The 71,101-nt window shown below is 41.8% G+C and overlaps 5 protein-coding genes across 6 annotated transcripts in view; 3 read left to right on the top strand and 2 right to left on the bottom strand.

Moving 5' to 3' along the window:
• Positions 1-306, top strand: part of nudt19 (nudix (nucleoside diphosphate linked moiety X)-type motif 19) — a 4,743-nt gene extending 4,437 nt beyond the window's left edge. The window contains exon 3 of the mRNA XM_041939179.1: positions 1-306. This exon is cut by the window's left edge and continues 1,616 nt beyond it. The gene's annotated coding sequence lies outside the window, so the exon portion shown is untranslated.
• Positions 307-4,439: 4,133 nt separating this feature from the next.
• On the bottom strand, positions 4,440-5,946 carry LOC121610495 (regulator of G-protein signaling 9-binding protein). Its single transcript, XM_041942637.1, has one exon. It carries the CDS (start codon positions 5,832-5,834, stop codon positions 5,094-5,096), a length of 741 nt encoding a protein of 246 aa, XP_041798571.1. The 5' UTR covers positions 5,835-5,946; the 3' UTR covers positions 4,440-5,093.
• Positions 5,947-16,764: 10,818 nt separating this feature from the next.
• zdhhc7 (zinc finger DHHC-type palmitoyltransferase 7) lies at positions 16,765-28,797 on the top strand. The gene is made up of 8 exons (XM_041936419.1): positions 16,765-16,922; positions 18,268-18,370; positions 22,874-23,223; positions 25,397-25,521; positions 25,681-25,777; positions 26,480-26,561; positions 27,235-27,365; positions 27,661-28,797. Exons 3-8 carry the CDS (start codon positions 22,879-22,881, stop codon positions 27,841-27,843), a joined length of 963 nt encoding a protein of 320 aa, XP_041792353.1. The 5' UTR covers positions 16,765-16,922; positions 18,268-18,370; positions 22,874-22,878; the 3' UTR covers positions 27,844-28,797.
• Positions 28,798-32,435: 3,638 nt separating this feature from the next.
• On the top strand, positions 32,436-42,793 carry terfa (telomeric repeat binding factor a). Its single transcript, XM_041943323.1, has 13 exons — positions 32,436-32,615; positions 33,308-33,403; positions 33,804-33,934; positions 34,176-34,262; positions 37,172-37,312; positions 38,275-38,399; positions 38,919-39,458; positions 39,793-39,912; positions 41,276-41,434; positions 41,527-41,658; positions 41,909-41,991; positions 42,086-42,132; positions 42,445-42,793. The coding sequence occupies exons 1-13, from the start codon at positions 32,465-32,467 to the stop codon at positions 42,601-42,603; spliced, it is 1,971 nt and encodes a 656-aa protein (XP_041799257.1). The 5' UTR covers positions 32,436-32,464; the 3' UTR covers positions 42,604-42,793.
• A 2,840-nt stretch (positions 42,794-45,633) lies between these two features.
• Positions 45,634-66,352, bottom strand: lpin1a (lipin 1a). 2 transcript variants are annotated; one of them, XM_041935230.1, is made up of 23 exons: positions 66,220-66,352; positions 62,701-62,901; positions 62,167-62,262; positions 58,395-58,491; positions 58,094-58,310; positions 56,488-56,562; positions 56,165-56,257; positions 55,824-55,935; positions 55,316-55,553; positions 54,645-54,797; positions 54,435-54,528; positions 53,896-54,095; positions 53,574-53,667; positions 52,777-52,846; positions 51,077-51,169; positions 50,864-50,928; positions 50,622-50,760; positions 50,238-50,386; positions 49,973-50,059; positions 49,666-49,818; positions 49,253-49,367; positions 48,994-49,097; positions 45,634-48,890 (listed from the first exon to the last, which is right to left on the bottom strand). In XM_041935230.1, the coding sequence occupies exons 2-23, from the start codon at positions 62,890-62,892 to the stop codon at positions 48,719-48,721; spliced, it is 2,808 nt and encodes a 935-aa protein (XP_041791164.1). In that variant the 5' UTR covers positions 62,893-62,901; positions 66,220-66,352; the 3' UTR covers positions 45,634-48,718. The 2 variants fall into 2 exon arrangements, with proteins under 2 accessions (XP_041791164.1, XP_041791171.1); XM_041935237.1 differs by lacking the exon at positions 56,165-56,257.
• Between the last annotated feature and the right edge of the window lie 4,749 nt (positions 66,353-71,101).

The raw sequence follows: 71,101 nt of genomic DNA, 5'->3' as shown, positions 1-71,101 counted from the left end.
ATTAATTTCCTCTTTTGACTGATGCAGTCTCAAACGGCTTTGCTGATTTGTGCTTTTGATCATTGGTGAGCACACAGTGAAAATATGCAGAATGTGTCAAATGGGTGCCTGACAAATGATCACATCTGCTATCACAATACATGCTCTGAAAAGGTAAATCCTCTAAAGGAACAAACAAGCTACATCATCCCTGATTCCAAAAACATTTGGGACACTGTGTAAAGCATGAATAAAACATAAAAATGTCTTTTTTTGACATCTACTTTGTTGAAAACAGTGCAAAGACACTATATTTGATGTTTTTCCTCATCAGCTTCATTGATTTTTGTAAATATCTGCTTATTCTGAATTTGATGCAGCAACACATTTTAAACAAGTTGTGACAGGAGCAACTAAAGACTGGGAAAGTTGTGGAACGCTCCAAAAACACCTGTTTGGATCATCCCACAGGTAAACAGGTTGATTGGTAACAGGTGATAGTACCATGATTGGGTATGAAAGGAGCATCCTGGAAAGACTCAGTGGTTCACAAGCGAGGATGGAGGGAGGATCACCACGTTGTGAACACATGATTGTATAAAGTATGTTATTACATGGGCTCAGGAACACTTCGTAAAACTTGTCAGCAAACAAGTTGTTTGCAAAAGACTGCAGTCTGTTTTATTTATGCTTTACACAGCGTCCCAACCTTTTTGGCGTCAGGGTTGTACTTTTTATAAAAATCTAAGTGATATAATGTACAGGGAACTTGACAGTGTAGATCAAATTTTTTACTATAAATTGTAAGTTGTTGTACAACAGCCTAATATGTTTTTAAAACATATATCTTTAACGAGCATGGCCATGATTCCTCATCTTTTTGCACTTTCGATGTGATAAACCAGTCGGCTGCTGTCATGAGCAAAATTGGGAGGAAGAGAGTTAAGATGAAGATATACAGAACGATAGAAGAAGAGAGGAAAGATCTATATACAGAGTGACTAAATCTTGATTTTGGATTTAAGTCCACATCAAGATGTTTTCATTGATTTATAATGTACCCTGTTTTAGGAAATGTACCCTGAAGTCACTCTGACCTGATGTAAGCTTGTAGCATGACGCGGCACACTAGAACAGGTCAACACGGCTCAATCTGATTTTCGTCTTTTTGACACATTTCATCTGCCAGCATGGGTGAGGATGTGGAGTTTTTGCCCCCTGTTCAGCTGTCCTCACACCACACGTCTCCGTCTGCTTCGGAGTGCTGTGTGTGTGGGATGCTGGTGGCAGAAAGGGGGCGAGTTGGAATAACACGCCACAACCTTCTGTGCTGTTTGCGTTGGAGAGTCCGTTGAGGGTTTCTATGGCAACTCACAGCCTTGGAAACCCACCATCTTCGTCCAGATGAGGTGATGATGCAGTGGTCTCTCTCTGCCGAGTGTGTGGCTCGCCTCTCTGTGCACCAATCTGCGTACTTTATTTGTTTCCAAGCCACAGTGTGAAGCAAATACATGTCTCTGTCATGCATACGTTCAGCTTACACGTCTCCGTGTGGCTAGAGAACGTGGATTTACTCACCTGTGAGGGGTCAATCTTTAATGAAGCACACACTCTAAAACTTGATGCTGTGGCTATTTTGAGAAGCAACCTGCATAACAGAGGTTGCGACAAAATCATTTTAACATACCCGAAACAGTCTCAAAGTTAGAACATTTTTGCATGAACATTGCTCCTCTCGAAACTTTAGGGTCAGATCTTAAGTGCAGCCTTTCAGGAGGCTTTATCTCATCCACTCTTTAAATCCCCTCCCTTTCCTCCCCATGTTTAATTCATGGCCTTTATATTTTTGGACCTGCAGATGACAATGTTCAGTGTGTTGAGAATTTCAAGAGGTTGATGACTCACCATTTGTAGAGCTTGATGCCCCTGTGAGACGACAACAAGAATAAACAAGATGTAAAAAAAGCCTGCTGTGAATCAGGTGTGAGCATAGCAGGCTGCTGCTTTTCATGTCCTGCCAAAAAATACTCTGTGCTCAGTGGCCTCAGCGCTTTTAGGACTGGACTTCACTGGACTTCACTTGCATTTGAGCTATATATATGTACAATGTTCTATTAAAGCTTCTCCACAAAACAGGAGACAAAGATAGGCTGGAAGAATTTGCTGTCTTATCTTCAACTTTAAAATTTTACACTGTCCAGGTTTGTTTTTTTAATATAAGAAATGTAATTTGCCGCACGCAAATCTACTATAAGTCAGGTCCCTGCTTGCTGTAATTAAATTTGATGTTATAACACCCCCACAGCCTGGAACTAAGCCTGAATGATCTTTAAATGCCAGGGGTCTATTTACCACACACAATTATTGGAGAATCTCTGCAGGGATGGAGAAGGTAATCGTTGGGGTCAATTTAGTGCTCATTTGATGTGTAACTGTTGAGCTGCAAGCAATAAAAAACAGGCTTTTCATTAGAATTCACAGTGAAGCGATAATAATATAACAATAATTCAACAAATACAATGAGGATGAGTAAGAACTGCTGACGTTTTGACAGTAGAGATGGATGAATTTATCCTGGGCTCACTCTGATTTGCTCCCTGAACACCCCACCAGGAAGTGACAAACCAGCTAATGTCAAATGATCTTTGTGAAGCAGGAACAGAGGAGAGATGCAGAATCCTTACAGTGACGTCTCAGCACTGATCAAACACGTCTCTTTATAGGCTTCTAAACAGAGGTGCAGTGTTGTTTTTTTTTCATTTTGTCACTACAATAATGCACCATAAACGACTGTTGTCACGATAACAGAATTTCACGGGTATTCAAAAAAAGATGCTCAATACCTCTTTCAATCCCACGGCAGAAAGAAGAAAAAGTCCTATGCACAAAAAAAACAAGATAATATATATTTTTCTTTTTTATTAACAATTTGCACACAGTGCATTACATTTGTAATAATGTTAAATTAATTCAAGTTGTTCTATTCTTAAAGGCACAGTGTGTAGGATTTAGGACAATCTATTGGCAGAAAAGGAATATAATAATCAAAAGCACATTTTCAAACCACTGTAGGTTCTCCCACACTCTTGAAGAGGGAGAGGTGAGGAGAGAGGTGTTCAGTTGGTCGGAATTTGCAATCTCACTGCTAGATGCCAGTAAATCCTACACCCTGGTCCTTTAAATGTTGTCCCTCCATATTTATGTCATTATGAACAGATTGTAGATGTTTTTTTATAGCTTTGTTTCTTTCAATAATGTATAATTAATGGACATCGTATCATTTTAAACACATGGCACTGCAAAAGTATGGATACTTCTTACAACCTTACCATATCATTTATTATCAAGGTGGAGAGTGTAATATTTACTCATTTAACTGTGGATTTATCATCTGAGGTCCATTTAAATGTAAATTTTATTCTACTAAATAGATTTTGTTAGACCCACAGAGAGATTTGTTTCAATTCAATAAATACCACAGTTTCGAGGAAAAAAATGAATCGTTGATCTTTGAACATGCACAGTATTTGACTCAAATATTACCTACAAAGCTGTGTGTATGTATGAGCTTCACTGTCCGATTATTGTGAAAAGAGGTCAAAAAAGGGCCTCAAAATTAAAGTCATTAATGAAAGGAGTCATCTCCTATGTTCTCATTTCATAAAATCATACAAGGTTCGCTGAGTTTAATAACAAATAGAGTCAAAAATCGTGCTGAGTGAATTCACGTCTCTTCTGCTAAGGTTTTTGTCAGACAGTCTTTGGTCTTCAGGAGCGTCTGATTGAGATTTCTGAGCTGGGACTGTTTTGTATGAAAGCTTGTAAAGGGTTTGGCTCTGACAGCTATTCCAGGAATATCTTCAAAGACTCTTACAACTAAAACCATTAGGGATTTAAAAGCATCTGTGTTAGTCTCCTTTCCATTTCAAACCAGATATTTTAACACCAAGGTGGTTGCGTGTAAGAACGTAATCCTCTGCCTAAAATACCTCTGTGTACATCTGACATAGGTAAGTCAAGCTCTGCAGTGATTACAACCTGGGCCCATCTGAAACCACTAGCTTTAACTCCAAAGCCTCACACATTCTAGAAATGTGTGGCATGCATTCAGCACATGCATTGTTCCTTGCATGCCTGTAAACCACCTGGGAGTTATTCTGCAAAGTCCAAGCATGTTTCCAAGTTATGTTTCAAAATTTTATTATAATAAATATACTTAGTATGTACAGTAACTGACGCAGCAGTCTGTATGTACTGTACAAACCCCTCTATTCACATGTTGCATGTATACATTCAACACTGTTTGCAAGAAAAACCTTGAAAAGGAACATGAACAGGCTTACAGTGAACGGATGCATTATTAGAAGACTGTGGACAGTCTCTTAGGTCCCAAGGCTCTCATGAAGCACATTGTGATTCAATGCGGTGAAGTAAGATGCAGGCCTACTACAATCTGGCTGTGCAGGTTTGAAACTGTGCTAAGAGGCATGTGGAACAGTGCAGGTTTGATCACACCCTAACTGTGTGATGTGAGGAGCTTTAACTGTGACCCTATTAGTTTCCGTACGACACGAGTCCACTTCTCTGACTAGATGCTCCCCCGCTCGCTTGAACACGTCTGACTTTGCTGGATTGGAATTCATAAACTGAAAGCATCAATCAGCAGAACATCAAGGGGAATACTTAACAGTAGGCTACATTTACGCTTGAGCTTTTCCACTAATCCACTTGGATTACGTGTTGTTCGTATCATCCTGATGGCCAGACACTGTCACGTAATTTCAGGACTTTTTCCCCTCTTCCAAAAATACTACGACCCCTTGGCCCCTTAAAATACTTAACCTCAAACTGCGCCCGACGTCCGTCCCGTCCGACTGACACACACACACACACACACACACACACACACACACACTAGCCTATATTGTTCAACATTTTATCTAGTGCAGCTCCCTCAACTCCACCGAATACATTCACGGATCCGAGAAAGAGTACTAAGTTGGTGTGTCCGCAGTGTGTTCCTCTCTCGCGGAGCTGCTGGCGCCGGGGCACGGTGGCGCTCCGGCGGGCCGCCGCGCAGGGCGCCCGTCAGGGTGGGCTGCTGGCTGGACAGTTCAGGACATGTTGATGACCAAGTATCCCAGAACCACGGCGACCGTGACGATGACGAAGAAGACGAACACAGCGCAGATGGAGGCGAAGCTAGCATCCCTGTTGCCTCCTCCTTCCTCTTCCTTGGGCTCCTCTTCGCAGATGGAGATGACACCCACGGAGGAATTCCCGACGCTCATGTTGGACTTGAGCTCCGCGCCCGCCTCCTGCTTCGCCTCCACGGCCCACGGCGCCACCTGCACCTTCATCTCCATCTCCTCCATCATCTGGGTCACCTGGGAGATCTCGGACTGCAGGTCGCGGAGGTCGGCCGTGTCGATGTTGCTGTCCGCCTCGTACTTCATGTTCTGCACGCTCATGGCCCGCGCCGCCACGGTGGTGGTGCTGCCGGTCATCCCAGTCTGGATGAGGTGTCTCGTCGGCACCTTGAGGGGGAAATCCTGCCCTATCTCCAGGGACCTTTTCATGTCCACCTCCAGGAGCTCCATGCTGCTCGAGAACAGTACCCACAGGCGCTCGTACTCGGCCCGGTCCTCTTTGCTGATGCTCTTGTCTTTGAGCAGAGAGGTCAGTTTAGTCCTGTTGGCCACGGCCAGCTCCTGGGCCTTTTTGCGCGTCCTCTTCAGCTCCTCTCGCAGGTTCTGGGAGTCCGAGGTGCTGCCCAGGGCGATGACCAAATGTCTGTAGCAAGCTGTCACTTTGTTCAAAGCGTCCAGCATTGTTTTGCACTCTTCTTTCCCCATTGCTGCCTTATAAAAAGAATCTGTGCCCTTGCCAAAAAAAATGAAATATCAAACAAAAGAAGCTTGGAGAGAAATGGCGAGCAGTGAGCGACGGTGCCTCAGCCTCAGTCCTTAGTTTAGTTTCCACAGGCGCACACCCCCAGCTCTACAAATCCCCTCAGCGCACTAGTCAGAGCAAATTCCTCTCTATCCATGCTCCTTCCTGTCTGCAAGCAGGCACAGAGAGCGGCTTACAAATTAATGCGTCCGTAAATGGCTTTGGGCTACCTTTGCGCTTCCCTACTGGAGATCAAAGAGCGCCGGAGCACCTCTCCTGCAGGGCGCGGATGCTGAATGGACGTGAAGCAATCCAGCCTCCCCCCCACCTTTTTCTACGAGATTTGGATCCAGATTCAGCTACAGGTGTCATCCGCCGAGCTGCTGTTTATGGAGAGAGAGAGAGAGAGAGAGAGAGAGAGAGAGATCGGCGCCTTTTCCGTCAGCAGCTTAAATAAGTCCGTTAATGTTGACAGATGACGCGCAGCTGCGAAGGTGGAGATCTTTTGGAGAGTTCAAAAGAGAAAGCCTCCGTAACAGTGCGCGATGAGGAGCCATCGTGTTTTGGTTTCTGGGCCCAAACGGTGATGTTTAAATACCAGCAAGCGCCTTCTGTGGTCACATGTGCGCACTAAACAGAGCCATGCAGGCAGGAAAACAAAGAAGCTCCGCCCACGTTGGTTTGCGTCTGGTTCAGCTGCGTCCTGCCATTGGCTGCTCTGTCCCTGATGCGGCCAGGGCTGGGATATCAGCGGGGATGTCGAATCACAAAGCCCTAACCTATCTGCCATTTGTCATCAGGGTGTCCCTGCGTATGATGTGAGCCGCATTTCCGGAGACGAGTGAGGCTATGGCTGATGACTGGCAAGATGTTCCGCATTATTTATCTTTATCTTTGCACTTCAAACACAGCGCCGCAAGAGCAAAGGTGTTCACGCTTAACAGCCATCGTTTGAACCACTCTATACCTGCTTAGTGATTAGTGATTACATCTGGCTGAGAACTGTGTCAGTTGTGTGCATAAATGACAACCCACATATTCATCTCTTCTCTGCGCGCTTGCATACCTGCACGCCCTGCAGTCCATGGGCGCACACAGCTTGTGATGCCAGTCATTGCACACGGTGTTGGTTGGATAATGTGCTGTTTACCTATTTGCCCCCGCTGTGTTGAGAGGTGAGAGGCAGATCGGGCCGTGTGGTGTTTGCATGGTTTGCTCTTTTTGCATTATTGAAGCGGATGGGGCCTAATGATCCGTCGACTGCGGTGTAAAGCTAATGGACTGAAACACAGATGAGGCCCGAGGAACTCGGGGAGAGGCTGGCTGTTTGGCCTGGGGATTTGTTTTCTTCTATTCCATTTAGTCCTAGTTTGGAAAAAAAATCTTTATTTCTTCTCATATCAGACTCCCTCACTCACTGGAACATCACACATATCCCTCAGTTTGACACATATGCACTTACATGTGTAACAATGCCATAATAATATTCATTTAATGTGACTGTATGTGTCTCTGCTCTGTTTGTACTGTACTGTTGCATACATTTCAACTGCTGGTAGCCGTGCCATGTCTGACTAACATATCTTGACTGAGTCAGATGTTTTGTAGCGATCTTGGCAAATGGATCTTCTTTCCTTTGAATATGTTTCCATGGCAACCTCTCACCTCTTGGCAAGCACTCTTGAGTTTATCCACCCACGAGGTAGCTATTCAGTTACTGACAGCACGGTCAGTTGTCAACAGTCGTGATCATTGTCTGTCATATTGTATTTTGAATTGCAAAATAACATATTAGCTGTTGTCAAAAGAAGGATGCATGAATGTTGCTTTTTTCCCCTTCTTTTTACACTAGAGATGGCTCCATTTCAGACTGATATGATCTGAATTTCTCTCACACAATTTTTTCGCAATTTAAAAAAAAATCTAACATTTTTTAAATCAATTTACTGATAATGTTTGAATGTGTGTGCAGTGGGGTATTTTACAAAGAAGGAACGTTGTAGTTTCCCAGTATTGCACTCTTTCAGCTCAGTTGTTTCAATCCTGAATTCACAAACACAACAGTCACACAGTCAAACTCAATAAGACACGTGGCCTGCTACAAACTACAAACAAGGAAATTTAGATCTGCTCAGTCTCTTCTTTATCACCTTTACATGGAACTGCTGACGACACAGAGGCAGAATTGCAGGATTACACTGTAAAGTTGGCTTGGTGTCTTTCTGTCTGCCTGCATTCCATAATAAGATTTCTGATAAGCTGGTCGGTTAGATTCAAGTGTCAGGATGAGTCAGACATGCTGTGGTCTGATTGCTCTCAGAGTGAGCACATCATGGGAAATGCAATGTGATTTCCTGTGCAGAGGCTCTCTGTGGTGGTTTGCTATTACACAGAGAAGAGTAACAAGATCGGGAGGAGCTCCAGATGTTTATATTGGTTACTCAGTGACTGACGGAGAGGAAAAAATAAATTTTTTGTTGTTTGAAAAGAGCTATTTTTTCCTCTTTCACACAGATGCGATCTGTCTCTGAGAAACAAAAAAAAAAAAAGAAAAGAAAAGAAAACATGCATAAGAATTCCTGACAGTATTCCAGTTTTACTGGGATCTTTGAGGCTTTGCTCAGTGTATCATTGGCTTCTCCATCTTGACTGAGATAAAATATTAAAGATGACCATCCATTTTTTCCATTCTTGATCAGTTTTAACTTGATATGTATTAGAAGGGTTATCATGAGACAACATGAATGAACCCAGAGTAAGTGAAGACCAAGAGCAATATTAATCCCATATTCCAGACTGCAGAGGAATAATGGGCAAATATTTGATATCATATTAAAAAAAAGTTTGTATTATTTTAGAGCACATAGTGCACCTAATATCAGAGGAAACTTTCCACATTGTGATTGTTCCATTACAATTCTCGTGGTAAATGTGCATTGAAACTAATAGTTGGTTGTAAACACATACAGACATGAAAGACCATGACCACAGGTTGATCCTAACCCACACTGAGCATTAACCATCAGTGGGAAAATGTGTGTGTGTTTTTTCAAGACATTGATATAATTGCAAACAAAAGCAGGAAATGTTATGTTTTGGATTGACTTTGAATAATCATGTAATGGACTTTAGACCTGGATCAAACAGTCTCCAAACAATGATTTTGGATGGTCTTAATGGACATATATATAATGCAGGTTTAACACAATCTTGAGAGCAGTATCATAAACTGAGTGTGACAGTCCACACTGGTGGGTATCATCTCCATTGACGTGGCAGCATTTGTGACTGCCTGCCTGCATAAAGCCATCGCTTCCACTGCTATGCTATTTCAAAATAGGATCAAGTTTGTTTGTGTTCCCAGCAGGAGCCCAAACACTTTATTTGTGTCACATTTTAAAGTTGCGTCTGCTTTGGGAGGAGATGTGTTTTTGTTTACATACAGAGCCCCGGCTCACTGTGCAGGCCATTAACATTCAACCCTGCAGAGGCAAACTGTGCCAAAATGCTTAAAAAAAACTGTATCCTAGATTAGACTGTATGATACCCTACACACGCAAAGTGACAACATCAATATACTGTATGCTTTACTGAAGCATGTTTTGACAATACCAAAAGGCTGGAATTAAAATGAAAGATGTGAAAATAAATCCCCAGATTCAAGAGGTTAAGATGAGGAGGAAACTAAGGAGAAGGAAATAACTTGGCATAGTCACAAATGGTGCTATAAAATTATCTACACACACTATAATCCAGATTAACAACTTCCTAAAGGTCCCGGGATTATCAGTATAATGCATACTAATGTATCTTTTAATGGAGGCTGTCGTCCCTCTCGTGCATTTTCATCATATGGAATCAATGGTTTAGGCAGGGAGTGGAGCCTGCTGGCACTTATGTGATTCGTGTGATATAGTTATGATCAAAAGGGGGCAAACATAAAGATGCTTCCCTCACAGCACAATAATGCAATGCAGCAAACACATTAGAACTCTTGAATAACCTCTGTCACCGCTCTTCATAATCCCAGTGAAAAGCTCCTGCACTGACTGCCCTTTCCTCTAATATATGCTTTCTAGATAAGGCCCACACTGACTTTTGGCTGGCGCAGTCACCATAATGTGCTGCTTCTACTAAATGTCTGAACACAATTGCATCTGTTGTGTTATTTAATAAAAAGGCGTAATGGATTTGTTCCACCTGTAGACAGTGACAAGTGCTGGAAAAAAGAGCACATGCTGGATACGCTGAACAAGAGAAATTCCTACATTCCTATTCCTGTCTGACGTTGCATTAAACAGTTACACTGGTGTATTTGTATATTCCTCCCAAGCAGAAATCATTTACAATTTTTAGTACTGCAAACCATCATCTCAACTTGTTTTTCTTATGTCTGCATAGCATGCAAAATCATCGTGCAGAGACTGGATACGTGTTTGAGATCATCACATTGAACATCATACTGGTTCACCAATAGGGAAATAAGACTGATGTCAATTTGGTAGCTTCAACCAAACAGCACACACAATAATGACATTGCTGATGTTTACTGATGGATTACCAAGTGTCAAGACATCAGTGGCTTCCTCCTACATCGGAAAGTAGGAATAAGCATTCCACATGAAATAAAGAACAAGCTACTGTATGCTTTTAGGAAAATGGGCATAGTAGTGTAACATGTACATTTTACATGTATTTGAAGTCAGTAGGCTAAAACAATAGCTTTTTAGCATTTGCACAGCACTCGAGGCGTGAAAAGGCCAAAGACAGGAGTGTTCCATAAACCTTACATGCATGTCTTTTGACAAGGAAAAAAACGGTGGTACCTGAAGTAAACCCACACAAACTCAGGGGAGAGCAAAGAAAGTCATGGAAAGGCCTCAGTCAGTGAGGTGTTGTACCGTCTTGCTGCGAGGCAGTAGTAACCGCTAACCACTGAGCCACTTCATGGTCAAAATATCCTCTAGTAAAATCCCTTCTTTTGACACCTCCAATTTTAACATCTTACTTAGCGATGCTCTCATCTGAAATGAAGTGTCCAGAACAGGATTAGCACTCTAATCTTACATGACCACGGAAAGCTAACTTGATGTCTTGTTACCAATGTTGAAAAAATCCCTTAAAAGCCAAAGATTACTTCAGATTTAGATCTGAAAGCACGTTGCAGCTTGTTTTAAGTGGTTTGGGACGACTGGGTAAGCAGAGAGGCAGGGGGTGAGGGAGCCCAGAGATGGAGGCTGTTTGTGGGAGTATGAGGAAGATTTAGTCAGTTAGAAACAGAGGCAGAACACTGAGGGGAGAGGGGGAGACGGGGAGAGAGAGAGAGGAAGTCTGTCTTTGTTGAATTATTGATGGACCTCATGCACTATGTGGTCTACACTGTGCAGCATGCAGCAGCGGGGTAAACCGTGAGTCATGCCTCAACTCCACCAAGGTCCAGACTTAGGAGGCTCTCCACTGAACTGTGAATATTACACACAAACACACACACACACACACACACACACACACACAGGTCCCACCCTTCCTAAGTGCTGCATCATATTTGCCAAGATCAATGCAAAGTTTATATGAGGGCTTTTAAGGTAAGCTCAGCTTTCATTTTCATAGGGACTGGAGAAACATGGGGGAAAACAAGTAGCCTTGCTCTTTCAAAATTTGCCTATAACCACCTCTAAAGCTCAGTATATAACACACTGTATCTTGCTGGTTTAATCTGAACGAACACTACAGAGTAAAAACAATTTGCTGCTTTGCCAGGCTTGCTGTTTCCCATTGTTTCCGGTCTTTGTACTAAGCTAAGCTAACTGGCTACTGGCAATAGCCTTATATTTAATAAATAAACACAAGAGTCGTATAAATCTTCATCCAATTCTCCACCAAAAAATGTATATCGGAAAAATTTCAAACTTGTTTTAAATTACATCCAGACTGGCCTCACAGCACTGTTCCTTTGTAAAAATGAGCCTAGATTTCCTTGACCAGGAGTTATAATGAATGGGCTTGCACTTAAGCATGAACGGAATTATTTTTGAAGCAGAGCGGAGGCTCTCTCGCGTGCTAAAGCAAATGGCACACTTTCCATACTAAACAGAGAGGAGCCAAAAGGAACCATGGCATCTGTTGGGCCAAGGCTTAGCTCTAATCCTATCACATAAAGGCAAACTCTGGAGAACCTGAAGGGGGTTTGGAAAAAGTCAAAAGTAATTTGTTTTGGGAGTAATGTTGGCCCAGCAGGCCAAGATGCATGCCATTTACTTGGACCGTTGCAGGTTTGAATCAGACTCATAACATTTATTTAATATCAACCACCATTTGTCGCCGACCTTTGCTGTCACTCTCCACTTCATGGTCTATAATAAAAACATTATTAAAACAAGTACAGACTGCTGTTTGTCATAGCCACTTGTTTGTCTGTTGGCTTCTCTCAATGAAGCCTTTGTACCTGTCCTTTTTTAGTGAAAGTTGGAAACATAGAGTGGATTAAAAAGATGTCCGTCACCAGGCTGTCAAAAGACATTTAGCTCCACCACAACAACACACTGTAGGAGCTTTCTATAGTTAATAACAGAGGTGCATTAGTGACCTTAAATGACCTTGAGCAGTTATCTGCTACTTATTTGTTAAGCTCATTGTGCTCCAGCCAAGCATTTTGCAACTGTATGTGCACACTGCAACCACACACGCAAGGAGAGCTGATGGCCTGGAGGGCAAAAGGTCTTTGTCCTTCATCTGTTTTACTCCTGCTGTTTTAAAAAAGCCAACAGATTGCCCTTCTCAGAAAATCCCCACTAAAAGGCTTCTAGGTTGGATTTGTGTGAGCGAGGCGAAGGAGGAGGCAGCAGAGATAAGCCCTATGATACATTACAGGCCATTCCATCACGGCCCTGGTCTGTCTCATTCTTCATGCCACTGTGGACAACACTCCCAGCATTCAAGACTTTGATACTTGTGCTCTGATTTTCTGACAACTCTGCCAATTCCCTCATGTTTGTCTCTCTGAAGGCGAGCTTGCATGCATACATTTTCCTTAGATATTTAAACATTGATGGTGGTGTGCAGTCACTCCTGTGAGGTAAGTTGCGTGGATCAGCTAAACCAAACTCCATGTTATTCCATATGATACTAAAACTTCCATGTAGCATTAAATGATTGCATACAGCCATCAGACAGTACATTGCACCAAAATGCAACTATTTCTCTCATTCTCCCTCCTCCTTCTCCTGCTCTCTTCTTACCACAGATAAAGTGATGCCAGGTAGCAAGTTTTAACTCAAAAAACACCAAAGCAATTCCACTTGAGTTGCCCCTCCCTTTAAGAATTCATGAAGACTTTTCTGCCTTTTCTCTTTTTCTTTTTAACAAGACGTTTTCCTCAGGTCATAAGTCTCAACAGGACTCCACACTCTGACATCGCTCATTGCAGCTCAGGCCTGGTGCTTTGTCTTATAGCATGAAATACAATTGGTCTTTGGATTTTTTTTTCCTCCATACCGTTCAGTTTCATAGCTTTATCTCAACAGTGTCAACCCCCAAATTGATCACCTCTGTGAGACTGTCCTTAATCAGTCTGATATGAGTTTTGAACAATAGACAACACCAAAGGTAGATTAGATTACAATGCATTATATAAAAAAGGAAGTGGTTTGCTAAGGTCTTAATTAGTGAGGTTATGCTAACACATTCTTAAAACACCCACAACATCTTAGCATTTAATTCTGGTGTGTCTGGGTGACAGCCAGTAAGCAAGTCTGCTCAGCTGTGGTTTTGTTCTCAGGCCAAATGAAAATAAGACAGTCTCCACTGACGGACTCCTTTCTGTGCTAATGGTGCTAACTTTGGTCTGAAATCTTGCTTTCATGTCATGGACTCTCCTTTTTTCTCTTCTTCTGCCTGGGTCTAATCTGTACGCAATTTGAGGGGGGGTGCCATTCCCCTTGTTAGCAAAACGACCAATATACATGCTCTTTGTTAACCTGCCATCCCGCCTCTCCATCCCACAGTGGCAGAGAGAGTGCAGTGTCAGAGTGGTTGTTTAGTTGAATATGATAGTCTGACTCATTGATCCTTTATCTAACTGAGGTTTGTGTAAGTTAGAATCTATGGCAGCGGCCATGGCTCTGAAATATCAGTACCTAACTGTGCTGTGCATTAATGAATCTATGGTGCTGTCCGTGGTGCTGAAGCAGCAGACACATTTATAATTGTGCCTTTTTCTCTCAGTCCCATCTGTCTGTCAGTTTCATCTTGGATCTATAATATTCTCTGAACTACATATGCATATATTGTAGCCTATATACTGTGTAGAGTATTGTCACCTGCATGATCAAAGTGAGAGGTCACATTATGTAGTTGCGGAAGAGCGAGAGGCTCATAGTATTCCTACAATATTTCTATGATCATTCAATAGCGTCCATGCTCTTGAAAATACACCTACGGACTCGTGGGAGTTAATCTAACCCTAACCCTCCCACTGGGCCATCCCCGTGTTAAAAAATAACAAATTCGACTGTCTCCCATTCTCCAAATTTTTTTTATCTCTCCTCATCTCATCCCCTCTGATGCAGGCAAGGCCCCACATCTTCCTTATCCCCTTTTATTCCTGCTGCATTACACACATACACACACACACACACACACACTGACAAGGGGACCAGCTACAGTCACATCACATGCTCCAACCCACTCTGCTCTCCACTCTACTTTGCTTCACTTCATTTCACTCCGAAGGCCTGCATGTCAACAAAGGGTGGTGGTGGCTGGTGGGTGGGGCGGGGGTTGCCAAAATAATAATGCACATGGGAAACTAAGGCCCCCGGCGGGAGATTTTATTTGTTACATGAGCACTTAGCATTCATAATTTAATCGGATACAAGACTCCTGATTACATCAAGAGTTAAAGTCAAATACTCCTGCTTGTCTCAGTTGCTATTCACAAGTCTCTAATGTACATGATGGTACCATGCATCCAAGTAGGAGAAGATCTATATCAAGTGGGGGGAGCCCTTAGGAGGATGCAGGAGACAGTTTACAGCCACTGTGGCTGCTCTTTTGGCAGTCAGTCAGATGCTTATCTTGCCATAATGGAGAGAGAGAGAAGCAGTTCTGGAAATGGAAAGGGCTTCAGTCCCCAGATTCAGCCTTTAAGCTGCTTTAGAGGATTGCTGGGTATTTTTTCTCTCCCTCCCTCTAAAGCAGACAGCTGATATCGGCTCCAAACCAGAGCAGGAGAGGGCAGAAGCCCTGAGCTTTCACTGCGCAGCTGCAGACACAGGGCAGGGAAGGGACAAGCTGCTTTGTCTTGGCTTTATAATCCACTCTTGGGAGACACGTGACAGCAGGGACTGCTGCGAGGAAGGTCCTGCTGCTCCCTGCTGGGGACATGCTGCTACAAGTGGGCATCTGTCACCAGCTGACCATGAGAGATCCTGGTCAGGGCAAGCTAAATATTTCACTGAGTTACGCCATGTGTTTTTCTGCAGCTGTCAACCCTCGTAATACCTGATGTGACATCACAGACTGGACCGGAAGTGTCACATGCATGGAAGTTTTAGCCTTATATAGAGCAGGACAGTTTTCTGCTTAGTTGAATTACTCATGCATGGATTTTGGTGAAATTCAAGGTTATGGTCAGTCTAACAAATTCAAGAGGTTTCAGTGAGTTTGGGCTTTTGACAGGGGACTGGGTTCAGATCAGGCAAGCCAGAGGCTGTAAAATATTCATTCCTTTTCTATACCGGCTTATCCTGATCAAGGTTGGGGTGCCGGAGCAGTTCAAGTGCCAACTGATTTGAAAGGTTTCCATGCAACCTTAGCAGTGACAGAAATTGATGCAGACTTGTTCTTGATCACTGTGAGGGTTTACACAATTCAAGCTTTGAGAGTTTGTTGATTGGTGTACATCCATCCATTATCTATACACCGCTTAATCCTCTGCAGGGTCACGGGGGGGCTGGAGCCTATCCCAGCCGTCTCGGGCGAAGGCAGGGGACACCCTGGACAGGTCGCCAGCCTACCACAGGGCTACACAGAGACAGAAAACCAAGCACACCTCTCATTCACACCTACGGACAATTTAGAATCATCAATTAACCTCAGCATGTTTTTGGACTGTGGGAGGAAGCCGGAGAACCTGGTGAAAACCCACGCTGCACAGGGAGAACATGCAAACTCCACACAGAAAGATCCCCCGGTTCACGTCCCGGTAAGGATGCCTGGGATCTTTCTGCTGCTACCCACCGAGCCACCGTGCAGCCCTGATTGGTGCACATAGTATACGGAAATGAGTGAGAATCAAAAGATGCATCCAATAGCCTAAAGCTACAAGTATACAAGAGTATGTTAATTTAAAACATATTGGTATGGTCTCTTAATGCAGTACATTGAGATGAATATTTCAATGTCTCAAATCATTTATTTGTGGCATTAAGTTATCTATTCTACAGTGGATAAAATGTGTAGACCTTTGCTTGTTAGACTACATAGAGTAAAGCAGAACATGCATACATACATACATACCCTATATACATAGGCTACATACACCTATACTTGTATGCATACATACTGTACATACTCAGGCCTACCTTATTTCATTATATATGCATGCATGCATGCTCAGGAACTTTTAACTGCTGCCATTTTTACTAACTGTAGATTTATTTTTTTTGTTATCAGATAATAAGACCATCTGAATTATTTCAGTTTCAGTTTCTCAAAGATTACTTGGAGGGTGCCATGCATTGTATTTAGGCAATAGCACCCGCGAGTGGAGAACTGAGATTATCGCAGTTCTGTAGTTGCAATTCTGACACAATCCACGAGATGACGCTTTTTAAGCAGCTATTACTTCTCCGGGCATTCACGAAAGGTGACGAAGAAACCCGAGCCGAACCCCGGAAGCTCCGTCGTCACTGGTCACTGTCAGCCCGTTGTTAGAGCGATGTGATACTGCTGCTGCGGGCACGGCTGCGTTGTAGCAGGAGTTTATCTCAAACGGGACACCAAAATGTACTAAGAAGGCGTTCCCAATAAAAGAAACCAGGAATATTAAGGTATGTAATTAAGCTGTCACTCGGGATGCTCTGCTTTTGCGCTCGGTGCCCGCATATAGTGTTAGCATGCTAGCTGTGTTAGCTTCTGTTAGTGGGCTAGTAGTTAGCAAGCGAGATTTACCATCCAGTCCGGATGCATGTGAAGACAGGCTAGCAAGCTGCCGTGTGTGTGTGTGTGTGTGTGTGTGTGTGTGTGTGTGTGCGCGCGCGCGCGCGCGCGTGTTCAGTCACGACCTTTATTGTAGCAGTGATGTGAAGAAGGGCTCTAATCTCAGTCACACCTCCCTAAGTAATCTGTTGAGGTGCGTCAGTTTGTGGTTTGGTTAAATCAATGTGTAACCTGGCTGGATTTTCGGTTGGACAGCCTTTAAACTAACGTTGTCCTCTCCCACTGTCTGAAAAGTGTGAAAGTGCCAGTTACATTTCAGTGTAGTAACCTAACACAGACTGATATGATAACAATTTTCTGCAGGTAAAAACATCGGCCAGTGCAGGTGGTTTGGTTTCAGGAAGAGGGGGAGACAATCTCAGTCCTTTTAAGAGAATCCTGGAGGTGGTCGATAGAGTTTGTCAGTATATCTCAGCAATTGCCCCATGTCAGTCTTGCCACTGTAGTTAGGTGGCTAGAACAGAGACCCAGCTACATTGAGGTGGTCAGCACTCTCAGGATAAGATTGATTCACCTCCTCAGAGTCAAGTCCATAAAGGAAAATCTGTTACTCAACAGACTATTAGCAGAAAATACTTGCAGTGTCACCACATTGCTAAGAATAGACATCCTAATGGGTGTGTTTTCCACGGAGTGTAAAGGGAACTCTTGCAAACTCGTGGACATCACGCAGACTCATTCAGCTGACATTGTACTCACTGTGGCAATGTGTGGTAACTGTTTAGTAAGTTTAGTTAGTTTTAGTTAGTTTAGTGTAAGTTTATACACTCAGCTGCCAGTTAATTTGTTTTAGCTGGATGTACTTAAAAGAGTCTAATATGACAGCCCTGCAATTAATCTTCTCTTCCTGAGGGTTATGATGGTAATGTTTTGTTGAAACTGCTGTAGAGAGTATTGGTTCTACTGTATGGTCATTTTGGGGGCTGTAGTTTGTGGTGCTGTTGAACTGGACTGTATTTTCTTGAGACTTGCTCCTAATGCTTGTTTTTATAGGCATAAGCAGTGGAACATTATAGTGCTTATCAATTCAAGACTGCATTAGGTTTAGCTTGGCGTACAATAAACTGATAAACTGTCAGCAAAGCGTTTGTGTGTATGAGGAGTTCTGATCAAGTGATTCAACACATTTTTTGTGTGCTTGTGTGTGTGTGCGTGTGTTTGTGTGTCCTTTTTCAGGTGTCAGCCTCTACTTGCCAGTCTACACATGCACAGTACATCCTGAGTGCTGGTCCGGGAGGTACACACCACAGCATGTCATTGTAAAGAGAGAGCATATAAGGTAGGAGCCTCACATTTTCTCACTTAACATGTCTTTTGTTTTACAGAACAGAATGGGTAACAAGGGGAGCAAACGGAGCAAAGCGACTCACGTCATGTGTTTGTCTCTTATGCAAAAACTGGAAGAGTGACATTCCTCATTTTGCCAGTGAAAAGGAGATTTTCTATCGAGGCACTGAGTTGTAGACTATGACTAAACTGTCTGTCCCAGATATCGTTTACCAGATAAGTAATTTGCAACCTGGCTGAATGTTTTGTAATTTCTTGTGGCATTTTTTTTTTTTGTTTGAAGACAAGCCTGTCAACACTGAATGCTAATATATACACTTAAAAGTATAACAATAGAAATGCAACAGAATGAAGTGTCAAACTGCAGTCAGTCACCTGAAATTTAAAACGTATCCGTGAGTGTGAACGAAGGTTTTTAATAAATCACTCTTAGTCGTATAAACAGGATGAATGTTCACTTCAGGATTGCAACAAATAGTATATTGAGTTTTTAGCTGGAATGGCCATTCTTGTGATGGTAAGCCATAGAAATAACAAGGCATGTATTGGTTGTTTGTAATGTTTTTGGCCAACATGTGTGTCAACATTCCCACCCAGGGGCAGTAATATTTTTGTTTATTTACTGTTTTCTGTTGGGATGACATCAGGTTGGCCATTGGCAATTTGGGAATGTGACAGTGAAACATAACATCACTTACTCAATTAAAACCCATTTCTGTCAGGAATAGTTTTGACTTCAGCTATTGTCTCATCTCATTTTGTTTGATAGTGGACACCAGCCCTTGCTATGAATTAGTATGTGACAGCCCTGCAAAGTGATATGAGCAGGACAACACTGAGGTGACTCAACTTATGCACGTTTGTCAGGGAGAAGAGAAGAAGAGGGATAGGGAGGGGAGTGGGGCAGACTGGGACCAGTGGCTCTTGTGTCATGCCCTCTGACTGGGAAGGACAGACAGCTGGACAAGCAGCTGGTGTGGCTTTAATGGACCTCCCTTTCATTGACCACAGCAAAATCAATATGCCTCAAATTGGACAAGAGCGTTTTCTGTCCTCCTTAAGGACAATGCTAACTCTGTCTTGTTTAGCAGAAAAAACAGTACGCTGTTCAGCTCTGATGTGGTGAACAGCAGTGTTTGTAATTGAATGCACTTGTTTGAAGTCAAATGACAGAGGCTCCCTGTGGCAGGTACGCAGAAAGCTTCTGCAAATAGCATCGCCGACCTGTGTTCGCTTGTCACATCACACTTATCACACATAATATTCTTGACATTTTTTATTGTCGAGTTTCTTAATCACAGACTGGGTATGAGAAGGGGAGAGGGTTTTATACTACAGTAGTGGATGTTACTGATTGAGCCCCCTGCCTCCAATATTTTCCAGCCTGCAAAAACCAAGAATGTTTTCGGTTTTCTCCTGTCATCTTGACATACTGCTCTAATTAATTACTACGAAGCAAACGTGTGAGTCACTACCATTTTCTGAGCTGACTCTTTTGATGTTTGAATAGTGCTATCAACTGAGGCAGTGCTTTCCTCCAGCCTCGTGTCCAGCCTTGATCTTTGTGATGCAGAAAAATCTAATTTTGTTTTAAAAGGCACTCAGCTGTGCTGTGTGTGAATTGGCCTTGATCCCAATCAGCTTGAGACCTCCCTCATGTTGTTATTATGCACACAAACCTGCATAACAGGTGGAATACATACAGACACCTGTGTGGGTGTCAAGGGGTTTTAATGTACAATTGGGAAGTAAAAAGTTATTGTCATGTGCAGAAGTCAGTCCAGGGACAATAAGAGGTTTAGAAACTGTGCAGAGTTTAAATTTGTGTTTCACAGTGATACATTAAATTTTAATCTGAAGCACAAGTGTGAAAAAGCTAAGTGACAGTTCCTCCAGGGGATGGATATCAGTGGATGTGTTTACCTTATTACACATACATGAACTGAGCCACATAGTCAAGAGGCAGAAGTTAAATTACACTATTACACCTGCAGCATTTGTGGTGTATCTTGTATTAGTTAATTATACGAAAGTGACTATCTGTGTTTCGGTAGTTTCTTTCACTTTGTTCAGATTGTCTGTATGAAATGTGCTTTTCTTTGTCAAATATCAATATGTTGAAATTTTAATTAAATGCCATAGTGTTTATGCCTCAGGTAAGGCTTTTTAAAGTCAGCAGCACAAAATTAAAATTATTAATCAATCATTATCAGTTATATTTTACTGGAGAACCAGTCCAGCGTAAGTGCTCCTTTAGGATTACATCTGATAGATGTATGATCAAAATTGGGTCTTAATGCCATTTGTTAGCACAAACCTGCTTCAAAACCAGCTTCTTTGCTAACTTGCCTGTTTTACTGCTTAAAAAGATTTTAATAGCCATCAATTATACTGAAATATAATGTAGATTTTTAATAGAATACCCCTATTACACTCAATCAGTTCCCACAAAATCACGGTGTGCCCTGAACTGGACTCCAAACTGGATCTCTGTTTTTCTTGCTGTCAGAAATACATCTTTGCTGGTTTGGGGTTTCAGCTCTGCAGGCTGACAACCTCTCTCATCCCTGTTGGCATTTAAATTTTGCAATCAATTTCAATGACACCCACTGACATGGAAAAGTTTTTGGATGCAAGCAGAAACCAACAGCAGTGTGTTGTTTGGAAGGTTGCCTGGTCAGCGAGTCAGCTAAAGACTGAAAGCTTAGCTCTGCACCACCCATCTCACTGGAAATGTCTCATTTGATGTAAACGCTTAGCAAAAGGAAGCAGTCATTTGCTTCAAAGCATGTCATCGGAGTCAACCGGAAGACCACACCAACAAATGTAATGTAAAAAGCAATTTGAGCCAGTTGTGTGGCTTAATAATGACTAATTAATTAGTGGCAGGTAAGGTGTAAAAGCAAATTATACATGATTCTTCAATGCAAGGTTGTGCTTTTGACTTCGTCACTGACTTTCATTTCAGAAGATTGAGAGCCTGTATATGTGCACTTGGTTGTCAAAGACGGTGTCATGAGAGCTGGTCATAATTGGGCATACAACACATGCACATAGCAAGTTTATAATGCCTGTCGTGTATGAGATGATGACAGACTTCAAAAGTCATCTCTGGAGTCTAAGGAATCTTACTGTTATGTCAGTGCACCATTTAGCTACACCCTTTTTCAGATGAATGTGCACCACATATATATATTTACTGCTTTGGTATCATCGGTAACCATCCAAATTTTATTGTCAGTAAAGAAAAGCTTGTGATTGAAGCACTTCTTTGTAGCAGATCTAAGTGAAACTGGCTGTGCTATCTTATCCAGATAGGATGACAAGTCCTGCCTTCTCAATAGTAAGGCAAATACTGATCATTAATCTGGGTCCGTCCTAAAAGCTTAATGAGCATATATTCATTTTCAAGCTAAATCCACTGGAATAAATTAACTGTAGATATCTTACGTGTTTCATTCTAATAGAGTGCTAACTGATTTCAGTTTGTCTTTAAAAGGAATATGAATCTTAATTTTATTACAATTTTAAAAACCTTTCCATTTCACTTCCGTAATACTCTCTGTGAGTATTTGGGCATAGACAGATGGATGTTTTTTGATCTGACCTCCAGTGAATAGCAATATGAGTAACACCAAGAAACCTAAAATCATGGATAATTGAATATATTTTGGTTCTGCCTTGTGAGTCACAGTGAAGTCTGCCAGCATGAAGTAACTGGGTCTACAGATTATTATTAGCCTGTATTCCTCACATGTACCTCAGCTGTAGGCTCAGTTTCCTAAAGGCATCAGAGCAGCCATTGATTGATCTTAAAGCTGCAGACTTGGATTCTGGCCGGTCCTGACCATTCTGTTGTGACCTTGACATGAATACAAAGGAAGAAACTCCAGTCACTCATGTCTCTTGTAGCAGCTGCTTAGCTCAAAGTGCCCTCATCTTGAAGAGTTGACTCCAAGGTTGACTCACCCTTGCTCATCCTTTTTCTATGCCCCGCTAGCAGTGTGGAATAGGAATGGTGATGTTAGTTGGTTCGCCTTCCCACTTGCCAATTTTGTTTGAATTGCTGCAGCCAGTTTACCACATAAAAAACAATATTAAGGGTCCTCATGATGTTTCCTGATGATTCTGGTGACCCTGTGACCTGTCCTGTATCGCCCAGACAAAAAGTTCCCATGATCAAACTGTGGACTCTCTCTGAGAAGACCTCCAACACCGTAAACTGCTTCTGTGGCTCATTTATTTGGTGAACAAAAGGTCAATGTCTCATCATTTAGCTGGCTCTTTGCTCTGCATAGAGTACCTTAACAGAAGTAGTACACTTAATAAATGTTATTGCCTATTTGTATCTATTTTTCTGACTTATATTATCATACATTATTATTACAACAGTAGTTGTAACAACTGTATATTGTCTTGTGCTTTTTCATTGTGCGAAGGCAGAGACAGTAACCCTAAATTTAGTCCTGCTTTGAATGTTTCCCCTCTCCCAAAGGCATAATGCAGTCTTCAAACCACCGACTGCGAGATATGGAGCAGCACCACCCACTGCTGTCTGCCGGGGCAGATGTCGAGACAGGGAGCCTGGCAGCCGGAGTGATGGTCGGTGGTCCTCACGCGGGCCACACAGGAGGGAATCGCACACTGTGGTTCATTCAGGACAGCTGCGGGATGGTGTGTGCGACCATGACCTGGTTCCTGGTGCTGTACGCTGAGTTCGTAGTGAACTTTGTCATGCTGCTGCCCAGCAAGAACTTCTGGTACTCGCTGCTGAACGGGGCCACCTTCAACTCCCTGGCCGTGCTTGCATTGGCCTCGCATTTGCGCACCATGTTGACTGACCCGGTAAGGATGTTAAGGAGAGTAAGAGTGGGTGGGGTTGAAGATGTAAACGGGGAGAGGAGGGAGGATAAGAGGAAGAAAGCGAAGAAGAGGCAGAGAAAAAAAACATGGATAGATTCAGTGAAATAAGATGAGGCTTTTTTGTGTTGACAAAACAAATATAATAGTTAATATCTAATTTGCTACTAAATTGTTTTGGCGGGATGTTTTTGCAACAACATTTCAATTTGCTCATCTGAGAACAGTGTTTTTGTTTGTTTGTTTGTTTCATCAAATATTCCAGGAATATTGCAGGGACTCTTCTGCACTGTGTTCCTGACTTTCTGACTCCTCTTGGTGAATTCAGTTAATTCATGCTTCAGGGGGTTGTAGGTCAAATATTGTTAGTGCTGCTGCTGCTGCAACGTCAACTCATTCTTACTCAAAGAAAGTAGATGTGTGATGACAGCTCCACTGGTGCTTTCTAACCCAACAGCCCAGCCTCAACAATTGTTCCATTTAAAAGCCCAAAATAGTACACAGAAGGTTGTGCAGTAGTGTGACAAACTGGGGGCTTGAGCTAAGAGGAAAACTAGGCCCACAGTACACTGTAATATATACAGTGAAGCATTACTGTCTGTAACAAAGCAATACATCTTACAAAGCACTACTTATCCAAGATTGCTACAGAGAATGCTTTACAGTGCTTCAGGTCATGCCCTGAAGATTAGCAATACATCTCTGCAAACAGGCATCTTCCCAGAAGCCTTCAACACAACCCAAACCCAACCTAGATAGTAATATGCTAACCGAAATCCAACCTTCCATTTATCAGTAATATACTTGAAAAGATAGTTTCAGTGCAAATTAACTCCTTTTGACCAGGATATCTTCATCAGTCTTCTTGAAAAGTCAGTTGGTCTTTCTGAATGTGTGTTAAACTTGGAGATCATGTGTCTGAGAAACACATCTGCCTGTTGGCATCTGTTCATCAAGGCAGCTGCCTTGGTCCATTACTGTTCTCATTGTACATGCTGCCACTTGATGGCATCATTAGAGAGCACGATGTATGTTTCCATAGTTATGCAGATGGAACACAACTGCACATCTCTGCCTAAGCAAATGATGTTGCTGCTATATACTCCCTTACTAGCTGTCTCTTGGCGATAACTAAATGGATGAGCAACAATTTCTTGATATTAAGTGAGGACAAAAGTGAAATTGTGAAATTAACTCTGTGGATTAAATCTGAGGTTACAAGTCTTGGTGTTATTATAACTATATCCTATATTCAGGTCTAAGATTCAAGTCCCTCATTAACAAGGTGATGACAACCTCATTTCCCCACCTTAGAAACAGAAACAAAGCTAAAGTACAATCTTTTATAAATCAGATTGATGCTGAAAAACTGATTCATGCCTTTATTTCAAGCGAACTCAATGACTGTAACACACTATTAAAAAAAAAACACTGAGAGACTTCAGATCATTCAAAACTCTGCAGCTCGACTATGAACCAGAACCAAGAGGAGAGACCACATTAGTCCAGTTTCAGCTGCTCTGCACTCGCTTCCTTTACATTTAGAACTGATTTTAAGGTCCTTCTCCTTGTATACAAAGCCCGTCATGGACGAGGATCGAGCTACATTGCTACTCTATTTCTGTTTGTTTTTGTTTGTTTTAACACTGCCATGGTCTGCTGTTTATTGGAGGTTTCCAGCAACAGCTGAAGAAAATCGAGCATGCAGATGCATGTCAATTACACCACAAAGCTCTGAAACACACTGCCTGTAGATATCAAGGAAGCCAGCTTACTAAATATTTTTAACAATAAGCTAAAAACTTATCTCTTCACTGTAGCCTTTTACTAGCTAAGGCTTTCCTGATAACAGGCCTGAAACCTTTGCACTTTGCTTCCCATGTATGCACTGCTGGACTTCTTTTAAAATGCCTTATGTATTTTACTTGATTTTATGCATTCAGTGTACTCTGTTTTTAACTTTTATTACTATTATTCAGTGGTTTTATTTTCCATCTTACATTATGCATTTTCTTTATTTTCATCCTTATTCTATTTTATTTTTGTACCATTATTATCAAGTGCTGCATATGTAAATGCTGCAAAGATGGCGTAATTCATTTATGTGGACGATTATAACTGACAGCATTTGTCATTGTCTGTCTTTCATCTTGCTTAGGGTGCAGTTCCAAAGGGCAACGCAACCAAGGAGTACATGGAGAGCTTACAGCTGAAGCCTGGTGAGGTCATCTACAAGTGCCCGAAGTGCTGCAGCATCAAGCCTGAGAGGGCACACCACTGCAGGTCAGTCTAAATGTTGTGGCCAAATTCATACAAAATAAAACTGTGTCAAATTGTGTTTGAACACATTTGCATACATGTATGTGGTGCACCCAAGAGCAGTATAGGTGATGACAGCAGAGTCAGTGTGTCATACTTTAAAATCTTCTCTCCTGCTTGCAGTATTTGTAAAAGATGCATCAGGAAGATGGATCACCACTGTCCCTGGGTCAATAACTGCGTGGGAGAAAAGAATCAGAGATTCTTTGTACTTTTCACTGTAAGTACACATAAGTACTCATGGAGTAGTCCATTTGATTTTAACAAGGGGTGTGATAAGGATTAGAAATGCACATTTTACACAGTAATTCTTTTAAGTTTATATTGTATCTTGTCTTGTCAAAGTAGCGTCAGTCTTAACTCTCCTGTACTTTGTCCACACATCTCTTTCGTGAACGTGTTCTTAATTTTTTTTTTAAATGACATGACATGATTTCAGACTAGAGGGGAAAATATGGCAAAATTCCCATCACTTGTTGAAAATTGTCCCACTAGTTTTTCATGATGAAATAACTAGCCGAGGTTCACTGATGTTGTGCACGCAGACACAGGCCTACATGAAATGTGCTCTCATATTATGACTCTCATGACAACTTTAGCACTTTTTCATGGCTTCATATGCTGACTTTTTAAAAACTTTTTTTAATGACAGAATCCTTAAGCTGCTGTATATGGCTGAGCAGTACAAGCTCACCTGTGTCATGACATTTTTAGTGTGCTCTCCTTATGTCTTTCAATATAGCACCATTCAGAAGCTCTTTTTTTGTTTGTTCTATTGCAGCTCAAAAGATGTGAAATGAACTAGCCTACATAAATGCAAACCATTGTGGGATAAGAGGGGAACGTCTTCTCTTTCTTGCCTTCTCTCTCTCACTTTTTCCTCATTATCTCTCTCCCCCCTTATCTGCTCTTCTTTCTGCAGATGTACATAGCCTTGATCTCTGCCCATGCCCTGGGCCTCAGTGGTATGCACTTCTTCACCTGTATTAAAGTCCAGTGGAATGGTGAGGCTACCCTGTCTTGCAGCATCGAGTGTGCTAGTACGACTACTACATGACAGATGTAATTTATGAGTCAGAAATACACCTATTTATGCAAGAAATTTAAACTGCTGAGAGATGAAGGGAGACAGATTGGAAAAAGGAAGGAGTTGTGCTGCACAAACATCATAGAGCTGCCATTGATCTTTTCTCACTCCCTTGTGGGTCTCTCTCTATGAATAAACCAGAAAATGAAGATAATATTTCATTCTTAGAACTCCAGCTTCTACTGCCTTCTACAAGATGATATTTTGACTTAGCAGGGAAATATTTTTCACCAATTTGTTTTCCATGCTAACCAGTTTTCAAGGCTACTGTGACAGATTTGTACCAGGGCTCATCCTTAGTTTGAACCCTTTTTTGTGTATAAATGTAGTTTTCCAGCTAGTTAGAATCAGGTAACAGTATTGGTGTAGGGTGCATTAGAGTCACTGTGTGCACATCCAACCCCATATTATGTAAGACAAAAATAAGGAAATCGATACACTAGATTATTATCTTTATTGGATTTAGAAAGGCAAGACGTCAGTAGGGCACTTTAACTTAAACTTATTTTTAGGCCCTTAATAGAAAGGACATTTCAGCTGTGTAGTGCAAAATAAAAACTCAGCTTGTATTCCTCTCTTCCTGTGACCAGAGTGCAGTGACTTCTCTCCAGGGGTGTCTGTGCTGCTGCTGATCTTCCTCTGTCTCGAAGCCATCCTCTTCCTCACTTTCACAGCTGTAATGTTTGGTACGCAGATCCACTCCATCTGCAATGACGAGACGGTCAGTACAACCTGTGAGCTTGGTTCCCGTCATCAAGCTGTGTGTGTGACAGGAAGGGTCACTGTAAGACGAGGGCGTTTAAGAAAAAGATGACAAGGATATCTTAGTCTTGATAAATGTATTCTGCTCTCTGAGTGGATTTGTAATATGTAAATAACTGCATTTTCTCTCAGGGTTGTCCCCATGTTTTTCCTGTTTTAATGTAATTGTGCATTTTAGCATGCTAATGAGCCAAAGCAAACAGACATCTTAATGAAGAATATTTTATTTACAGAGGGGTTATAATGTCTTGCAGGAGATTGAACGTCTTAAAAACGAGAAGCCCACATGGGAGCGTCGCATGAGATGGGACGGAATGAAAGCTGTATTTGGGGGTCCTCCCTCCCTGCTGTGGTGCAATCCATTCACAGGCTTGCGTCTGCGGCGCCTGTTGCTGCTGACCCATGGTCGCCGTGGCGGGTCTGAGTTTTCTGTCTGAGAGTGGGGCAGACTGATGAGGCTCACCAACACTTGTCCATCTCTAAAGCAGGATTTCTTGTACGCCCTCCTTGGCCGGAGTGATGGACCTCTGCTCCCTGAGGCTCTCCTTCATGTGTGGGTGACAGGGGGAGACAGGCTGCTCCAGTGGGACCCCTGCGCATCACAACCCCCACTGAAGGTGGTATTCTCACTCTGACATGCTGATGTAGACCCGACACCTTTGGTCTGCTGAACAACTGGAGTATTGTTTTTAACATGAGCAGCTTTTTGGTTTGTTTGTGTGTTTTTAGGTAAAGCATGCAGTATGTAACGCAAGTGAGTGTTTTATTCCTTGTGAGACCGTCCAGGGTGCACTTTGCACCAACTCATGCACCTTCAGTACACGACCTCAGCAGTTTGTTTTGTTTGCTACACACAGCAGCAAAGTGTTTTTTAAGGAGGGATCAGCAACAAATCTTTCATCATCACTGGACACAGGATCTCAAAGGGGAAATGCTTGAAACTGTTCTGTTGGACCCAGACAAGGGAATCACAGTCAAGGACATGCACTACTTACTGACACTTGAAAAACGGTCTGGATGTGGAGTACGGTGAACATCAAACATGGAACTGTGCTGCCTTGATTTGCATGTATAACGGCTCAATCAACTACCTTGAACATAAGCCTCATTCTTATTCAAGAGGACTGAGTGGCTTTCTGTTCATCTCCACTGTCATGTTTTCCCTCCTTGGCTGAAATTGTTGATTCTTTAGGTTACTCAGGCCAGTAGAACAGCTGACCATAATGTCTCTTTGGAGATGACTACTGTTGTTCTGACTCTTCATGTAGTTTGAAATAAAAATCACTGTTACATCACTAGTACAGTCCTGATTCCAAAAAAAATGGGACGCTGTGTAAAACAAATAAAAACAGAATACAGTCACAAAGTGGTGAACCTCGCTCCATCCTCGCTTGTGAACCACTGAGCCTTTCCAGGATGCTCCTTTCATACCCAATCATGATACTGTCACCTGTTACCAATCAACCTGTTTACCTGTGGAATGATCCAAACAGGTGTTTTTGGAGCGTTCCACAACGTTCCCAGTCTTTTGTTGCTCCTGTCCCAACTTGTTTGAAATGTGTTGCTGCATCAAATTCAGAATAAGCAGATATTTACAAAAATCTATAAAGTCACGGTAGAACATTAAATATATTGTCTTTGTACTGTTTTCAATTGAGTCCAAAAGGATTTTGGAAATGATCACATTCTGTGATTTTTATGTTTTAGACAGCATCCCACCTTTTTTGGAATCAGGGTTATAGTTGTCCATATGTGTTCATAAATTTGCCATCCCACCACTCCTACATGCTGCTCCATGTCTCATTCTCTGTTAACGATCAGTGACCCCCACCCTCCCAGACCACTGATATGCCTCCCTGTGCTGTGCAAAGTGATTAACAACTTTGGCTGCTCAAAAGACAGAATGTTACTATGTCTGAATTGTTTGACTCATACACATTTTTTTTTTCTCTGTGGAAAACTGGAGGCTAATTCTGTTAGCATTTAAACTCTGATAAACAACCTGGCAAACCCCCGAGACGGAGCCAAGTCTTACATAGTGGCTTTGAATGCTCCTCAGCCACCGTGTGGTGCCACATTTTGAAGAGGGGAACCTGAAACACTAGCACAGCCTCCTTTGGCTCATTGTGGGCTCATTCTGATCCACAGAGCCAAGCTCCATTGTGTAGTCAGCTTGTAGAATTAGGAACTGCTTTGCTGAAAGGTACCAGGCTCATTATGCAAGCTTTAATACTGAACACAGTCTCGGTGAGCTCAGCAGATGCTTGTGAGGCCTTTCCTACTTCACTCCAGAAATGTCAGGCCTGTAACATCAAGTGGCAGGACAGACGCAAAAAGTCTCCCTGTGTTACTAGAACATGTATCCATGCCTTTAAAATCATTCAGAGCACTTTTCAGCTTGGAAGGCTTTTGCCATTATTGCCATTTTTATGAAAGTGTTCTCTTCTCATGTTGTGATGACTTGTCTCCTAATTTTACATAATGAATGGGCCTGTTTGCACTGGATGAGAGTGGCTTTTTGAACCTGGTATTCCGGATTTAAAGTCAAGTTCAGACTGGTGGGCTGATACTGTCAAAGTATTGTCAAATCTTTTATTGCATCTTGGACAATACACTGCTGTTTGTTTTCATTTGTGGTTGTCAGTAAAAGGAAATCTATTGCCACTGTTTACACTAAATGTTGATATCTGATGCTCTATGGCCATGTTAAGAAACATGCTGTCATTAGAATGTAAAACGTATATATTGTGGGACTAAGGGACACAGCACTGAAAGCTAACTGATATCAGGGGATTTTATTAATGCTGGCCTCTCATTTTATTCTGCTGGACTGCATCAACTCAGCAACCATTTCCTGAATAAATGGTGGGACAGTGTGGCTTTCTCTTAAAGTCCACTAACCTAACTAACATGGTCATTGTACTTTTTAATTTATGAGGTACAAGATGAAGAGGAGTCAAGTTAAGCCAAACACACAACGTGTCCAGAAGAATCATATACAAGCTGTCGTTCATGTATTCATGTGCATAAGACTTGCAAGAAATCAACAGGAAAATCCTTGCTGTTTAGTTTGGCACATTCAAAAATATGTTTCTAATCAAGCAACAGCTGATATTAGAAATAGTTGCAGGTATTGGTGTACTAAATTACACCCAGTGCATATGAGAGGCATAGAGTCTAATGAACAAAAAATGTCATTGTTGTAGAGATAAATATCTAAAGAAGGACTTGAAGGAACAGTGGCAGGACTAATACACTGCTAAACTTTTAGTTGTATTTGTAGGAAGTAGGAGAACAAGAGAGTAATTATGGACTGACAAATGTTGCTGTGTTTACCGAGTATAAGTATTTGGTGTGGACTGGTAGAGTTTGGGCAATAATTTGGTTTGGTTGATGTATTTCACAATAGGATATTCAGTTTTTTTAGACCAAACTCAGATGCTGTGATCATAATGTCTTAAATTGGGATTCTGTTACAGGGTGTGCAGTTTTGCATTCATGCTCATTGGAATTAATCAACGATGACCTTTTTTAAAAGGTTGTACCAGTAATTGTATTTTCTCCACAGTCTGCTATATGACCTTAAGGAATACAATCATCATGGGGAGAGGATTGCTTGGCAGCATGCAAAATTGTGTGATTCATTCCTATTTTCAACATTCAACACTATTTTAACAGAAAATGTAGGGCAAAGATTATTTTGAAAGTAAAGTAAAGATTCTTATCAGGATGGATATTTGATCACAGAATTACCATTAACATTGCCATGAACAGTTGAGAAAGGTTTTGTTTCCTTTTCTGCTGAGAGAATGTTTCCTCCAGAACAGAAGTCCTTCAGCTTTATAAAGAAAGTATAATGGTTACTATTAACAATATATAAATGGAATGTTTTATTAAAGTTTTTTTTAATTAATGTGTCATAATCTTATAATGTCATATCTTTAATGTCATTCTTTTACATAATAAACTTGATTAAATGAAAGATATAAATTGTGATTGATTGTCCATCGTACACAATTACTTTTTTCTCTGCTCCTTGGTTTTGCGTCTGGATAACAAAGTATTGTGGGTTTCACACTGACATAACATGCTGCAGATGTGTGAGAGGCAGCAGAATATTTCAGAACAGATTGAAGTGTGGCGAATGTGTCAGGAAGGTTGGCTGGGCAAATAGAAATTGAAATACAACAAGATGCAGTAGAGATGACGTGAAAATGGGGAACTGGGGAAAAGTATTGCTGTAGCTCCGAAGGAAATGAGATCCACTGAAGAAGAAGTGAAATATTTTCTTTCCCAAATGTGAGGCAGGTGCCCTCCTTAGAAAACAGAAGCAAAAATACATAATTAGTTGTTCAAATGTTAGCCCTATCACAAAATGTACATGAAAATGTATCTGCAACAATTTCAGTGCCAGAACGTTAAAATGTAAACATGAGGTGTCTAAGTTTCACACTCCCTTCTTCAGACTTACACTCCCTCTCATTCCCTGTGGTCTGCATCTGCAAGTCTGCTGGCACTACCAGCCATCAGCCTCAGCACAATGGGTGCTGGGGCCTCCTCTTATGCTGCACCCAAACGAAAAGCCACAGCTAAAACCTTTGAAAGAAGTGAGAACTTTTAATAAAGCGACAGTACTCTAACGATAGCCCCTTTAGTCCTCTAGGTGGCAGTATAATGGCTTGTCTGATGTGAGATGGCCAGTGACCTCGAAAGAAACGTATTTGTCTATACTACAACTCTCGGACAGCGCTCTTTCCAAAGCCCCCATGAAATCTAGTGCCCTTCTGTTTGAACAGCAGGTCTTCTGTACGTTTCATCAGCCCTCACGCCTTTTCAGCGCTTATTTTTTCCCCGCTGTATTCCGCCCCTGTTCTGCCTGATTGGCTTCCTTACACTAACCCTAACCAACCAAACTGTAGAAGGCAACGAACACTAGACTATCAGAGGTAGCGGAAGGCGGGTCTTCGCGAATGGTGGCACCGCCTTAGCCTAGAAATTAACTCCCGCCTGCTTCCGCTGATGGTGCGCATCAGTAGAAGAAGAAGTCATGATGCGAACATGGCGGCAAAGGAAATTGTAAACAGCCACCAAACTGACGTCGACTCTGTTGTTTACCGCTGGGTTGTGGATTATTATTTGTCGCTGGCGCTAAAGTTTTTTCAAAAGGAGCAATACGCGGATTTTGTTGACATAACAAATGTACTTAACTGTAAGTAACGAACCACCTCACAGTTCCTCACTTCTTGCCCGCCAAGCTAACGCTAATTTAGACAAGGTTTAGCTGACGTTAATGTGCCACACCAACTTTGAAGTTACCAGACTGTCTTTTTACTGCATGCCAACTGTCCTAAATGTCTTACCGGCCCGTTTTAAATTGTGTTCGTGCTCGTCACCGACAGCGTTCTCCCATAGATGGGTTACATCCTATCTTAGTTAGCTTAGCCCGAATCCCCGACGCCACTGTTTTAATTAACGTTACTGCGTAGAAGACCATCCCAGAAGGTCTCATAGAAAAGCTCCTGTGTGTCTCTCAGTGTCATCAGTGTTTTGTTATACTTAGTGAGTGGCCTGGAATTTGCAAGATTTCCGTGATTACTTGATCAAATGTTTCGAAGGCCAACTATTTGGTGTCCACTTTGTTTTTAAGCATTGCATTTCAGATGGTTATACTAAGGTGTTCGCAAATCCTGAAAATCAAAGCCAATCAAACAAAATATGTGCTGATCACACTGCTTGATTTCTGTCACAGTGTGATTTAAGGTGTCTTTTAAAGCCTAAAAGGTACATTATTCAGCATTGAGTGCAAAGCCACCAATGAGTGTGAAGTAACCTATATACTGACTAGATGAACATGTATCTTTAGGGGAAACCTCAAGGTCATCATTTATTGTCTTGTTGCAGGTGTCTTGGTTCATCCTCTTGAGACCAATGATGCTATTCACAAGAAGTTTCGAGTGCTGCAGTTCCTCTCCCGGATAAATGAGGGTGAAAACCTTGGTGAGATCAACATTAAAGCATTCACCATGGCCCGTCTCAGTAACTTTGTGTATCGTTGGGGATTTAATCAAGCTGCATCTCTATGTACAATTTTGTCTGTGCGTAGGAGAAAACATGAGAATACTCTCGGGTGCCTAGGGAAGTAAGTAGAATTGCCCTGTTAAAAATGGGTGTGTTCACATAATTTGCTGTTAAATTTAATTTATTATGGTAATGTTGCATTGGGGTGCATTTCCAAGACAGTGTGATGAGAAATGATGCAAGTTTATCCTTGCAGCCTGACTGTAAAACCAAATTCATGGCTTTTTCCTAAATCAGAAGTTGAGCATATATCCTATCCTACTATCATATTGTGACCTAAACACCACAGTGAATATTGTTTTGTCTTGTCTGCCCACAGATGTGTCATTTCAGTCTGACCAGCCAATAAGTCCTCTGGAATCGGCCTTAATTTTGCTGGAACATATCAACCAGGAATTAAGTATTCCACAGCAGGAATTTGAGAGTGTATGCACGTCACTCAAAGAGATGGTAAGTGCTTCTTTTTTTTTTCTTTTTTTTTTTTAACATATAAAACTGTTCAACTGTGACATCTGCTCACACAAGGGCATACAAATACTCTCCTTAACCAGCCGCTAAATGTGTGTGTGTGCGTGTGTATGAACGCACCTCGCCCTGTCCGGCCTAGGATGAATACATCATCGCACACACCTAAGCACCTCACAAAGATCAGATTTAATCAGATTTGATTTTACTTTTTTTCTGTCTCTAGATTGTGGTGATTTTCATTAAGAACAACAAGTTTGACAGAGCAAAAGAGGTGCTGAATAAACACTTTCCCAAAGCATTGGTTGGCAAGGTGAGTTCAATAACAATAGCAGTAGCAGTTATTCAAATGGCAATATTACAGTTCATGAAAGTGTTGATAAATTAAAAGTGTACTTTCGCCACAAAGTAAAGTGTTGCATGTACCGGCAAGGGTGGGGAAACTTGTGTAAATGAAGTGCAGTTGGAAATCAAACAGCAGAGGATGGCAATAAAGCTACTTAATGCATGCAGCTGAGCAGCTCTTCCCAGCTGTTGCAGGGTCTGCTGACCTGCCGGGAAGGAGTCTTCTTACCTTCTTTTCTCCCCTTCATTAGCCTGTGATGGTCAGCGTACCTGATGTTGAGGGCTGTTGAAGGGAGACACTGGCTGGAAAATGTGAGAGAAGAGTTGGAGAGGGCAGACACCAGAGCAGCTGGAGGGTTGGTGGGCAGCAGCCTACTGAAGAACCAGTTTAACGTGTCAGTTCTATTCTAGCACCTTCATGGATGATGATAGATTGTGATCCTTGATCCTCCACACTCTTCGTGTGTGTTTGAGTTTCCACTTTAGCAGACCTCTCCTTTAGTTGTATGTCTTGCAAAGTAAATTGATGATTCATATGACCAGTCAGTCAGTCATCAAAAGCCTCACGTTAGTAGGTTTTTAATCCAGTGGGAAACAAGCTCTCCCTCAGTGTGAAAGAGGTTTGTTTGTTTTCCACAGTCCAAGTATTGTCCTGGCTGCAGATGTAGTCCCTGTCATGATTACAGAAAATTCTCCACTTAATACATTGTGTATTTGGTTTCTGTCCCCTAAAAGACATAATTGGGAAGATAGTGGTATGCTTCTCCCTAACCAGTTACTCACATTATCCAGGACTGATTTCCAATGAGGTTGAATGACAGGGCACTCCCAGAGACAGTGTAGGAAAGTACCAATTTCCCTCTGACATTTCCAACACAGATTACTGTTTCCAGTAATACCTGTGTGTTATTTTGTATAGTTTTGTAAATTTCCCCTTTGCTTCCCTAATGTACTTCCCATTGTTGGATATAATACTCATCCACTCCTCTTCCCTATTTAGATACCCTAAGTCTCTCTCTCATATTGTTTTCAGGCTCTGACAGCTATCGCTGAGCAGTTCATTTGTTGTTCTATAATGAATAGAGGCTCGATGGTGTTCCGCAGGTAACATGAAATAGTCCGTGATGTGGTTTCCATCCTCTATATTATGAGATGACTGAGATAATAAATCAATAGGAGTGAAAGGGGATGACAATTTATTTTCAATAGTAGCCCAATCTAATTGATCATCTTTAATCCAGTGTTTGGCTAATTTGGCCATTTCAAAATAAACATAATATAATCTCGGGTCTGGCAGTCCCCGGCCTCCTCTGTCTCTGGGGGAACACATTTTGCTAAGTTTAATTCTAGGTCTTTTCCCTTCCCATAAAAAATCTTTTTATTCTTATATATCATACTGTTTAAAGATATGAAGAGATACAGCTACTGGTAACATTATAAGCACATAATTAAGTTGTGGTGAAACCACCGACTTTATCACATTGACCTTTCCCCATAATGTAAGCCTGAGTTCCCCCCTTTTATCCAGGTTGGTTTTAATTTTCTGCAGTAGTGGTTCTAAATTCAAAGAGGGCATGTCTTCAACTTAATTACTTAGTTTAATCCCCGGGTAATTCATCCCTTTGGGTATCCGTTTAAAGCCAAAATTTGTCCCTAGGTTGGAGTTACTTAATCCAGATATAGGCATGGCTTCTGACTTAGTCCACTTAATTTTCTATCCTTACATTTTAGAGTATGATTGTATTGTATTCATCAGGTGTGGTACTGAGCTAAATGGATCTTTCATCAGCATCAAAATATCATCCGCATATAATAATAGTTTATGCTCCTTCCCTCCTCCTCCCACCCCTCTAATATCTGCATTAGTTCTGATGGCGATAGCCAGAGGCTCTAGTATGATATTAAACGGTAGCGGTGACAGAGCGCAGCCCTGGCACAGGTCGAATGCCTTCTCAGCGTCAAGCAGAGAGCAACAACCGGGTCTTTTTCTGTCCGATTGAGCCAAATTAAACGTAGTAATCTTCTCATGTTATCAGTTGAGGACCTGTTTTTTAATAAATCCGGCTTGGTCAGAGTGTATAACTTTTGGCAACGCTTTCTCCAGACGCGTGGCCAGGATTTTAGTGAGGATCTTACAATCCAGATTTATCAAACTTCAAGGTCGGTAATTAGCGGGGTTTGTGGTATCTCTGTCTTTTTTAGGAATGACTGAGATTAAGGCCTCATTGAATGTTGGGAGGAGAGTACCTGGTTTAAAAGCTTCATTGTAAACCTCTTGCAGTATTGGTGCCAGGCTATCTATATACTGCCTGTAATATTCCACAGGAAAACTGTAGAGTCCTGGTGATTTCCCTGATTTCACAGCTGCAGCTGCATTCCTGATATTATTTTATCTAATAAACCAACCTGTTCAGGTGGAAGTCTAGGCATTTTGATATTAGAGAAAAATGTAAATTCTTCTTGTGTGGGGTCGATGTCTGATGTGTAGAATTGTTGAAAAACCTCATTTATTTATTTAGCTGAGGAAACTATTTGATCTCCTTTCTTAATTGCTGGTATTACACAAAGAATTTTGTTGTTTTAGTTGTCTGGCAAGCAGTTTGCTTGTCTTTTCACCTCCCTCGTAGAAATTTGTCCCCAGTCTGAATAATGCATATTCCACTTTTTTATTGTAAATTTCTTGAAGTTGATATTTAAGCTTGCATATATCTCGGTATAATTTTTCTGAAAAGGTTTCTGATAGCGTTATCTCCTGGCTGTCTTTGCATTTTCAAGATGATGATGAAACTATACATCAAGTATATTCGAAATCATTTCTGTATTTAATTATGTGGATGCCATGTGTTTCACGTTGTTGAATGTCTGTGTTCTCTGTAGAAAGCTATATTCATGGGACTCATCAGACAGAAGAGTAAAACACATGAAGTCATCGAGCAAGTGGACTTCAAACAGTTCAAGGAGGAGATGTTGGCCTTTTGCCAGAGGCTCTGCCCAAGCGATGTTCCCTTTCTCCACAGGGTGTGTTGCTGTGTGTTAAGCACAAGATAAAGGCTCATTGCGCTGAAACAATTTTTTAAATATAAATCTATGTTTTTATTTTTCATTTCTTCATGAGGTTTTTCAGTTGCAAATGGGCACGAACGATTGAATATTTAAAATTCAGATCAGGACAAAAGGATTTGTATCCTCTTAAAGGGACAACTCACCCCAAATCAGACATGCATTTTTTCCCCCATACCCGTAGTACCATCTTGATTGTTTTAGTGTGAGTTCTGCAGATCGCAGCTGTGGAGATGTCTTCACTTGCTTAAATACAATGGACCAAGATGTCTCTCCGCTTGTGTTTTTCGACAGACCTTGCTGTGAGCAGGTTCATAAAGGAACCCACCAACTGTATAAAAGTGCAGAATGAAGCATGTGTCCACGAGGCCTCGTCTGACAGTGCTATCTTGTGGAGACTAGTTTATAGCGAGCTTACGTTGCAACTCATCTGAGGAGGACACCATCAATGTTTACATCCTGTGTTTTCATGTGCACGAGCCTCTTGCCTCTTGGTGTTGTTCGGCAGAAAGAAAATGGTTCTGACATGAAACTACTCATAACAAGGTGTGTGGATTATCTTGAGTAACCGGGTCATGATTTCTGGAAAGAGACATTGCTGTTGAGTTTTTCAAATGTATTTTTTGACGTTTTAAGCAACACAAGCCAGGAGAGGGCAGACATCTCTACAGGCAATATCTCCAGGACTTGGCAACTCACACTTAAACTTTCTTTCTAGATGCACTACAGGTTGGAGGAAAACTTTTTTTTTTTCTTCTGTCTCTTTAAAGACTTTGAAAACATTTTTATATGAGTTCACTAAGAAAGCCTTGCCTGTGATGACCTTTGCTTTTGCTCAGCCAATCCACAGATACAACACTGATTTGTTGGAGTACATGTCTTAATACTTTTTGTACTTTTGATTCATGTATATATAACAGGCTGCCAAAATGTTTATTGATAAAAGACTAATGGAGCCAGACGAGGAGGCGGCTGATTCTGATGAGCAAGACGAGCCTGGTCTGACCTCTAGTCCACAAATAAGCATCGTCCAGTTTGTACTATGGTAGGCCCTCTCATTTCAAACATGCTCGTCATTGCTGTCAAAGTACAAAATTGCCAGAGCAGTATGGTGTCCATTCAGTCACATAACATGATGTGACACTTTCTACCCCTCTCATCACAACCACTTTACAGTTTGTGTCTCCAGATCCTACTTTCCTGCCTCGCTCTGCCGTGTGCCAGATGATGTTTTTCATTAACTTTCTTTATTTTTAGTTGGGCCATCTCTTAGGATGGCCAAGGCAATGACTGACATCAGAATGTCAGAATCATATAATTTGTCTTCCATTATCATGAAGGATTTGAAGAAACAATACTCTGGTATCCAACATTAGCAGCTACTCCAACCATATTTAGCACCCATATAACCATATATTATTACTTTGCTCACATTATCCAAGTAGTTTTTTATGTCTCCAGGCTGAAATGTACAATTTAGTACAATTTCATGGAAACCTTTCCTATTGTAAGCTCTTATTCTCTAAATTCTGTGATCTCTTCTTGTTTCTTCCTTATCTTCCAGTAAACATAAGATGATCCAGAGGACCAGGTTGGAGGCAGCCTACAAGGCTTTGGCTACCAGTTCAGATGAGAGAACATTTGCTCAGCTGGAGGAAGAAGTGGAGCAAGAGGAGCAGGCAGAACAACAAGGTCTTTCCCTGACCCTCTCGCCGACTCCACCGAAGGACACCAATCAGGACTCAGAGCAGGATGAGTTATTTCAGAGAGACTCAGGCAGCCCCATGGAGGCTTCCCCGGCAGACCAACCACCACAAACGGATGTTGCTCCTCAAACACAGGCAGGCTCACTCTCAAAGACACCCTTGGTGCTGAGGAAGAGGCAGCTTTACACTGTGGCACGACTGGTGGTGGAGCCAGACAGCCAGGGGAGCTCACAGTGCACAGCAGCTTCTCAGGAACTGGAGGCTGAAGTCAGAACAGAAGAGCCACCACAGTCACCAGCTAGGCCCAATAAAAAAGGTCTGCAGAACCCAGTAACTGACAATGAGGTTTCAGCGCCCACACAGAAACACCCCAGACGAGCAAGCAAAATTCGCAGCAGGTACTTGTTTTTTGTTCTACTTTGGGGGGGAGGGGTATTTTTCACTTTTTACAACACAGAATATTTGTCATTTTTACACAAGTTAAGTTCAAGACTAAACGGTAGTCAGAATACCATTGCAGATATCTATTAAAATGACTTGTCAGTGGTCTTTAATCTCACACATTTAAAAGAAAAGTCATTAAACAGACAACTGAATAAATGTTGCTCAACTGTTTTGACTGTAGTGGTGTGTCAACAGACTGATCATTTAGTCGCATTTTGCAGCCATTTTTGGAGTCCGGTATTGCTCAATGAGCGTACGACACTGAAAAATGCTTGTTTTGTCATGCAGTGCCTCAACTAGTTTGGCAGAGTTGTCAGCAGACAGTGATGAAGACCCTCCTGGCTCTGTGGCCAACAGGGAAATGTTTTTGGGTAAACCCCATAACCAGTCCAACACTTCACTCCGCAGGTAAGTCCAAATGTGTAATATCACCTCACCTAGGGCTGTGTGTTAATACCATGTCATGATGTCAAGCCATGTTAGTGAACCCACAACTCTGTACAGATAGCAATGTCTGTCAAAGTCAATGTCTGTCAGTGCTCAAAGTAGTACTAACTGAAGGCCCAGGAACTATGGGAACTGGGAACTGTGGGTGTATGTGGTTTTTGAGTATGTAGTGCTGAGTGTTGCACACTGATCAAACTCAGGCTTTGAGACTTCAATATGTGAAATAATGTAAGCAAAAGACAGAGTGTTTGCCTTTTATTTTTGAGAAATGCCACTTTAATTGGAAGGTCTAATAGGAAGAGAGTCCATTCCAAAGTTTATGGTTAAAATAGAGATCGACCAATATGGGTTTTTTCCAGACCGATACCAATTATTAGTAGTTAAGGAGGCAGAGAGCTGATATTCATTTGCAGTGAAAGTGTAAAAATTGGTGTAAAAATGTAGACTCAGAAGCATCTCTTATAGAGTCTCTTATAGACGTTATTCTGCTGCACACTGTAACGTTAGCAGCAGACGTGAGATGTAAAGCACTGGGATGTTTATTGCAATTTCGGGAGAGTTTACTGCGTTTACCCTCGATTCATGAGTTTGTTCTCCACATGAGAAAACTTCTCATGGAGGTACTACGAGCTAGCAAAGCTGCCTCTCGTGTGGGAAAACTTCTTGTGTGGAAAAACTCCGGGGAGCTCCCTCTCCGCTTCAGTTTGGCTCTGCCACTTAGGCATACTGTGGCTTGCTTAACCAAATCAGATGGCGCCGTAGGTGGAACAATGCTGGAGACAGAAGTGGCAGGAGAGAGAGAGAGAGAGAGAGGGGCGGCTGCATCTGAGCCGAAATAACCCAGTTTTTAATTTATTTCTTCATATCGGCCTGTCGGATTTTTAAAAAAGGCCGATACCGATATACGTTAAAACTCCAAACATCGGCGCCAATAATTGTCCTGGCCGATAATCGGTCGATCTCTAGTTAAAGACAGCAAATGCAAGGTCTCTATTTTAAGCCAGTACACACTGATTAGCAGACCTGCCAGTACTTTGAAGTCTTGTGTCCATACAGCAGCTACAGGTTCTGCCTGATTGGTAATATCAAACTGTTCAGTTTCCTGTAAACATCACTGATGGCCAGTGAAGATTTCACAGTATGCTCAGTTCATCAGTATTTTGTCAGTGTGTTGTTCCTTTCGTTAGTTGTGGTTCGCATTTGGTTCCACTTCATGGGATCTAGAAAGAATATGTGTACTATACAAGTACACATGCAATTTCCCAGCTTGGGATAAATAAAGTATATCTATCTATCTATCTACATTGTGCAATTATCTTGACAGACAAAGAGCAAAGCATGATTCTCAACTCTCATCACACAAAACCCCCACCAAGTCAAAGCAGTCATCTTCAGACAGAGAGGAAGTCCCACAGGAGCCACCAGCTCCCTTCAAAACCCCAGTGCAGAAACCACATGAACTGGACAGCGATCCTCTCAGCAAGCAAGTCCAAATACAGTGTTCATTTGATTTCACTGTGTTAGTTTGAAATTTAAAGACTGATGACATTGACTAAAGTTAATGTTTTTGTGCAGGGATCCAGGTAATACAGATGACTTCCATATCATAGATTCTTCGTTGGACAGCTCCCCCAATGTGTTCCCTCAAACAAGCTCCACCCCTCACAGGGACTCTGCTCGAGACAAAAATCCTTCTAATTCAAAATGGTTAGTGAAGATTTCTCCAGCAGTGTCGGCTAAGAATGAATTGACTCACTTGTTTGTGAATGAACTCTAGCAGAAGATGCAACAAGTAAAAATGTTGACATCTATGTTTCCATCTCATTATTGATTTGGGTGTCTAAAAGTCACACAAAAGTTACACATATTGATGATTTAACCATTATAATTTCATACTAGCTTCCAAAGCTGTTCAGTTGTGATGAAACATGAAAAACACAGCTGCTCTTGTTCATAGGAAACAACTGATGACTAATGCAAGGGAGAGTAAGGATACATGGAGCGATGAAGAGTCATATTTTCCCTCCAGGAAGAAAACTGGTAATATTTCATACCTGCCTCTGAATTAATCCTCTGTAAATCCAGCTGAAAAATTCTTGTTCATGCAGTGATATATATTTTGTTTTTCACTAAGGATCACACAACGAGAGCACCATTTCAAACTCAGGCCACAGGAAGAGGGTAAGTATAACAAGACTTGCCTTTGTAACACTCAAGTTGAAAATGATTTAACAACTCTGTTGCAGTTCATCACATGCGGGCAAGAAGTCTTGATATTATGGGAATCTCAAAAGACAGCATTTGGTCCCTGTCTTGCTTTCAAAAAGATTGATGCTCTGCTGCCAGTGTGCAGTTTTCAGATGTCTTATCATTCAAGCAGCTCATTAAAGAACCACACAAGCAAGAAGAACAAGGCGTTGTCTGTTTTTGACTGAGGTGTCAGAGCAGCAGAAAACTGTTTAACCTCATATTCCTGTTCCTGTTGTGTTGCAGAAGTGGACTGAGAGTGAGACAGAGAAGCTGAAAAAAGGGGTCCAAAAATTTGGAGAGGGCAACTGGAGTCAGATAAAGGCATATTACAGCTTCAAGGACCGAACAAATGTCAACCTTAAGGACAGATGGAGAACAATGAAGAAGTTAAACATGGTGTGAGACGTTCATGAAGCCTAGATGCCACATTCATTTCTTGGTTACACAAACAAATTTTATTTCATTTTTTTTGGAGGAATGCGAGCTATACTTCTTCAGTTAAGTCCAGTCCAGTCTTTTCTGCATTACTGTAATCATGTTTATAATTTAAGTTCATGACACTTTCTAGTTCAATAAATTTTCATGGTTCAATTTGCAAGATTAGTTGTCTCTTTATTGTTCCAAAATCTCCAATGGTGTCTGGTATGCACTTTTGCTGCCGCCCTATATACAGAAGCAAGCTTGCAAAGACTCAAATATATACAAAGACATTAAAGATTTATTTGAAAGATGACATTTACAAAAGAGAAACACAAGAAAAGCTTTTCTCTTAATTTTGATGAGATCTGACCAAAAGCCAGACTGAAGGTATCAGGAGGCTGGTGGACTTGGCTGGCAGTGAGCGGCAGCGGTCCATCAACCTGAGCCTCACCACTCTGAGCCTCTGTTTTTGCTGATGCTGTGTTGCTGTGATGTGCTCTCGGGGTGATTATATTTCTGGTGCGGTATGAAACTCAACACTCTCTGCAGAGCCTGGGGTGTTGGAGCGGCTCTCAACATCCTGGATGTGCACCTCAGCATCACCTTCAGCTGTCCTAGTCAGACAAACACAACACATGATACAGAGTGTAAATACAGTTGGGCAGACTCCAGCTGCTGCCATGACATCTTTGTCTGAGGTCCAACTGAAACATTTGAAAAAAGAAAAATATAAAAACAAAGACCGTCGATCTATCACCTTGTCCAATCCTGATCTTGTTCCTCCATTTCAGCCAGTTCCTTTTTGGAAAGTTGGTTGACAAGTGCCACGCCGATGCAGTCTCCAAAATCATTGACAACAGTGTTGCAGCGGTCTCTGAAAGACAGAAATCACAGTACACTATGAAAGCAGAAAATACAGCCACTCTACAGTTGGTGTAAATTTCTAGCTTTAATGTACAGGTTAAACTCACAGCAGTCATTCTACAACCACAAAGATGGAAGCTTCCCTCGAAGGTAAACCGAGTGCAGTCAACACAAAGAGGGTGGTCACCGCTCCAGTCGCAGGGATCCCTGCTGCTCGTATACTGGAGACAGAAATAACAGTAGTCGAGACATAGTACACTGCTGCATGCACTGCTACTTTTCTGCAGGTGTCAATACTCAGACCCGAAACGGCTGTAAAAGATCTATAACAGGATTTGAACGTAAGATTAGAGGGTAAACCTAGTGGTGTCTACTGGTAAATGATACATCTTTCACAGGTAATGGCCTTAAATCTGCTATGACCCTTTTAAATGCTGTGTGTGTAACATGGATAATCTGATGTGACAACTTACCTGTTACCACACTTGTCACGATGAGGGGAACACTAACCAGTTGAAGCATGCGCATGAGTATTTCACCTGGAAAGCCGATGTAGACTTTGTCCAGGTCTGAAAGAGGGAGGAAGGTCTTGACGGTCATGCCAATAACAACCCCCGTGTGAACTTAAGCAAAATATTAGAATGTTAGCAAATATATATACAACAACATATATAATGGTTTATAATGAGTGGGAATAGGGATGGAACAAACAAATGCTCTGCTCATTGCAAACCCCAGAATCTACTAATCTAGTAGACCAATATTTTTTTTATTTCAAAAGTTGAGCTTTAGCCTCACTGAAAATTCAAAAAAGTCACATTTGAAAGTGGAGCCACACAAACAAAATATAACCACCGGGCTAATGGCCATCAAAAACTCAAAAATAAGTCATACAATAAGAAATCATGCATTAAGAAATGACAATTCATCACTTGATATGTTGTCATGCCATTTAACTGTCTATAGACAAGTTGGTTCACATAAAGTTGGTCCAACACGAACAGTAATCTTTGTGACGCCTGACATTAAGATAACATTAACTTTACGTTAACCCAAACTCTAATCCCAGAGGGGAGACAGACTTCAGCCGCCATGTATAAATCATCTAGCCCCGCGGCAACACTTTATGCGTTGCCCTGGCAACACAATGTAGCATTTTAATAGCAACGTTAGCTAGATGTTGGTATGAATATATTGCTGAACCATAACAGAATACTGTCAATACCCATTCACTTTGGGTGTTTAATTAATTAATTTGGACTTTACCAGTAACTAGCCATTGGTAATTTATTAGTTACACAGTTGTGTAATGGTGAATGCACAATTATTGTTCAAACCAAACTTACCTACCTAGCCATAGCTTTTTGCTAAAAAAATCACATTTCTTTCCCCCAAAACGCCTTTTAAAACGAATAAATTGAGTTACTTCACTAGCTAGCAATTAGTGTTTGTATCATCAAATATATTAAAATATATAAGGTTACGCAAGGTCTAAAGTTCATTTGCTAGCCGTTAATGCCAGCAACATCTTTGTTCTCTAACTATCAAAAGTGTACTTAAGTAGAGTACTTGAGTGCTTCCTTCTCTCCTTGAAGCTGGAGAGGAAGGACACCAGAACAGAAACCAATCTATTAATAGTAAAGTGTGTGTTTGGTTCTGTGGTGGATCAGCTTCTATTTCCCCACAGCAGAAAAGTGATCTGCGCTATCGTTCTCTACATGTCTGCCATTTGGACCTCAGAGTTTAATACAACCAGCGGCACAAAGCTGAAGAAAACAATGTGAGGATACCACTACAGACATTCATGGCGGCAGTAACAACAGAAACAGCTTTAAGGCTACTTACCAAAGTGTGTAACAGCTAAATAAATTGTAAAGTGAAAGAATAGAAATAAAAATAAGTGTTTAAAAAAGGAAGTAATTTACAGATAGAATCAGATACTTTGTGTGGACAATCTCAAACTGTGACTAGCCTAGCCTAGCTTAGCCTCAAGCAAAAGTCAGTACCTGGTTTTAGCGAAATTTTGAGTATTTAGTTGTTTTATTTTGGTCAGTGTTATTTCTGTTCAGTTCAGGCTGAAGGAAAGAAAACAACAACAGAGCAAAGCATCGTGTTGAGGAAACAAGGAGTGAGACACAAAGCAGCGATCACCTTTGAGTTTATTGAAAAATTGATCCATTGCACAGATTTATTCAAACTACATTGTTAACAATAGCTTGCACTGCACACTACTCGGCAGGCTCCTGCTTAGCGGCCAAAACATAATCTGTACACGGGACAACAAACTGGATCAACGTCCATGTCAACACAGAGACAGACGGGATAACTGGTCAAGAGTTTTAAAAGATCTTTCACAGAAAGAATAAGAATTAGGCGACAATCACCAAAAAGATGATTTACTCTGAAAATCTGGGAGGGGCATTATGTTCATTTAAAATAAAAATCATCTTTACTAACTTTTGACCTCCTTATTTTATACATAAGAGCTTGTCAATAGGAGATTTTTGTGCTCTAAACTACAAAACTGTCACAAAATGATGAGAAGACTATGACAAAAAGATGTTCTGATTATCAAATTAACAATTAACATGTTTGACATACTAATTAACAATAAACAATACGCTGTCATAACGATGGTTTTATCTCATAATTGTGGGCAAATTATCCTGTAATTATGAGATATGGAAGCCAAATTATTTAATGTCTTTTTTTTAAAAGGATGTTCCTCCCTTTCATTACATCCATGTAAATATGCATCTTAACATTACAACAGCATGCATCCTTTGGGTCTTTTCCTCTTACATACAAAGTATCCCAAGTGGCATGTGAACATCAACAGTGTCAGATCCTATGAATTCATTAATTAGTTTTACTTTAGGCAAGGCAATCACAGCACAGCATCAGACACTATCTATCCTATGCACAAAGAGTAAATAACATCATAATGTACTGTCACAATCAATCAGAGGGCTTGTTCACAGTATTCTTGCATTTAGATTTTTTGACTTTTTTTTTTTTCAAAATAGGACACATTAATATCAGAGTATAAGTATCCTTGTTAGATTCTGACTAACATCTGGTGAATTACTTTGAGAACATTTTTTTTTCCAGATGATCAGTTTTCATTTGTCTGGAAGCTGTCAGTCATTCAAAGCTGCTTTCAACTATCCAACATGAACAGAGGAGGTGTTATATGAGTGGATGGCACTCTTCTGTCCTGCACATATAGCCTGAACTTCATGTAACTAGTGATCGTGATGCTCATGATATCAATGTTGACCTATTGCGTTAACATGGTGAAACTGCCCCCTCATAGTGCCGCAGCTGGTTCATAAAGATATCATAGTTAAGCATAAAATGGCTGCAAATGCATTGGAATGAGCACCGGCAATGTTGTATTTTAGACAATATATCAGCCATTGAAAGATCATCAGAGCTGTTTTAAATAAAAAAAGACATTTACTTCATATGGTCACAAAACTTAATGTGATCAATTATTTACAGTGGTTTCCCCCATTTTAAGTAATGTGTGGTAAAAAATAAACAGACCGGCGTCCGTCTCACATAAATGTAGTGCAGTAGATGTTATTTGATCAACAGATGAAAACATTTAATAAAAATGTAAATGTACAAACGACAGAAAAGAGATGTTTCTAAAGAGAAAAACCTAAAAACCTTATAGCATCTGAATCTCCACCACAGGACAGATTAGTGTTGTGCATAAAAGTACACTGATGTCTGCAGTGACATTACAAAACTGAAACTATATGACCGTAGTCCTGTATGGACTTGTATAGTCGTTGCATTGATGAGCATTAGTCATTAGAACAACATACTGTACACTGTGATTTATACACTACATTCTAGCATATCACTGGTGTTAATATATTTATAATATGTATAAAAACAAACAAAGAACAGACGCAAGTTGTTTGCATTGTCTTGCATTTATCTTGAGTATTTCCACTGAATACTACAGTAGTTTGAAACTGTGCTGCAGCCACGTCTTTCACAGTAGCTCGGTCAGAACACCACACACGTTTAACTGGACCTGCAAAGGAGTTTGGCACAGAAGATGACTGGATGCACTATCTGTGCTATTTTTGCACGTTCTGGATGGTTTTACTGTAATGTAATGTGGTGCACAGTGTCGTGCTGTGTCTACTGCACTTGAGGTCAGAAAAGAATACTGCAGCCACATTCCTGGACCAGGTCAAACCAAGATTCTGAGTGTCTACTTACTGTTTGCTGATGTGATGAGTAAAAAAGCCAGTTTTTCCCCCCAAACAAGATAAGAAATGAGTGCTGCACCAACAGGTTGATTTGAGTTTTGACAAGCCGAATTGTACTGGATGTAATTTATATTTCATTGTCAACTGTGGGAGCCAGTTGTGTAGACAATCTGGAGGGGCTGCTTGCATAGTAGCTTTGTGGTGTACAGCGGCATTTCTGCAGAATAGTTTCTTATCTAATTTACATGGTGTGCCCTCATGTTTCAGTGAACATTTCATTATTCTACGAAAGGCATGTCTAAAAGTTTTTTTTTTACTTGGGCATCAGGTGTTGCAGGTAGGGACAAACAGATACTGAAGTCATATTGGTGCAAAATAATAATAATTTGTACCCCCTTGCAAACAATATACATTTTGTGTGGCAGCTTCTCTATCCACTGGTGTAAATGAAGAGTGGTGTGGGATGAAGGAGAATGGAAACTCGTCAAAGGAATCTCTTATGGAGTTAAAAGCATGCAGTGAAGGATGCTGTTCTCATGTCAGTGCACTTGCAAAAGTGAGATATGTGAGTTGCTGAAATTCATCAGGGATTTCTTTTTCCCTTTTCTCTTAAAAGAAATATTCTTTTTTTTAACTTTCTTTTTTTTCTGACTCAGCACTCTTTTTCATGTTCTCACTGTTGAATGGCGGCGAGGTGATTTTGTTTACGTGGAGTATTGAAAACACATTCATCTGCTTTGAATCAGTAGTCGCAGTTACTAAATCTTTTATGTAACGCCTTTGAGTCATTCATGTATCAGGTATAGTGTTAGAAAAGGTTTGATAGCTGCTTCCCACACAGTTCTTGAATAAATATTTGATTCTGAAATAATCAGCATCTTCACTCAAACTGGGCTCCTGGCTTTATGATGAACCACAAAAGCACTGACCACAGTGTCCTGCCCGACTGCGATGTGAGAAAAAGCTTCCTCAGTGCTGGATTTGTTGTTGTTGTCGTTCCCTCAGCTTGTCCCGAGTGGCTGTGGGTCTTCTTCCTCCTGGTCGGTGCCATCAGGAAGTTGTTCGCTCCAGTAGTTGCACTGGCCAAAGGTGTCAGAGCAGGAGAAGTCTGCTCCCTCATCTCGAACTAGGACGGGGAAGACATGGTCGACCACCTCACACAGACGCCCAAAGCTGAGGGGGAGACACACAGACTTTAAGTGTGCTATGCTAATTCAGACAGCCAGACCGCTGTGTACACGTGTCCAGGGTCCGATTACCAGAAAATATATCTTACGATGAGATGTTGGTTTTGGCGTGCTCCTGTATCAGCTCCCCCTTGGGATTGACGGTGAAAATCCTGTTCAGAGGGACGCCCACCTCCTTATAGGAATATACATCCTGAAATCACACACAAACAATCAGCATCACCACCAAAACCAAGAGGCAACAGCACAATACATTAATACATCAAGACCCCAGCACTTCTTCACAATGTAGTGCACTCGTTCAGGAGAAAGCACAGGCTTGTGTCTGTTGGTGTGCAGTAGCCTCACCGTAGCTCTGTTGCCAAAAGCAGCGTAGAAAGGTTCAGTGTTGGGGTGGAAAAGGTGCTTTATGTCTGTGAGACACTCGATCTTAAACTTCTCTGGTTTCTTCTCGATCACCTCCCTGCACAACATGACATGACATCAAATGCTACGCATCCACTGGGAAAGACAATATAAATGCAATAAATGCATTGTCATTGAATTTCTATAATTCTAATAAAATCTATAATTCTATTTCTATAACAACATAAACAAATGATGTTATGTGTGTCTGTCTAGCTGCTCCTGAGAAAAATGACTGAATCAATAAACTGAAAATACTATTATCACAACTGATGAACAATTTTGGTTTGTTTTTATGGCTTCAAGGCCATGATGGCTCCAGTGCAGCCTGTTTGTACATGTGGCGTGTGTCTGACCTGTGCAGGGCAGAAAACAGGCTGCTGGGGCTGAGCAGCACCGGACCCATCGGCAGCATGGTTCCCCTCTCATTGACCCAATGCAGGTAGCCTCGCGTCATGTCAGCCATGCCAATGGCCCTCGCTGAGCAGTACATGAATTTATATCCATTCCTGTGACAGAGAGACCGAGAGCTTTTATTTATCTGTTCAAACAATTAGTTCAAGGAAATTAAGCAATGGACCAAACAAATATGTGACATTTGTATTATAAAAGCTGATTTAGCCAGATTTCTGCACTGTGTGCAGATTATAAGGTAGCACTCACAAGCTGACTCTGTGGTAAAGACGCGCGATACCCTGGTGGGTCCAGTCTTTACCCAGTGTGGGGAGGATGTGACCCAGAGTGTCTGACCTACAGCACAACACAAGAGAGGCAACACACATCACACAATCAATACAGATGCATTCATTTACCCCCCAACACCAAATCTGTGCAAGCCTGACATCTACTGGTGAGCAGCTGGAACTGAACTGCCCTCTGTCGTAGGCTGGTTTGTCGTTGCAGGCGAGACCATCTTGCCTTTTCTTACCTGGTGATAGTTCCGTCTATATCAGAGATGACTATCTTGTCATCCCAGCTCCAAAGATAGATTGTGCCATGGCAGCGACACGTGCCCTGATACTGAGTGGTCACGCTGAACACCACGTCATTAGGACCCTCCTTCAGCTGCAGGCTAACCTGTAAACGTACACACACGCATGCAAAGTCAAGCACTGACACACACAGATTGAAAGGAGGAAGGCTAAAAGCAGCATGTTTTCATTCTTGTTGTCCATTTTAAGATTTATAGCCTGTGACTGCTCCAAAGGAAAGCCAGTGTAACTATGTTTCACATCATAGTGAGTCAGTACAGATCTTATAATCTATAATCTAACTTGTTAAGGTCAATTAATCCAACTCTGGGAATACACACCAGCTGCTCTGAGGTGAGCCGAAGAGTCTTCTTATAATAGACGCTGCCAGAACTCATGAGCAGCTCTGACTGGCAGGATCCTGACGCCTGATTGGATGATCTGTGGTCCTCATCACTCGAGGATGACTCATCCTTCATCCTGAAAAATTCGAAGTCAGACAGTTTGGTATAGGATAAAACTAAACCTGATGAGAACGGGGGTGTTTGAGAGAAACTTATGGTGATTGAAAGTCTGAAGTCACCTGTTTGCTGAGGTCATGGTTAGTGAGCTCTCTCCTCGCTCTCCTCCTGCCTCTGTCACTGATTCCTGAAGCGCACAAAGGTTGTCGTTGAAGAACAAATATGGCTCCCATCCTTTGCCTCCTTCCTCCCCTCCTGACACTCTTTACTGTGTAGTTTATATAACGGAGGTTGAGGAAAATAAAAACCAATAATGTGTGTATCTGTGTGCTTACTGATTTGGAGTCACTGTTCCTGCTCCTCCATGAGAACCACCAGCGTCCTCCTTTCTTTGGCATCTTCTCCTTCATGATGTTCTCCACTGAGGCCTGGAGACAACCGTGCACATACAACTCAAAACTGACCGAAAATGTAACTCAAAACTGACAGAAGACAAAAACTCAGCACATAGTGGAGCAGAAAACACATGTGAACCCATGCAAAGTAAAACACAACAGCGCATTTCAATCCACTCGGACCTCTAAATAAATCGCCACAGGTGAGGATTCAAAGGCACACAAAGAAACAGCAGAGGATGCAAAATAAAACCTGCGAGGATGAGACTTCTGAGGACTGTGACTGGATAACAGTGGGAAAATGCATGGTAAAAATGCAACAAGACACAAGAGAAAGAGAGAGACGTGCACGGCAGAGAGACGCAGATAGACAGGCTGACAATGGTGAAATGAACATACAGACAAAGACATGCCCTGACCAACACCCAAGCAAAGCAAGAAAACATCATACAGGCTGGGAAGGACTGGAGCCAAACAGACCAGGGAGGCAGTACGAGAAGAGGCCAAAAGCAGAAAACACATAACTCAAACACCAACACTTAGTTCACACAAACATCAGATGGATGGCGGGAGAAAGAAAATAAGTAAATAAAAAGGAAAAAATAAGGAGGGGGATAAAGACATGACATTATTAAAGTGTTAGGAAAACAGATTTAAAGCTTATTTCACTGTGGTACAACACTGGCAGCTCTGACGCGAGCTTCCCCATGTGTGTTCATGAGCCAATTTCAATTACTGGCATGTCAGAGTATCTCAGTATCATATCTGCTGCACAACAATAACCCAAATGGTTGAATATTGACTATGGGAGCCGGAAACAAATGTGAACTCACATTATCTGGTAGCATTTGGTTGAATTTTCATGAAATCATGTGAGGATGCTGGCAAATGGTAACACTGAACCAAAGTGAAACATCAGATTAAGGAGAATTAATTGCAAAATGCTGGGAGTGCACAGGAGAAGGTGATGCAGGCAGGTGCAGAACACTAAAAGACACCAAACACCACCTAACAAACGTATGGATAACATAATCAAATTTGAAACAAATATTAAAAAACATAACATATGTAGTTATTTGACGTTTTCGAGCCACTCGTTCTGTGCCTGAGGTACAGGCATGTTATAGCCCCAAGTAGCTAATTTAATCCCATAATAAAAGAGAGGAGCTCACAGTATGGACAGCATTTGTACTTCACTTGAGTATTTCTATTAAATGCTACAGTACTTTATACTTCTTATTTCAGAGAGATGTATGATTCATTTTATCCACTGCATTTATCTGACAGCTGAGGTTCACTTTCAGATTTTAAATACAAAACGTATCAGTGTATAAAGAATGATTATAGATTAAACTACCCAACTGCATGTAAAGCACGACATGAAGGTCTTGTTAACATACTATTGCATCGGTAATAATAACCCAGTAATATATTACATAATAATATAAAAATGAGAGGCTCCATTTTGGTGCATAATGAGTACTTCTACTGTTTTTGAAAATACTGGCTACTTGAACTGAAATAAATCAAAATAGTTCTTCCACCACTGGTGACATAAACTGTGACACAAAACATACAGTTACCTGTAAACAAGGAAACACATGACAGAATACATTTGTGTATCACTGTGGTGGTCTTACCTGCGGCAGTGGTTTCTGATAGACCTGCATGGCCAACATGACAGGAGCGGCTGTGTTCCAGTTGTAGTACCTACAACAGAGGACAGGGGGTGCTATAACCTCAGACTTCTGAAAATACAGCTCCATGCAACCACTCTAGTATGTTAAACTTGTTGTTGCTTCCTGAGCTAGATCCTCTTCCTCCTGTGTGTCCTCTTGGGCACATGATTGTGTGATGTGATACTATATTATATACTGTTTTACTTCTGTGTTTGCATGTATGCTGCTTGAAACACTGTAATGCTGCCATCTGGGCCAGGGCACCCTTCAGAAATTGATTTTGTGATCTCAGGGACTTACCAGGTTAAATAAAGGTTTAATAATAATAGTGATCAAATATGTGCAGTAACTTCCTGGAGTCTGCTGGTTGCCTGGCAACCTTGCATTGACAATAGGACAACTGGCCGACCAAGTAGACCGGCTCATGATCTAACACAAAAAAACAACTATTTGTTTTTTGTACAGATGAACTTTAGAGGTTAGCTGTGTCTACCTTTGTCTTTGTGCTAAGCTATGCTAATCGGCTGATTGCACTAGCTTCACATGTGCTCTACAATCGTGAGAGTGGCATCAATCTTCTCATCACATCATATATACAAAATCCCAAAATGTTGAACTATTCCTGTGAAGGACAAAAACTATTAAATCAGATGTGCTGAAGATGTTAATTATGCCTTTTACAAATATTGTCATAGTTTCTGCGCTCAGCCTGAATGTGGATCACACTTCAGTTTTGAATATAGCACAGAAACACATACTTGTTTCCTATCTTGACCACCAGGTTAGGGTCATCAATAATAGACGGGTTTTCTGAGAACTGCTGGTAGGAAATTGCCTTTTCCTGGAACTGCTCTGTGGCATGAAACACACACACACACACACACAGACACACACACACACACACGGTATATACAGAGGCAAGAACACACACAGACAGATGTTTCAAAAAAACATTTCTAAAGGTCAAATAGTTTATCTATAACAGAAGGAGACATCAGACACTATTTTTAGTTAAAACGTGTCAGCAGTGTAACCTAATTTCCTTCTGTCATGGCCTCCTCGCACATTCCACATTCCTACCTCTTGTGATCTCCCTGTTGTCAGTGAGTCCACCGCACAAAGAGATGGCAACATGAGGCAGGTCCCCCATTTGGTCGGACAAACTGTCTACACCGCTGTCCATCCCACTGCTGCCCACTGACTGTGGGGACTGATTAGCGCTCCGCACTCCCATCATCATCATCTCTGAGTCTCCCCTCATGGAGCTACTGCCTCCGTCACTGAGGAGAGAGAGGAACACAAACACCCTCAGGGACACACATCTCTTTATACAGTATGTCTGCACATATTTTCCAAAACTTTTAGAATGATGTTGAAACATGGTTGTGCCTAGCCTCATCATCTCAGCTGTGCATCTTTTATGGACAGCTGAAATTTAAATTATTGCTCGTTTTGAGCAGTGGAAAGCTTGAACATGGTGATATTAAAGTCCTGAAAACAGGACACAAATATAAGCCTTCTCGACTCTTTTGAATCCTGCTGAGGACCACATGGAGTGTGTGCTTGGGGTGGAGTGTGTCCATATGAAGGCGTGCACAAACATTTGTTTGTTACTGAACCTTTTAGGGAAGTAGAGAGCAGCTACTTCAGGCTCCAGCTCTGTAATGTCATCCAGGTATATGCCATCAGCACCCAGGTGCTGGCTTCTCTTTTCTGATAGGGGGCAAGATCACACATCATCAGTGGCAGATATAAAAGATGATACTGAAGGATTTAGACACTTTGACTTCAAGAAAACTTTTGTATTGTTTGAGAGAGAGCAGTGACACCTTTCTTCTTGGATGGTGAATCAGTTCTTCTGATTGGGCTTCCTCTATTCCCGCCTTCCTCAAGATGATCGGGGAGAATCCTGGGAGACACTGAGCAGGCTGTTAAACCCTCGATCTCGGCACACGATGACCCAACACTTTCCACTTCCCTACCTGAAGAAAAAAAAAATCAAACACACTCAAACTCATGAGGAAACACTGATCTCTGAAATTCTATAATCACTGAATTTACCAAAGGAATCAGGCTGATTTATGCTTCATCAACGGACGAGTTCATATCTCAATCATTCAGAAGTCACATTTTAAAAACAAGAACTTCCAAAATTGACCACTGGAGGTCACAAAAGGGCAAGTGCTGCAAGTCTGACAAAGAGGCGCTGTACAGGCCTGTTGTCTGTTTACGACCTGCCTACAACGTCAACAGAGGAAACTACCCTTGAACGACCCCAAGCTTCACTTATTTCTCAAGAGACTAGCACAGATGAAGAGCAGTCCTTAAACACAGTAACAATTTGAATATATTCACTGACAGCGTTGCTTGATAGTTGGAAATGTGTTAGTAAGACCTTTGAATTCACACAGCGATTGGTTATTTTAAGCCATTTGTCATTCTGGACACTTGCAGAGAACACTTTCAGCATTAAAAGCAATACTGTCCTCCATATAAGCACCTTGCTCTCCTCCAGCCCTGTCCCCAGTCTTAGTGGTTAGTCCAACCCTGGCTCTGTTTTTGCTTTCTTCATTGTCCTTGTCCCCACCGTGAACAGTGGTCTCCCCTGGCTGAGGAGCAAAGACAGTGAGGGAGGGGGGTCCAGTGTCACTGATGGCTCTGAAGTGAGTGCTGGCAGACACCGGGATGGAGACAGCTGAGGCAGGATCCTGCTTCAGGTGTGAAGTCAGGAAGGATGGCTGTGTGAGGGAGAGAGAGGTCAAACCTTTCACTTTCTTTGTACTCAAGAATGAAATTCACCCTTACTTTCCTTATCTCATTTTGGGCTCAGCAAGACAGAGGACACAGTGAAACACTTACATTAATAACATGTAGAACCAATTCAACCTGCATATGGTTTTGAAATCTGAATTAAATATGTAAGCAAGAGGTGAGATATTTTCTGCAGCGCCTGTGAGTGTGTGTGTGTGTGTGTTTGTGTGTGTGAGTGTGCGTGTGCGTGTAGATACCTGGGCAGCCTGTGGCAGCTCCCCCCAGGTCCACAGCATCTCAGGGTTGTCTTTGTTCTGATTGGTTAGCTCTGAGTCGCTCTTTGGCGTTGATGACCGTGAATCGTCCAGGCTGCAGGGATAGTGGCACACACGTCATTTAGATTACTTTCTACTCCATACTTTGCCAGCTAAAGTACATTAAACGTAGATAGTAAACTTCAAAATACTAGAAAGAAATCCTAATAAAATATTAGAGTAATACATCTCATGCATGTTTTTCATGCAAATTGTGTGCTTTTCCTTCATTAGTGCATTATTTCATTTCCAGCATTCAGAAAGTCTGGAGCTGAAGGTGATACCTAGCAGGGGAAGAGAAGTGAGAGGTCTGCTGAGGACAAGAGATGGACAGACCACAGGGTGGAGGGATGGAGAGAGTCTCCTTAATCTCATTACTACAGGAAGACAAAAAGACAGAAAGACCAGAAAAACAGAAAAACGAGAGTGACAGACAGTGAATCGTGATTATTATTATATATTCATTGTAAGCACAGAAAATGGATTAAAAATGTTTCGTACAAAGTGAACAGGATACAAAAAGAGATCTGAATACAGTTTACTAGACAGCTGAAGAAGATGACAAGGTGTGTGTAAAGCATGTGTGTGTTCTGTGTGCAGACAGTACCTCTGTGAACGGGTCCAGTCAGTGCTGGGGCGCGTGTGTGTGCTGGCTGTACACCCCTGATCACCGTACACAGGCCTGAACGCAGACACACATATGCAGAGAGATGTCAGTCATACACACACACACCCACACACATCATTTCACAACTTGTGCACCCACCATACTATTTAAACACACAGTGTCTCTGCAAGTCCAAATTAAAGTAAAATAAGTGAGATTTGTCTGTGCTTGTAAAAATCTTTTTTGAAACACCAATGATCATATCATTATCTCATCCTTACTTTGAAAAGCTACTCCTTTTGTCTGACACCTCACAACCCAGCCTAAAATTTGCATATCAAGAATAGTACTGTATAAAGCGTGACGTGAGGCACACACACATTCTTTCATGTCTTTAAGGGTTCAGGAATTTCCCGCGCCCTGCCATGCGGCAAACCTCCAAAAAGCTTGGAAGCCCTGCAGTCAGGATGCACCGTGAGCCAATGTTTCAAGGAGGCAACAAACACTGTGCAAACAGCACACATCACTGGAGCGCGTCCCACAAACCAAGCTGGTTTTCAAAAGCCTCCGCACACACACACAAAAACAAACATGCAAACACATGCATAAGTTATCATCCCGCTAAAATGTTCCTTAGCATTTACTTTGAGCCCTTGAGATCGTTTTACTGAATCAGCTTCTTAGCATGTGTCATGGTTTCATACATAAACACACAATTTTCTGCCAAAGGAAGGAAAACTTCCTTCCCCCCCCCCCCCCCCCCCCCAGGTCTTCAGGGGCTTTAAGGGACACAGATGTTGGGCTGACATTTGATTGCCGTACAATCATTCCCTGAACGCGACAAGTCTATCCCTCGCCTCTTAAGTATAATTAAAGCACAAATCCTAACAAGGCTCAGAGTAGGCTTTCAGCCATGCAGGTATAGCATTTACCATGCTCACCGGTTTCAGTTTAGCAACTAATTAGGACACAACACAAAGTGCACCTGAGACCAGTGGAAATGTCATTAGTTTTGCAGTGAGGGGATCACCAAAGTCACTGCAACTCATCCTATTAGGGGGACATGAATGTTTGTACAAAATTTCACTGCAATCCAGCCAAGCTGTTGGGATATTTCAGTCAGAGTGGTTGACATGCCATCCATAGAGCCACACGCCTAGCGCTGCTAAAAATGGACATTTTCCAATTTGAGCATTAACAGAATGTCCTCAGCTTACACTCAGCTTTTTTTGTATTTCTGTTCTGCTGATTTATGTGGTGCAAATGCACTTACACACACATTCATGCATGAAAAACAAACGCATACACACGGTCTCACACAATTAGAGGGGTTCATCTGTTCACGAACAACATTGTGACTGCTGACAAATGTTGTTTACCACAGCAACTGAACAGGGTGACTGGCATTTAATAACTTCTCTCTCTCTTTCTCTCTCTCTCTCTCTCTCTCTCACACACACACACACACACACACACACACACACACACCCATAAGCTGTTTGCTCAGAAATACTGGAAAAATGTTTTTGGGGGATTTTCTGGCAATTTCTGGAAGCCTAAAATGTCCAAACTGAAAAACAAACATCTATCGTGCACACACACACACCTGCTGCCATCGCCCTCTTTCTCCTCATCTGAGCTCAAGTCAATCGTAAACATGTCCTCGTCCTCTGAGAACTCTTCTCCGCTCTCCTCTCTCCTCCCTCCTCCGCCTGCCTCCGGCCGTGCCTTCCTCCTCCTCTTCCTCCTCTTCTTGGTCATCCCGCCGTCACTCTGCTGCGGCCCGAGGCTCTGGACAGGAAGTGAGCTGCAGGGGATGGCGTCTATGTGATGCGAGAGAGTAGCATGAAGCACACTCACATTTCCACAAAGTGCCTTAAAAATGCCTTTTTCTTTTCAATACCCACCATGATGACGAGAACTGCTCCTGCCCAGCTGGGACTCCATTAACTCCTCCCCCGTTGACATGATGGGTGATGTTGCAAGGTAAGATGGAACTATTTCCTGTCAACAGAGGAACGCAACATCAAAATCATGATTCACTGCCTGCTCAAATTGAAATCAACAGCATCGGATGTAAAATAATGGATAAATAATGGATTGGAGCGTGGAAAAGTGGGTGTGAAGATGAAGTGAGCTATGTGCTGTGAGGCTGTGCAGTGAGCTAAATGCTAACACTAGCGCGGAAACATGCTCATGATGGCAATGCTAACATTATGGTTACACATGGTCTAGCAAGCATAATAGCATGCTAACGTTTGCTAAGTAGCACTAAACACAACTGAGGCTCATGGGAATGCCATCCAGCTAGATGATAGATCAATGGATTCACCAGAATCATTAGGCTTTATCCACTTACAACCATGACTGTCTCTACCAAATTTCACGCCAATCCATCCAGATCAAACTGGTGGACTGACTGACTGATGGATATTTCCGACCCTGGAGCCACATCGCTGGCATGGCAGACAAAAGAGTCTACAGACATGCTAGTGGCTCTTAAAACCACAAATGTCAACGCTGGTGCCACTAGAGGAAAAGTCATGGGACGATGAATGCCAATCCATGAAAGAGTTGCTGACATATTTCAGTCTGAACAAAAGTGACCGACCAACAAGGACCGCCATCCCTGGAGCCGTGCCTTGGCTAAAAAGTATGATATGCATACTGTCTGTGTTATACCGCAAAGGCACAGTATTGCAGAGCAGAACGTGAGTGTTACTGATTGATGAGACAGAAATGCTTTCTTCTCCCTGCGGAACTGCATAATCTGGCGGGAATTTGGGTTTGAGCTCAGATTAGCAAAATCACACAGATTTGCTCATTGCAGTCTCGTTACGACAGGCCTATGCCAGACAGATAAGTAGAGATAGAGAGATAAAGATAAAGAGATGATCCAACCAGCGCAGACTAACACATGCCTCGCGGTGCACGTGTCATAACACAGTCCAAGACAGCCCGATTCACTTCCATGGGAGGGGAAAATGGGCAGTGTTCAGGATGTACACTATGCCGGGTCACAGCTCATCTGCTCCGAGCTCTGGCCTCGCAGGAGACTACCACCCCAAAACCACTTTTAAATCTTTCCGGATGCTTCATTCTCAATCACGACTGTTTCTCTCACGTGTTATTTCTGCGAATAAGAGTTTCTATCTGCATCAAAGAATGTGTGACTTGCATGAATTCTGTTTTCAGATGGATTATCCCACGTCCCCCCCTGCAGCAGGCAAGACAATGCAGCAACTGTTAATTCACTGCAAACGCTGGAAGATATGATGGAATAACTGAGATTATATTTCACACAGCATTTCAAGTTTTCTGTTATGTTTTTGGGATATTAGAATAGGTTTTAATGGATCCCTCATAATACAAATCCCTTTGTTTCTCCCATAGTAATTCTTATTTTTTCACCAGTAAGGCACTTCACCGTAACAACATAACAAGATAAATTACACCACGTTTGTTTTTTACTACAGGTACTCAAAAAATCTTAATGTTCTAGCCTGAAGCTTAATTTCTGAAGACATTTGCTTAGTGTTTCATGCATGGGATCCGTGTGCCAATAAACAAGCCCCGACAGATCCTGTAACTTGTAACAGAGAGAGTAAAGGGTGGGGTGGGGCAGGAGGGGCTGGGCTCCATGCCAAATAGTTCCTTAAAAATGTTGTTGATCTTTCTCCATTCAGATCGGTGAGGTGATATCTTTAGCCGTTAATGAAAGACGGAACAAAAACACAAGGGCAAATCATTTGAAACTGAAAGGATCCCCAGGCTGCCAAGTGTGACAGTGATCCATCCTGTAATGTTTATGTGAGTGGAAGGCTTGCTGCACTTTACTACTGTTCAGTATGTGTTGTCTGTGCAGTCTGCCCATCAGTTTGGACAGTGCACAGATCAGAAGAAGTGCCAGTTTCTGAGTGCAGTCCGTGTGCAACCGACTGCCAGTGAAGGTGAATTTGGCAGAGCTATAAATAGCCCTCTGGTGGTTTTCCACTCTGCTGAGGGAGAGTTATGTCAAGGAGAGGATTTGACACAAGGCCCAAACAGTGTGACAGACACAATCAAAGTAAAATAATAAAGAAAAATAATTCTCAGTGGTTGTTTGAATTTGAAAAAGCATATAAGGCAGTTTTTATATTCCCATCCACTAAGCACTGAGGTATCACAGTGTTCGTGCAGGACTCACTCTACAGAGCAACCTACTGAATGATGAGCAGTCGGAGAAAAGCAGAATTAAACCAATGTAATCCTTCAGATTGGGAATTAGATCTTCTCAGACATATTGCTTTTAATTCCTGACTGGTAAAAACAGCAAACTCTCATCAAGCAACCCCCCTGACCCCTCCAACTTCCTGTGAGTCCTCACTTTACAGAATCACTTGTCAAAACAAAAGGAAATGTTCCCAGGCCAGGTTATTCTCTGCCATATGTGCATCTGTGCTCGTAACATGATCTATTGTGGCTACAAGAAAAGCTATTTAGTTGGGACTTGTGTATTGTTTTGAACATTTGTGTGTGTGTGTGCATGTGTGTGTGTACCAGCTGACTGACCACTCGCTGTTTATGCTTTCTGTCAGTCCTGATGGTTCATTCCAGGAAACTAATGTCATGCCACCACGAGGGGCATGTCAGGATGCCACAGAGGACAGAAGCTCTTGTTCCTTGTTGTTGTTCAGCTTATATTTCAGCTGATATGATAAAGTCTTTACCTGATTTTGTACAAACAGAGTCTCAGAGCAGCAGATTGTTTTCCATTAAACACAGATGTCACTGTCCACGTGTCATGTGGCTGGTGAGGTCATCCATATTTCTGCCAGGATTTCTTTCTCTCTTGCTGTCTCTTCCATCCATACACATCCTCCTCTATCACACTTAGTGCTTTGAAAACATGCCAAAACACATACAGTAAACTTACACAAACCCATACAAAGTATACATGCACCTACAGATAAATGATAAGAATAGTAGAATAGAGTTGGTGCTCTAAACCTGCAGGTTGACTTTTCACACCAGCAGTAAAAAAATACAACACAAGCTTGTGCAGAGACACAGTTTCTTTCTGGCACTGTGTTTTACTTTAATGTCATCTGGCATCACACTGCTTTGGTCAATTAAATATGTGCCATAGGTGCCATGTAAGTTATTTTCATGATGAAATCTTTTGCACGATTGTATTAGAAATGTTATTCATGATCTAACTGGATTTCTGTCTCAGTCTGACACATGTTGAGTTATCCGTACCTCACTGTGATTACTGCCTATCTGGGTCAGGACACTCTCGATTTTGCACTTATTGAATCCATTGAAAAAATGACTTTAAGATCATTCCGTTTGATTTTTTTAGGTCAAGCTTCATGCTGCATGATGATGACAGGCTATTGACTGTTGGAAGATTTTGAAGCCTCCTGCAGCAGCTGCCTGACAGAACTCAGTCTCGTGGAGAGGAGGGGCTCGTGTTTGCCCCCTCTGGTCTTGCCTGGGCAGGAAAACTACGCATCAAAGCCAGACGATTAAAATGACAACAACATGTAGAGGACAGGAACTGTGTACCAGTAAGGTTCAAGCACTGCCAGTATTTCAGTTCAGAGTGTGCAACCTTCATGTCAGGAAGTTATGCTCTGTCCTATATTTGAGTGTGTTTACTGACGCAGAGTAATGACTCTGTCAATCATTACTCACCAGTGTGTTCTCCGTCTCTTTGACGAAGAAGGCCTCTCCATTCTCTCCCAGCTTCATGTGCAAACTCACTGGCTCCCCATTAATCTCTATGTCCACCTGCACAACAGGATAAAGAGTCATTGAACACGTTTTAAGTCTCATTAGCATGAATAAATCAACCTTTAATATGGGAGTTTGTGTCAAAGTATTGAGTTATATATGAAATGAATCATATCTAACAGATACCAGTAACAGCAAGCTTCTTACAGCTCTATCTTAAGGGTATTTTGACACTTTTTAAAGTTTTTTAAGTAAGTAAAACACCTGATTACTTCATCTCCTCACTTTTTCTTCTTCTTTATTGACCACAGATTATTAAACCTGGTGTCATAATCTCTTTGGAACTTTTCCTGCCTTTGCTTTTTTGCTGTTGTCAGAATGCACGTCTGAGCAGCAGCTCTCAAATTACCTGTTCACAAAACCACGTCGTACATGCAGATGAAAAAACAAGTCAGGGAGTGAAAGCGCGAGGGAGCGGGCACCCTATAATCTCACCACTTTCTCACGGGACCGCAGCACGCCCATCTTGCCGAAGCGGACGTGGAAGGGGGAGCACTGCAGGGAGCCATCGGGCTGCCGCACCACGATGACATCTATACATCCAGACAGGGTTGCAGGGTTGAGTCCCCTGTACAGCTCTTTGACCTGCACAAACACCTGGCCCGCCAACTGACCCACATAGTTCATGGTCTGTAACTGGAGACATGGAAGGAAAGAGAAGGGAGAGAGCTCTTACTGATTTCTTTCCTACAAGAAATTCTCTACTTGTTATACTCTGAATACGATTTAATTTACATTTCAGACCTTTTACATATGCAGAGCGCCACTCACTGGCAGGACAAATGACCTTTAAAGGGCCTATTGATTGACAGACCCGAGAGACGAGATGTTCTGTGTAACTGTGAGGCCACCACGTCATCTTGCCACATTAAAATACATTATTGATCCACTGAGTCCAATTACTGCCCACACAGGTCAGCCAGCCCTGCAGTCTCAGATATTTGGCAGATTACTGCCACTGTAAAAAATGACACTTTTCACATTGTTTTGCAGTGCGTGGATGTGAAATCATCCTTCTTTTTTTGTGTACAAACAAAAATTGCCTTTTCCTCTCTGAAATGCAAATACACTCCATGAGGGACAAGAGTAATCGTGCAGCGCTGTGCCAGTCTCTCTGATCCACAGCCTCTAATACGCTCGGTCTAGAATGCCAAACATGGCCCTGGAGAGAGACACAAACAGGGAAATGCATTCACTGGGCTGACAGATGGGTGGATGTTGAGTTGGTGATCCGGGGGGGTGGAGGTGAGAGGAAGTGCAAAATGCCGAAAGAAGGGCTGGAACAATGTATGTTTCCGATTTGATACTATTGATGCTATATTCTGATCCAGTACTTCTATTTATTGCGGTGTTTGCTTGCTTTTGTAACTGCAGAATCTGGGAAAAAGTTGAACCATACACTGTATGTAGACTGTATATCATCACATGTCAGCCTGTCTGAGTTTTATTAGCATCATTGCAATCATCCATATAAAACTGATGAATGAAATTATTTTTTAAACTGCTACATTTAGCTGTTGCTGCTCATCAAGCTGGTGCCAAAAGACTTCAGTTCAGTTTCTTTTCTACAGTGTTTCTTTAAGAATTTGCTCAATGGCTAGGATGGAAACCCAGGAGGAAAGGGTTAGGGTCAGAGTGAGAGTTTAAGTGTTGTTTTCAGTCATTGTTCCTGATTGTTGTTCTCTGTCATTCTTTATTCAGATCCCCATTAGCTTCCACAGGTCTAGTCTAGTCTGCCTGGGGTCCGTCATGCTGTTTCAGTTGCTGTTTGTAGTGGCTGTTTGTCGCTTGTGTTTGAGTGTTTCATTGCGTGTTTTATCCCTTAAAAGTCCAACCAGGGATAAGAACTGCAGCTTTACTAAGATTTAAGAAAATTAAATAAAATAAGTTGGTGAGAAAAAGAGCAAAATTCTTGTAGAAAAAAGAAAGAAACGAGAAGATGGAGGGGAAGTGGATGATGTATATACAATAGAAACAGAAAGAGAGGAGAAGGAGGGGGCAGACATACTTTAGCTGTAGCCAAGTGTGGGAACTGTTGGGTCTCTGTAGAAGAAGAGTTTGGTCTGAACCTGCTCTATATGCAAAATGTCCTGAGACAACTTCAGTTTTGACTTGGCGCCATGAATAAATAAAATTGAATGGAATTGAATAGTCCGCAATGCATTTCTCATTGTAACAATGACAAACGTAACACACACGCACACACACACACACACACACATACAGACAATATGTGACGTCATTGTCCTCTCTGTAACAAACTGTCCCTTCAAATCTCCACCTGCCACCTGCACCTGCTTGTGCTGACTCAGATACTGGCGTCCTACAACTCTGTCTCAACACACACACACACACACACACACACATGCACACACACACACACACAAACAGAGGGGGGACAGATGGCTAAATATTTCAGCAGACCATAAAAGAAGTGTGTTAGCACCCATCAATTAACTGTGAATCACAGATTTGGGCTGTTCTGCTCTGATGACTGAGAGATATTCTGTTGTACATCAGACCCACGTGAGACGCTCATCAAGGCTTGTTCTGACCTGCCTGCTGCAGCCACACCACAGACTGCAACAAAATTACAAAATTACAAAATTATTTAAAAAAATAATTATAGAACTTATTACAAAATTCTTTCTATTTTTAATTTACACTACAGTAGAAATGACTTCCAATTAAACTGTTCACAACGAGGTTTGTCTTAGAGACCTATATCTAAAAATCTGAGCAAATACAAGCAGAACTATCTGCATGGCTGGATACCACAGGAGGGAAAATAGCTCGTTTTGTTTCCCCTTAATCTCTTAATGCTCAAGAAACTGAGAATAATTACATAATTATTTGACCCCTTTGTGTCACTTGTGCCTTTCCTTTCTTTGTCTCACACAGTACACACATGCACATGTGCTCATTCATGGACATGCCACAAATCTGATATCACTGTCAACATAGACCACGTGCTAACAGTTGGGACCACTCATACACACACACACACACACACACACACACACACACACACACACACACACACAATCACACAGTCCCACATGCACAGCCAAAGCCTTGCCCACTCTTCCAGGAAATCTCTGTTTCAGGGGCCAATCACAGTGCTTTCTCATTATGTAATAGCCAATCACCAGACATCTCATAGGGACTCACTGTCATTCAATGCATTAACTAAAGAAACAGCACAACATTAAATGAAGTTTGGTCTAGATAACTGCTGTTATTTCTGATTCAGGTTCATAGTCTGTAACATCAAACTCCTCAGAGGCTTCTTTATTAAAAGTTGGTCACTATGAAACTATAATACTCTCACTACAGCCAAGCTAGTGAGATCACCTAACAGGCCTATGAGGAGAGAGAGGGAGGGAGGCAGACAGGGGTGACAGAGAGGCTGAGGGATTTACAGACAGATGATGAAGTGGGGATTATCCAATTATATCAATTTAATGTGACTGGAGCAGCAGTCTGACACTCCAGGATTACTGACTGTTACAACTAAATAGCAACAAGGACAGACAGAGATCATTATCAGATCACTGGTCATATTTCAGTATGGTAAATCATTTTGTAAATATCTAAATACATCTTTAATTATGCATGAGATCACGCTATGAATAGGCGACATAAACAGGAGGAAAGGTCAGTTTTATTGCATGGACGCGTCTCTGTTGGAGCTGAAAAGCAAAGCAGATGTAGTCAGAGATGAGGTCGATCAGCCTCATATGTGGCCTGTGAGGCGACATGTAAACATCCTCGCACGGGGTGAGGCTCCGCAGTCCGCACTGCACAAGCTCCGCTTCCATACAAACAGGCGCACAGCAGCCGTGAGGCGTTCATGGGTCCACTGAGTGCATCCTCAACAAACAGGCTGCGAAGACATTTAATTTCGCCCTCACGACAGGCTACTGCAGCCCACAGACCAGCAATCCTACTTACATTATTTACTGATGTCGCTCTTCGCTCCGGGATCTTTCCGCCATCCAAATGTTACACGAAACGTCCTCTGCAGTTTTACTCCGTTACATGTCAGTCCTCACATCACACACCGTCGGTCAAGCTCGCCTCACATCTGATCTTCGATCTGCTGCTCAGGGCTGCTTCGCTTTTTAAATCACAGTGAAAATATTCCTCCCACCTCCACCGGACTGCACATGAAGAGCCACCCGATTGGCTGAGCAGCCGCAGACGTCACACAATGTTGACTGGAAATTTCCCTCTTCATGTCAGCTTTGTTTGATTATTGTGATTTTTTTTTTAATCCTAATTCTGCCTTGATTTCTATTGATTGCGATTGGGCTACTAATAAGATATCTTTTATAAATAATTTTTAAGTTGCAACCAATGGCATTATTGCTGCTAAATAAACAATTTATCGTTTTAAAATAACTTATAAACCCTTCTGAATAACTACTTTTGGGTTGCCATGTTATTCTCATCCTGAGGGACACTTGATTTGTAGTTCAGCTTTGATTAATCATGAAGACCTCTGACCTTCTGGAAACAAGCTGCAGGGCATCTGGACCAATCTCATTTAGAAACAATTTCTTATCATTTAAAGCTGCAGGATGGGACTATGAAGAACGCCTTATTAATGATTTATTATCATTCATAATGACTCCGAACAACTTTAGCTGTTTGTTAATTGTAAAGTGATAAACTCTTGACCATGACTTACTAATGACTTGGATATTAATTACTCTATTAATCTTACCAATGATTTATAATGTGTTTGAGCATAATTTCTTCCTGACAGAAGAACAACAGCAAGCAGCATCTTGTTTTCATTCTAAAGATATACAAATCTAGTATGTGGAGCAGAGGAGACAAGAATAGCAGTGAAATTTAGCTTGGAGGCATCTGTAGTTGTGCAATGAGTGTGTCTCAGTTTTCAAAATGTAAATCTACCCCCTGCCTTGACACAGACCAAGACATTGTCGGCATGTTCATTATTCTCAGTGTGTTTTGATCTTCTGACAGCAGACGTCACTTACAGTTTAGAGCCTAAGTGTTAACAAAATGTAACATATGCAAATTAGACTTACTGAACACTTCTGATGGAGAGACCCCATTTACTGCAACTCTGCAACACTGTACCCTGTCTATGTGGGATAACGTGGTCTTTCAGTAAGTCTGCTACAATATGAAGACTAATAGTCAACAAGTGTAAGCACATTCCCAGAACTGTACAATGAGGGTACAGACTGTAGCTGGTTAGCTTAGCTTAGCATAAAGACTGGAAACAGGGTGAAACAGGTGTCTAACGTTACCAAAGTCAGCCTACCGGCACCTCTAAAGCTCTCTGATTTAACCCAAACAAAAATGGATTGTAAAGACATCATGTTGTGGTTTTATGGAGGGATAATGTGCGAGACTCTGTGCTGGCTGGGAACAGTTACTTCCAGGAGACTCTGCCACTGGACTCATATGGTGATGTATATTTTCCAGGTTACTTCGCCTAAGACATGGTCTAGCACATTACCCCCTGTGAAACCACAATTTCTGTTCTCCTTGGACAGAGCCAGACTGTTTCCCCCGGTGTTCTCTCTTCCTGTTTCCTGTTTTCCTGTGTCTTTGTGCTAAGTGAGCTAACCAGCTGCTAGCTGTAGCATCTCACTTAGCGTACAGACATATGTGCTATCGACTTTCTCATTAAACTCACATATATAGGAAGTTATTCCTTTAAATATAATAAGATTTTTGTCTTAAAAAACAACAGTTTGTGGGGTTTGCGATAATGTACGGGACTATTGATTGGCTGGAGCAGTGTCTCCCTATGAGGTTATGATAAGCTAACTGGCTGCTAGCTTTAGCGTCCTCTCTGCAAGAAAGCTCAGTCTGTTCCTCTTCCTTTAAGAGGAAATAACAAATATTAAAATAACAGTTTATTTGGCACATGCTGACATCTACTGATAGCAAGTAACAGAAATTGTAATACATTAATTGTATGTTATCTGTGTAGTATACAGAGATGACACATGTAGCTTTACCAGTCTCCTAAACAGTGCTATTGTATTTTAAAACACCTGTGCTGTGTATTAAAGTACAGCATGTGCACCATGTCGAGTACTCCTGGCACATGCACATATTTCTATGTGCCCTTTAGGGAACAGAAGACGGCAGCGGACAGACGGAGATGCAGGCGCTGCGACAGTAAACACAAAGAGAACAAAATCATAAATATGACTGTGTGAGACAAAGAGACAGACAAGGAGAGACAAGTTGACTAAACACAGTGCAGCAGAGCAGCCTGTAATGCTAACTGGAGATCAATTAGATAAACCAGAGCAAAATAGCTAATGCCATCAGTGCTGTTCTGGCAACAGGCAAACACTTCCTGACGTGATTTGACAGCGAGGACGCAACAAGAAAAACATGCTCCTAATGTATTGGACTATTGTTGTTTACCGTCATCAAAGTATTCCTGTGATTTTACGTTTCAGGCACGCCTGTAGCTGAAAACCAAATTTCATTTGGCATAAGAATAATTTATTCTTATATATTTTGTATCATTTATTTCATTCTTAGTGATTTTCTTAAGTGTTTAAATGCAGTACGTTCCTGATCAGATTATAGTATGGTTGTGTAAGGCGCTGTTCCCTGAGTCTGGACACAGAGTTCCCACTTCAGAGAAACAAAAGTTTCTCTCCCCACATCCCCACAGAGTCCCCCCCGGCTCAGTCTCCGGCTATTTTTGTTGCCCAACGATTCAAAGAAGCAACCGCCCGAGTTACACTTGGATCCCAGTGTTCCCACTTCTATTTGTCATTGTGGATCTTTTTAGAGAGAGGCGCCGTAACTCAACACGGACGCACACACACTAACTTTCTCAACATGTGCTCCCTGAAAGAGAAGTAGATGGAACATCTCTCGAGGAATGGGGGTCTAGGGGATGGGTTTCATGCATGTGTGTGTGTGTGTGTGTGTGTGCATGAAACTCCAGTCACAACATGTGATACAGTTCATGACTCTCTGGATCAATTCCTGCTGTCAGTCAATATGTGGACATGCAGTATTTACACTGTGTAACTGTTGAGCATGTGACTACAAACTTCGTCATAGTCGCTGATCGATGCACACACACACACACACACACACACACACACACACACACACACACACACACACACTGTCAGCAACAGGCAGCCGGAGAGGGAACAATGAAACACGTGTTGAGATTTCTAAGAACTAAGTCATTCATCAGGGAGCAACTAGAAGGCAGCTAGAGGGGCAGAGGGAGGGGAGATAGGAGAGTAGGCTGGAGAGGGAATTTGCAGAATGTTAAAGTTTGAGTGGATGTGTGACAGAGAGAGAAGAACCGGTTTATTTCTCACAAATGCAGCGCGTGATTATTGAGTCAGCAGCATTTACAGAGGCTCTGGTGCACAAATGAAGTTTTGGAGTGACAGTAAACATTAAATGTAATATCTATGTGCAGTCCTGCAAGTCAATCATGGGTAGCACAATAAATGGATTTGTAAATGTTCTTATATTGATCTTTCTTTTTGTCTCCTGCTTCACTGCAGTTTTATATCCAGCCGCTGTAAGCTTAGCTTAGCAGGAAGACTGGAAACAGGGGGAAACAGCTAGCCTGGCTCTGTCCAGTGGTAACAAAATCTACAAGCACCTCTAAAGCTCACTGATAAAGACGTCATATCTCGTTTGTTTAATCGGTACAAAAACCAGCTGCTTTCCCCTCTTGTCAGTGTTTATGCTATGCTAAGCTAACCGGCAGCAGCTTGATAGTTAATGCATGAAAATGAGGGTGGTAGCAATCTTCTCCTGCAACCCTTGACAAGAAGCAGAAAGTTTCCCTGATGTCAAATTATTCCTTTCCATAATTAAATTAAATATATAGAGTGTGCTGCTCTAAACATTTTTGGACCCTCAAATGATGGCTGGTGACTAAGATCTGTAGTTCCTTCACCGCCAGACTGAACCTTATTTAATTTGAGTGCGTCATGTTGGCTGCAGGTCTTTGAATTCAACAGGGGCATCATTGATCTGAACAGAAGCATATTCAAGTGGAAGGAAGTGAAACTGTAAACACTGACATGAGCTTGACTTTTGTGTAATTTCAGGAATTTCATTCATTCCAGCACATGTGAGACCATGTGCTATGTTTGTTTATGTGGGTGGGTTACTATTTGCTCTTTACATGCATAAACTGCAAGTGTCTGCGTGTGCATTCATATATGTATGTCTCGTTGCCGTATGAGTGTGTGTGCTTGTGTGTGTGTGTGCGCTGCCTCATATGTTCTCTCTTGCCCTGCAGTTACCTCCTGCCAGACACGTGAGAAGGAGAGACAGGAAAGAAGGAGGTGGTTTGCTGGGTCAGGATCGGCCTGATCTCTCCCAGGAACTCTCTCTGGGGTCAAGAAAGCATTCATTTCATCACCACGGGAACGGGGGTGTTTCTGGGGGATGGGCTGCGAGAGCCAATCAGAAGGCTGCCTGAGACACACATTACTGCTGAACTATTGAGCCCGCCCCCAACGTGGAGTGTTACCAGACATGGTCTGTGGCTTTAGAAAAATCTGATTTGTTTGGTTTCCAGGGCCAGACATAGCTGCTTAAAGCTTTACCATTGCTCCCTGTCCTATTGGACCTAAACAAAAATGAACTGCTTTATGATTTATTAGTAAAGGAGGAACAGGGCTGTCTATCATTCAGTGTAAAACTGAGCCTAACAAAGGAGCATTCCTTCCCAAGTCTTCACCTATTGAGACAAAAGGACGTGCCATTAGTGTGGCCACTGACTGACTGGACGGCAGATATAACAAATCCTCATATATATTATATAACGCCCAGTAGTTTTATT

The sequence above is a fragment of the Chelmon rostratus genome, chromosome 1 (genome assembly GCF_017976325.1).
Source record: "Chelmon rostratus isolate fCheRos1 chromosome 1, fCheRos1.pri, whole genome shotgun sequence".
Taxonomy (NCBI): Eukaryota; Metazoa; Chordata; class Actinopteri; order Chaetodontiformes; family Chaetodontidae; genus Chelmon; species Chelmon rostratus.
This window is presented reverse-complemented; position numbering and strand designations above follow the sequence as displayed.

What these genes read in the sequence shown, in the direction of transcription:
- LOC121610495 (XM_041942637.1), bottom strand. Translation starts at nt 5,834, where the DNA reads ATGGGGAAAGAAGAGTGCAAAACAATGCTGGACGCTTTGAACAAAGTG.
- zdhhc7 (XM_041936419.1), top strand. Translation starts at nt 22,879, where the DNA reads ATGCAGTCTTCAAACCACCGACTGCGAGATATGGAGCAGCACCACCCA. An exon ending in GCACCATGTTGACTGACCCG is followed by an intron (nt 23,224 to 25,396) that starts GTAAGGATGTTA and finishes CATCTTGCTTAG; the next exon opens with GGTGCAGTTCCAAAGGGCAA. An exon ending in GAGAGGGCACACCACTGCAG is followed by an intron (nt 25,522 to 25,680) that starts GTCAGTCTAAAT and finishes TCCTGCTTGCAG; the next exon opens with TATTTGTAAAAGATGCATCA.
- terfa (XM_041943323.1), top strand. Translation starts at nt 32,465, where the DNA reads ATGGCGGCAAAGGAAATTGTAAACAGCCACCAAACTGACGTCGACTCT. An exon ending in CATAACAAATGTACTTAACT is followed by an intron (nt 32,616 to 33,307) that starts GTAAGTAACGAA and finishes GTCTTGTTGCAG; the next exon opens with GTGTCTTGGTTCATCCTCTT. An exon ending in AAATGAGGGTGAAAACCTTG is followed by an intron (nt 33,404 to 33,803) that starts GTGAGATCAACA and finishes GTCTGCCCACAG; the next exon opens with ATGTGTCATTTCAGTCTGAC.
- lpin1a (XM_041935230.1), bottom strand. Translation starts at nt 62,892, where the DNA reads ATGAACTATGTGGGTCAGTTGGCGGGCCAGGTGTTTGTGCAGGTCAAA. An exon ending in AGCTGCCACAGGCTGCCCAG is followed by an intron (nt 55,554 to 55,823) that starts GTATCTACACGC and finishes TCCCTCACACAG; the next exon opens with CCATCCTTCCTGACTTCACA. An exon ending in ATAGACGGAACTATCACCAG is followed by an intron (nt 50,060 to 50,237) that starts GTAAGAAAAGGC and finishes GTTGTGCTGTAG; the next exon opens with GTCAGACACTCTGGGTCACA.